The sequence below is a fragment of the Pieris brassicae genome, chromosome 2 (genome assembly GCF_905147105.1).
Source record: "Pieris brassicae chromosome 2, ilPieBrab1.1, whole genome shotgun sequence".
Taxonomy (NCBI): Eukaryota; Metazoa; Arthropoda; class Insecta; order Lepidoptera; family Pieridae; genus Pieris; species Pieris brassicae.
In genome coordinates, this window is record NC_059666.1 from 6,969,385 (window position 1) to 7,035,899 (window position 66,515).

At 33.9% G+C, this 66,515-nt stretch overlaps 3 protein-coding genes and 1 non-coding gene across 4 annotated transcripts; 1 reads left to right on the forward strand and 3 right to left on the reverse strand.

Annotated features, from left to right (window-relative positions):
* The first annotated feature begins 817 nt into the window (after positions 1-817).
* Positions 818-3,842, forward strand: LOC123719984 (lymphokine-activated killer T-cell-originated protein kinase homolog). Its single transcript, XM_045676358.1, has 5 exons — positions 818-1,018; positions 1,160-1,455; positions 1,676-1,871; positions 2,243-2,434; positions 2,641-3,842. Exons 1-5 carry the CDS (start codon positions 907-909, stop codon positions 2,790-2,792), a joined length of 948 nt encoding a protein of 315 aa, XP_045532314.1. The 5' UTR covers positions 818-906; the 3' UTR covers positions 2,793-3,842.
* A 103-nt stretch (positions 3,843-3,945) lies between these two features.
* On the reverse strand, positions 3,946-32,840 carry LOC123719985 (ankyrin repeat domain-containing protein 29). The gene is made up of 8 exons (XM_045676359.1): positions 32,591-32,840; positions 14,574-14,684; positions 10,713-10,811; positions 7,532-7,630; positions 6,961-7,059; positions 5,873-6,070; positions 5,283-5,378; positions 3,946-4,916 (listed from the first exon to the last, which is right to left on the reverse strand). The coding sequence occupies exons 1-8, from the start codon at positions 32,600-32,602 to the stop codon at positions 4,740-4,742; spliced, it is 891 nt and encodes a 296-aa protein (XP_045532315.1). The 5' UTR covers positions 32,603-32,840; the 3' UTR covers positions 3,946-4,739.
* A 428-nt stretch (positions 32,841-33,268) lies between these two features.
* On the reverse strand, positions 33,269-54,398 carry LOC123720226 (zinc finger protein 287). Its single transcript, XM_045676766.1, has 6 exons — positions 54,330-54,398; positions 37,425-39,283; positions 36,740-37,189; positions 34,049-34,150; positions 33,640-33,793; positions 33,269-33,463 (listed from the first exon to the last, which is right to left on the reverse strand). Exons 1-6 carry the CDS (start codon positions 54,330-54,332, stop codon positions 33,269-33,271), a joined length of 2,763 nt encoding a protein of 920 aa, XP_045532722.1. The 5' UTR covers positions 54,333-54,398.
* Trnam-cau lies at positions 45,513-45,584 on the reverse strand. Its single transcript has one exon. It is a non-coding gene; the product is annotated as a tRNA-Met (tRNA).
* Positions 54,399-66,515: the final 12,117 nt, after the last annotated feature.

A 66,515-nucleotide genomic window follows, 5' to 3' on the forward strand; every position in this document is an offset into this window, starting at 1 on the left:
TGATAATTTTGCTGAGCCTTTTTTCGAAAGCCTGTCATTAAAATAAACAGTTAAGGAACTAGGAAATAAAAGATATCAAAGTTGTACTGTTTTGCAACATGTAATATTGCTTAAATGGATAGCATTGCTTTATGTAATAGAATTTTCGGTATCTGTTCGTCTTCAATTAATATTCTTACATAATATATCTCATTTGGGTGCGAAATTGTACCACTATTCAAAAGTCAAAAATCATTTATTCAGATAGGTAACACAATGTACATTTATGAACGTCAATAAAAGATATATACATTATATGCTTCTAATTTTACATTTACTGCCAGTTCTCAAATTAAGGGCGTAGAACGGAAGAGAAGAACTGGCAATAAACTCTCCGCCACTCTTTTTAATCGCCAAGTTTTTTGTTTTACACGTTTGTAAGGAGCTGCAACCATTACAAGAATAAGCTTAAAAGCCGGCAAACTGACTGTGTATTTGGCATATATGCCTATGTTCTGTAAATAAATAAAAAACTTGTAATTTATTGTAAATTTAAAAAGTTGTATCAGTTTGTCAATTCAAATGCTGCCATTTTTTCACGTTTTATTTTTGTAGGTTGATGTCATATTACATAAATAAAAAAATAAGCGATGCATTATTGATAAAAAAATATTAATTTCAAATATATTTTCTATTTTGTTTTGTCACAGCCTCCGCCTTCCTTCTATATAATATATAACTATCATAATTTCCATGTTTGCCCTTAAATTTTAACATAAGGCAGCTGATGGTTAAGAGTTGACAATTGACTTCTTAGAGGTTTCACAATAGCATTTTTTTAAAAATAGTAACTTGTAACGGTATTTCTGCCAACAAAAACAAACATTTTTAAATCGGGTGCATAAATTTCATTAAAACACAATTATAATGGCGGAATTCAAGACTCCAGTTAAGAAATCAATGTCGCTGGTTGGAAGCGATAAACGTGAAATTGCAATTCCACCTTCGCCCTTCTTAAATCGCCTGGGCTACGGAACTGGTAAAATATGTTTAGTATTCGATTTTGGAAAACATTATAATACGAATACTAGTTTTAATGTTTAACTTTAGATTATTTACTTGATATTGCTTGTGCAATACTTGTTGTTATTGAAGACAGAAAAAACTTTTTGTATTTCAGGTGTTTCTGTAATGCAGTTAGTTCGGTCACCTAAAGCAGGAGAGATACGATCACCATGGGCTCTAAAAATGCTGAATAAACGAGTAAAACCAAATAAAGTGTACACAGAAAGACTCCAAGCTGAAGCTGAGCTTTTACAGAAAATGTCCCACCCAAATGTTGTGGGGTTCCGAGCATTTAGTAAGACCAAGATTCTTTACCTGGGTATGGAAGCCTGTGATTTATCACTTGGTGATATGATAGAGAAGAAGGCTGAAGAAGGTGCTGACGCTTTTGCACCAAAATGCATTTTAAAGGTACTGCAAGCTTTTAGTTTACCTAAAGTTAATTCTGGGTTTGATTCCCAGTGAAACCAATATTTTTTACAATTTATGTGGTAGTCTTCACAGAATTAAAAAATAATCTGTGAAACCTACCAAAATATTGGCCCCAAACCTATTACAGAGTTACCTGCCGTTTACTAGCTAAAACAGTGTAGAGTGTATCACATGTACTGATGTGTATCAATTTTGTAAGGTTGCAGTTGATATTGGACGTGCTCTGGACTATATTCACACTACAATAAACATTTTACATGGAGATATGAAGTCATACAACATATTGGTAAATGGAGACTTTGTCATATGCAAGTTGTGTGATTTTGGAGTGACATTACCTCTTGATGAAAATGGTATTTTTGATAAGGATAAAGGTGGGAAAGCTGTTTATTATGGTTTGTCATGTGAACTTGTTTGGATCTTATATTAAATCAGCCATGTAGCCAAAAGAGTAACATTATGTTATGGCATAGTTGCTAATGCATGCATCTCTCTCTACCAATTAGATGAGTTAAATAATTGAATAAAAGCTGCATACAACTTGACTGTTCTGAATGCCAAGATCGTGAACAACCAGGCATGGCTGAAACCCAAAGCACAATATATAAACTATAAAATTATAGATGCCATTTAAGGCTAATAATTTAAATTTTTCATGCCCATGGATTATTATAAGCTAAGCCATTTTACTTGCCTGGTTATCAAAAGGGCAAGTTTAATTAATGGCTTCTGTTGGGTGTGTACTAATAATACTCAATATTTCCAGGTACAGAAGCGTGGAGTGCTCCTGAAGTACTGCATGGAGGTATTATTAGCAACAAGACTGATGTATGGTCTTTTGGTCTAACATTATGGGAGATGATGTCCTTGTTGCCACCCCACACCAACATTGAAGACTTTGATGAAAGTATAAGCAGCATAAATGACAGTTACATAGATAATGCTTATGAGATGTATGGTAGGTACAACAAAGTTGGAACTTTAGATTTATTTCCATCATGGGAAACACAAACAATTGATATGTTTAAAAAATTATTATCCAAATACTGCCAACAAAAAAAAAAAATTCAATGAAAGTTGGGACTGTTGGAACAACTTGGAATATACTAGTGGACCAATGACACGCTCCAAAGTATAAGACTAATTTATGTTTGGTATTTCCAGGAACCCGACCAGCGTTACCTGCAGCAATATCAGTACCAGAATACAGCGGACCAGTAGCACTATTCCAAGCAGCCACTGAAATAAAGGGTGAAGATAGACCTTCAGCCGCTGAATTGTCTGCTGCTGCACAATCCATTGCTACTAGTAGCTGAGTAGCTATGATTTAACATGTTTCACTTGTTTAATATCTTTGAACAATATGTTGGCTCTATATACCTTCCAGGCTTAGATTTTTGAAGCGCTTTATTCTGCTCATGACCACTATGTGGCACTTTAAGCAAAAATTGTACCAAGTCTTAAAAAGCCTGCAACAGACTTGTGATCCTTCTGGCAGTGTGAGTGTCCATGGGCGGTATCACATAACATCAGGTGTGCTTCCTGCCAGTTCAAAAAAAGGTATAGTAAAACTGAGTTTTTAGAAATAGGAGTGCAATCCTATTATTGAATATTATAGTTATTACTAAAATACTGTATTTACACTGATAATAAAAGACAACAATGGTTTTGAATAAGTGGAGTTGTATGTATGAAAGTATTAAAACATTATTTTTAAAACACTTATATTTAAGTAACATAAATAAAAATTTAACAACCTTATAATTAGGTATAGTTTATGATACAGAGATTATTTTAAATGAGATAAAATGTTTTTGAGCGTGAGATTATACATCGAGATTCCTTTACAACAGAACGGCTGACTAGTATTTACAATAAATGTATTTTTATGTTATATTGTGAAATGTATGACAAAATATATTTTAGCATCTACTGTGAGGTATACTTAAGGCAAATGGATCTATCGTGATATGATTTTAAACATAGTAAAAACCTTGATTGGTTAATTGTTTTGTCACCTTGTTTTTTAAAGTTATACAACATCTTTTTGAGACTTATAAAATGTTTATGTATAAAAGAAATACATAAATTTAAAAGGAACGCTTGCTATTTCTTAAATAATGACAAGGATGCTAATTCTTATGTACTTAACTGGTAGTATACAGCATTCTGTAGTTAAAATTCCGACACATGTAAATTATTCAATGCTTTTACATCAGAATTAGTTTGATCCACTAATCGGTTACTGGTGACGTGACCAAGCATTTACATATAAATATATGCTATTTGACACCACTGTTTATGTTAACAATAGATTTTTACAGACGTAAAATGGACAGTATATCTTAGGAACATTTTCCCTGTCTATGTAATAACGGTGTCCATTATAAATACTCTAATTGGTTAAATATTTTAATAACTTTATAAATTGTATTTTCATGTACTGGTTGTAAACTTTTGAAAAAGGAAACTATTTCTTGATGGAGACAATGATGACCAATCACAATCAAGAATTAAAATAATTCCATTTTCAAAAGTATGCTCATACCCAAATTGCTTTATAGGTGTGCCTTTTTAATAAAATTGGGAGTCTATAACCGTTACATATACAATTACAAAAAACCACAAAAATATTATTTTTATATAAAATAAACATATATATAGATAAGACTTATTGTCAAATAATGTTGAATTATTTAATAAAATATTGACAGTCTCTAATTTCTTGTTGAAGATTTTCCATGCCAATGCAAAATACATTAATCAGTTCATTTTAGAGAAACTCGTTTATTTTGTTTGATTGGGATCAAGGTTATAAATACGAATCCGGTCGTTAAACTACTAGACGTAGTTCTACGTCACTTTGCTGTTGTGTTTTTATCAAGAAATACATCTCGAAACTCACCAGGCTTATGATATTAAAAATAAAATTGTATCATTACAATTATTATATCAGATGATATATTATTATTTTGTTTTAATAAAAATATGCTAAAAATGCCTGTTATATTGTTTTCTACACTGGGAATGATTATATAAAAACGGCTTTTCTGGAATCGAACCTAAATCTGCAGGCGATATAACAAATACATACTAAACGGCGTTGACTTTTTTTCAGCTGTAGAAACGATGCGGGATGTAGTTAACCGTTTTTTAATGGGACTAGTATATATGTATAGTATGTTTATATACACATCAAGCTCCATAGTGGTTATTTTTTTGTCGGATTGGAACCCAAGAGATTTAGATTAGCTGCGTCACGGTTATGAGTGAAGCCGTGACAGATATGCAACAACGTCTTTCTTCCCGGCGTGAGCCGCGACCTGCAGTGCGGTAAGACCTCGGGCGTCCCTCAGTGCGACGTCGCATCGCCTCGACAACACGCGTACACATGACAGCTGACCGAACATTGCCGCGCCGTGTAACGCGCTCTCGCCATTCTGGTAAAAATAATATTCTGGAGTTACACTTCTAAATAAAACTTGACAGTAGTCAAAATGTATGTAAATTAAATATATTATTGTGGTGGGATATATTGCCTAAAATTGCACAGTATTTATTATGTTGCAATTTCACCATAATTAATTATTGTAATATATTTTAATTCAGTAAAAGTATATCTTTGGTGTCCCAAATAAAACAAGAGCAAGCGCGAAATTATGAAAAATATTTCCTTTTTTGGTATGAACGCCATCTTGCGACTATTTTTATAATTAATATCATATTCATACATTTGTTATCAAACTTAGTATTTTTCATGTGGCGACATCTTGTGGTACAAAAATAATTGTATTAAAAATACGTACCGGCAATAATCCAAGGTTAGGGTTGTATTTTAGCAGCTCTTGAACTACTCCTACGTGTCCTTTGTGCGCTGCTTTAAACAAGGGCGTCGCTCCGTCCTGAAAATATACCAATAATCTAGAAATATATTGTGGAGACCAATAATGCCACTCGGTTCCACCACGTCGGTGATTTTACCGCTGTGTGTGACACAGAAACACACAAGGACAGTGAAATAATCGCGAAAGCTGTGCGTGCGCACGATTACGATTTGTTAATTTCAATATGAGTGTTTATTAAGGCTTTGAAGAAGTTTCTTTTTATTCAGTAAGCTAGAAAATTTTGCTATATGGTGCTCGCCTCATAATATCTGCAATATTGGTTTGGTGGTGTTCGACTCTCAACCCTTGAGACGTCATTCATATCCTATATAGATGCCAGATTGTTACCTTATTTTTAAAAAATGCATTTTTTTAATTTTCATTCAAATTGTTTTATTGTATATTTTTTGTATCTCAGAGTGGGGACATCGTCTATATAATAGCAAATGGTTTTATTAAAATGTTCATTATTACGATCTGGTGCATTATTATTTATACTTGGATAAATTTACCTGTCGGCATACGTCAACGCGTGCGCCGTGAGCGAGCAACGTACGCGCCACGTGCGCATGTCCGCATTGTGCGGCAATCCATAGCGGCGTAGCGCGGTCTATACGTGCGAGATCAACTCTAGCACCATGTGCTGATAGCATCTCACAAACTTCTTCGTGACCATTCTGGGCTGCTATGAAGAGTGGCGTCGCTCCATCCTGATTTAATTTTTAATTTAATGTTATGATTATAATAATAATTAAATTAGAAATTTAGATGCAAATTCTGATCTATCACAGATGAAATCTAGGGGCACGGTAGTGCGCCTGCCAAGTCAAACAAAAAAGCAGCACGGACGTACCAACCTTTTCTTGAAGCAGTTCCGGCCATTTTGACCCCACGAACTCAATTATGGGTAAAATTTAAAGCCTGAATTTTCAGTTACAAGCATTGTATAAACCTGTATATTTCTTCATTCAATTTTCACCAGTAGTTTCTTAGTTCTGTCACTCACTGACAGACCGAGCATGAAAACTTTATGGTACTGGAAGTACCTAACAGACATATAAGCTTCAAATTTAGAACTCAGTGTTTAGTGTATAAATCAAGGAAAAACTAATATTTAGCTATTTTTTATATTTTAAATAATATATTGACTTGGCAATCGCATAAACATAGTGTTTCTATGGTTCTGATAAGTAATACATTTTATATTAAGTAAGTCAAGTCAATTTATTTTATTTATTCATACTTCGTTGCATTAAAAAATTACCCAAATAACACAATACATAAAAAAATTAAAGGACCGGGCGGCCTTAGCGATAACAAGCGATCTCTTCCAGGCAACCCTATATCAATATTTATATATAAAACATAAAAGACTTGTTATATTCATATGGTCAATATAAGATGTTGTTAGGTAAGCTAATTATGTTATAACTTAAGAAAATCCCTGAAGTATTGAAATGAATTAACCAACTTGAAATTACATGGATCTCACAAGTTTTTATAGTAAAAGAACTGCGTAACGAGACTTGGTTTAAGTTATGGCATTCCTTTTACACAAAATCATTTTTTTATTCTTATTCAAAGCTAAATGTTTGCATACCTTCATACAGGCATCGACTCGAGCTTCTCGTCGCAATAATTCTTCGACAACTGGAAGGTGACCGCATTGACACGCCACAAACAAGGGTGTACCACCATCCTGGAAATAATAATACTGTACCAAAAACTCACGCTTTGCATTTAATAATAATAATAATCTTTATTTATTTTCTTACAAAAACGTCATACATAAACAATTTACAGTTACATGGAAATTCTTGTTTATGTGGGACTGATGTCTGCTAAAGCTACATGTGTTACACATTTAATAGTACTGTGTTCACGACTTTCTGGTATTTCTAATACTGCTATGAAATACATTTGCATAATGTATATGTACACCAAAAATGTCAAGAGCAATTTACTAAATTTAATTCGTTTAACATGTTTTACGCCATCTAACGGTCGACTTCGTAATATAGAAATAACTCAGAGCACCATCTAGCGGCAGTACAGAAAAATATAGATAAATAAGTAATAATAAATGGCTCATAATCTTCCGAAAGAGTTTGATAAATTTCACTCATAATTCATGAAAAGATCTTGTTGGTAGATTCATAATTGTTACCTACCAATGAAGGTGCGTCAATAGAGGCACCAGCCTCCAACAGCAACTGCGCGATGTCAATGAAGCCACCCTGCGCCGCGAAGAACAACGCCGACGTTCCTGTCTGACCACAACACGTATCTTCATATTAATTTATTTTCACATTATTTGTCTTTGAACTCTGCTTGTTTTATTTAAATCGCCTCGTAACAATAACGTATATTTCAATATTTAACTTTACGAAATTACTACTAAATTGGTTTCGTTGTGAATTATCGTCTTCAATTCGAGTTTCAGTCAATTATTGAAATTGTTACTCGTTTAACGTGTCATTAAGTCGTAACTCCAAAAAATGTTTCATTGAACGTCGTTCTATGCAATGTATTTTAAAAGTCTTAGATACTTAACAAAACAACCTATCACGGAATGACACCACAAATTACACTTGTAAAGTATTTATTAATAAAGAGAGCGGCACTTTAACTTTTACAATAAAAACTTCAAAAAAAAAAACCCTAAATAGTATATAATTCTAAGATGTTGTTATGCCATCGCGTTTCTTGCCATGCACAATGCCATCTATTGCTTAAACAATGAATTAGATTATGAATTTAAAAAGATACCAATTTTCGAAAAATGAAATCCTTCATCGAATGTTTATGTAATATAAGAAAATAGACTGCGTCATTTACATACATTGTAGTTGTATCGTAAATAGGGAACCAAGTCCATGATCATTTGTTTCTTTTTATCAAGGAGGACTTTCGAATTTATCGATAACTATTGACCTGAATAATTTATATTATAAGAGCCACACTTTAAGGCTAAAAGTTCAAGGGGTGCCGTGCTGTGCGCAAATAAAACAAAGAAGCATTGTTATAGAATTTAGCGCACTGTGTGTGAATGGTGTTGAATAGGCTCATTCTGTACGGGGATGCCCTACGAGTGCTATTCATCCCGAATGTATGACATACAATATAGGTCTTTCGGGTATTTTACTAAAAAAGCTTATGTACCGAGCTTCGTTTCAAATTAGTTTTAGTTATTATAATCCTTACTTTTACGGTAATATAACCAAGAATTATAAATATCTTTAAACAAGTATAATACAGTCAAAACCGTTTACGACATCGTTTAGAACAACATATCGGTTATATTGACCAAAATCAAAGGTCCCGACTGAAGGTTAGGTACTGAATATCAACGTCATTTGCTGTTACAGGTACCGGCAAACTTCTTGAGCATTAAACAAGGGAGTGGGGGAACGTTTGCGCATCGTACACACACAGCCATACAAACGTCAACGATTTACCAATCACGCGATCGACACGTCACTCCTCCGCCGCCGCGGCAAGGACATTTGTTCAAGATGTTTGCCGGTATCTATACGACTATGGGTTTTTACGACCAAATATGAGTAGTCCCTTCGATGTCGTTATTACAGATTTTGACTGTATATTATTTCCGTTGTGTAAAATTGACTCAGTATATAATATTATCTTGATACTTAGTTCAATACAATAGCAAAGTTACAATAGCCTAATGTTTGGTCCTTCGAGCCTCCGCACTATCCCAAAAGCTTTTATGACAAAAAAAAAATATTCGTTTCCTTGACCTTTATATAACCGTTTTCGGCATGGTACACACATAGTAGTTTTAAGTATTCGAGCAAGCCGCAAAATGAAATTTATGTTTTTATTAATCAAAAACGTGTTATCATTAAAATTATTTAACAAAATAAATACAAGTCGTGCAAGTTATTTCCATTTAAAAATAACGCTACTTTTTTATGATACGGTTTTCATGAAACCATAAATAAATTCAATAAAAATTACACAAATCGCAATTATGCTAATTATAACCGCTTCTATGTCTCATGGGCCCAATTCAGTTATAGTTTCCTCTGGTCAATACATATTAGGTCCTTACATATGAAATTGGCGTTTTGTCGTACTGGCCACTTTGCTCTTTGGTTAGGAATTTCAAATTCAAATTTGTACAGCTATTTACTCATGTATTTGTGCTTCGATGACCGTCATTCGTTTGTTTTTTTCTTCTGTTTTTTTCTGTTTGCGTCACTCATTTTACAAAATGGAAAACTTAAAGTATCGCATTATTTACGAGTACGTCTTCCGCCGTGGCACTAGTGCTGCGGAAACGACTCGAAGGGTGAATGATGTGTATGGCGGTCATGTTGCAAAAGAAAACACAGTTCGTTTTTGGTTCCAACGTTTTCGTTCAGGAAATTTCGACCTGCAGAACAGGCCCCGTGGACGGCCTGAGACCCAAGTTGATAATGAAGTATTGAAGGCTGTGGAAGCGGATCCATCACAAACCACGTCCGAGTTAGCTGCGGTGTTAGGGATAAAACTGTTTTAATTCACTTGAAGCAAATTGGAAAGATTAAAAAACTTGAAAGGTGGGTACCTCACGAATTGACTAAAGCAAACCGACAAACGCGCGTCGACTGCTGCGTTACATTACTGAACCGGCACAATAAAGAAGGTATTTTAAACCGAATCATTACCTGTGATGAAAAATGGATTCTTTACGATAATCGGAAGCGCTCAGCGCAATGGTTGGATCCTGGCCAACCAGCCAAATCCTGCCCCAAGCGAAAATTAACCCCAATAAAGTTACTTGTAAGCGTTTGGTGGACTAGTGCCGGTATTGTTCATTGCAGTTTTCTCAAATCTGGCCAGACTATTATGGCTGATGTCTATTGTCAGCAACTGCAAACCATGATGGAAAAGCTAGCGGCTAAACAACCTAGGCTGGTCCTCCACGCCACTGCTACTGCACGACAACGCTAGACCACACACTGCACAACAGACGGCTACCAAATTAGAAGAGCTTCAATTGGAATGTCTAAAACATCCTCCGTACTCCCCAGACCTTGCTCCAACAGATTACCATTTTTTCGAAATTTGGACAACTTCTTGTAAGGAAAAAAATTTAACTCTGATGGGGCAGTCCAAATAGCCTTCACAGATTTTATTGATTCCCGTCCGACAGGTTTTTTTAGTAAAGGGATCAATGAACTACCTATGAGATGGCAAAAGAAATTGTTGCATAGAAAACAATGGTTCTTACTTTGGATTAATTAAATATATTACATTTAAAAATATTCGAATTTTTGTCCCTCCCTTACAAAACGCCAATTTCATATGTAAGGACCTAATATATACAATGGCGAAGTCACGTACCGTCCTGCAACAGGCGGGGTCGGCGCCCTGCGCCAACAGTTCGCGGACGCACTCCGTATGACCCATTGCCGCCGATAAGATCAGTGGAGTTGTACCATCCTGGAATTATAAAATTTATGATAAACAAGAGAGGTCATAAACTTTTTAATATCTCAGTATACTTTGTTTCTTTCTTAATTTCAACGTTACGTTATCAATATTGGTCATACGATTTATGGCATTTATAAATTAGAAAAATTGTTCAAGATTGTAATAGAATAAATTGAAACACTGAAAAATGAAATGATCATCGCTGCAAATATATTCAAAACACGCAGAAAATGAAATAGACACTGAATGAATTTATCGGTAACTGAGATCAAAGAGAAACCATCTCAGTCAATTCCTCATACATATGCTCGGCCTTTCCAACAACACACATTTAAGTTTCAAATTCGGATTATCACCTATTTATTTGCTTGCTTAGAACTAAGTTTTTAGCTTCACATACCAAAGAAATAGAGCATACAATGTGTGTCATATTTCATTAGATTCAAAGTGAAAAATTTGAAAACGCAACATGCAACAACAAAGTACATTTTAATAGCATTTTAATCAATGTGAAATGCATTCGCGTCGCTCCGCCGCCCGCGGCCTCAAGTGTTGTATGGAAATGGACATCTCTGGGCGCGATGTAGCATGACTACTTTTTCTGGATTCTAGGAAACTGGTTTGAAATCGCACAATCGTTTACTTGAAAAAACAAAAGGAAAGGTTTTTGTCTTTTGTTTTACATGAATATCTGAACAATGAACTACTACTAAATATATTATGACAATGCAAACGGGACTGTATTCTACAGATGGGATTACTGCTACAAAAAACAGCATTCTACGCATTTTAACTTATTTGGTATTTTTTTTAATCAGGCATCAATTAAGCTCTAAAAACACTTTATCCTTAATCTTAAAATCTTTTAAACAAAATATTTCCTTAGGTAGGTATATGATAATATACTTTGATGGAATGGCCGCGCATTTGGATTTTTCCAACTAATGTTTTACGCAGACGTCAGGGTAAGTGGAAAAAAAAATCTTATAAACTTAAGAAAGAGGCTTTAAAAATCTAGTTATTTTTTTATTTGTAACAAGACCTTGAGCGTAAGGTGATTATACTGAATGTTATTGCGTAATTGCAAATAGTGAAATTGTAGTCACATAGGTGACTATTATTTTTACAGAAATAGGTAAGATTTATGAGCGCCAAGATTTGTCTTTTTTCGGAGAAATATACAAGGCATTTAAGACTGTAAACATAATTAGTCACGCGCAATATCTCAAGGTCGTGCCACAGTGCACTGAACTCAACACCAAAATGTTGTCTTTTGGGAAACTGATTCACGTATGAATTTGGGTGTTATTCTGTAACTGTGAAATGGGGCACGGAGAGGGACACATCACTGTCTACAATTATGATATTTTATGTCTATCAATCTAATTCTTACTTAGTGCTGTGCTAACACTAAGTATGCATTTTAAATGTAGAATAAATTATTAGATAGTAGATGTAGATTAAATTATAATTTCAATGAAAAACCTTTTTTCTAAGATTACGTTGGATTTTTAAATAAGTTTAATAAGGCTGTTAATAATAAGTGGTATAATAATTTCGGTTCATTATGACAATCTATCATGCTGTGACGGCAATGATATAAAACAACAACAAAACATATTGTATTGCGCTCAGGTTTAAATCACTTTATAGTCTTCATAAATATTGTATCCGCTTTGATTCATGGTGCAAGGTTAAGAAAAGGGAAGGGAAACTATTAATAAAAAATGTGTTAATACATTATAAGTAGTAAGATTTTGGGAAGAGTTTCAAGTAAAAAATACCTGTGTCAGGGTTCCCAGCTCTTCCATAACAAAGTTAGTAGATACATATATATTTACTTTTAATTACAATTTTGATTGTTTTACTGCCTTTGTCAATTATTCTTCTTATTTTTAAACGGTCAGTGCATGAGAGAGTGTGTGCATGTTAGTGTATTGTGTATGAATCAACAACATGTAAGAGCGCATTAGCTTTTTTAATGCAATAGTTTTAATAAACGGTGGACCGTGAGCAGGAAGATGATAAGCAGCCTATAATTTAGAAGTAGCCTGCCTGCGTCTGGCGTATTATTAAGAATTATTACATTTGAGCAACAGAGAAAAAAAGAGTTATGATTTATCTACTGTGGTGCATGACAAATTTGTTTCCTTAAATATACAGTCGCGCTTTATACTTCCCAAATACGGTACGTGGATGATTTATTTCTTACAATAGTAACTTAAATATAACACATACGATTTTACGTATGAGAAATGTTACAATCTGGCGAAACATAGCACACGTTATATATAGCGGTTGTGCCAGATCGTTAATCTACAACTTACAAGAAGAGTGTTAAATGTATGCGGTATTTTTAAATGCATCGCTAAAAGTAACGAGTGCTTTATGAATGAGTGCTTGATGATGGAGTTGGAAAATAATGCATACTTTGTGGAGCTCGTTTACAGCTTCCCACTTTGAAAAGGAGTTGTAACAGGAGAATGAACGTAGAGAATTAAGGCAATCATATTTTTTAATTAAACCACAAATATCACATTGGAAAAGAAGAGTTGTACCTAATATCTACTGTTTCGGGGGTCAAATCAAATTCGTAGTTGATCGAGTTTATTATCTGGTTCCCCACATTTTTGTTGCTGATAAAATAACAAAACAAAATGTTATTTTATATAACTACATTTGTGCGCTCTAATTATTAATCCTATTTTTACAGACTGTTTCTCAGTAATCATGTATGCAATTCTTATGAGAAATAAAGTTATTCTTAAACATTAGATAAATGGATTTTCGATTGACCTACCTACTAATGTATTTCCGAACCAAATTTAGGGTATTTCAAGATTAGTCCAGGTATCCAGTCTTTAAAGACCAGTAACGCACTTGCGAGCATTATATCGGCGGTATCACTTAACATCATCGAATCTCCTGTCTGTTTGGTCCCTTGCCTTCGGTATAGCAGTCTCCGTCTTTATATGATAACTTGCTATAATCAGCTTAAACCGGTTTTTAAAAAATAACGTTTTCGTTCAGGTTATAACGAACAAACCTTTCAGCTTTATAAACATAGTATAGATACGTTGAATTAAAAAAGTTTAAGATTTGTTCTCAAGATCTTAGTCACGTTAGTCATTAGGCAATCATTACATCACAACGATGTCTGGCTAATTTGAGATTACTTTGCAAAATAATGAAATCAATGGCATTGATTAGCATACCGGATTTGTGACTTTCCAAAGATTTTAACGGCACTTAGGACATTTAACTAATCCCAAACTATGGTCATCCTTATATTTAAATATAGGATTCAGGCCAAGATATGCGAAACAGAAAGTCTCTTATAAATTTTATTAGCTATAAAATTACAGAACAGACTGTTACAAATAATATAAGCAAATTTACGTTTTTCGTAACAGATACGCCGTCGATTTTTGATATGATATTATTATTAATAAATAAACAAATTTTAATGTTTCAGATTGAAGGCACATTGAGGGTCTGCTTGGCTGGATATATTCGTCGTCATCGCGTTTAAGCGTCTACCGTCACATTTGTTTGCACTTTTTCTTTTTTGGTACTACCTACATACCATTATCTAAATTACAACATCGATGCCACGTACTTTATGTTTTTCTCCGAATGAATACAATTATAATAATTTATCAATAAATTATTAAGACAGAAAACCCGAAAACTAGGGATTTTTAGATGATTTTTTTGAGCAACTGAACCTCTCATAATAAGAAATAATTAATGTTATGTGTAAATACTTACTCGATCCCGTGAGTCAATATGCACTTTTCCGGTGTCGAGCAGCTGTCGCAGCCGCGGGCAGTCACCACGGAGCGCTGCCAGGTGGAACTGAACATCACTTCGTGATTCTTTCTGGAAAAATATAATATTATCATATTATTAGTGTTTACCATATTAAATGAAACTTTGAATCCATAACCCCGGGGAGATCTTGCCATCATGGAATTGATGCTTTTATTCAAGACATACTGATTGCAAGTATGCATTTTAATTTCAAATATTTCAAACGACTATATTGATAAAATAATATTACAAAATATTGAATATAGTAAATTTACAAAAATATAATTTAATTAAAATAACACGCATTGAAGTGGATTACTTAATAAAAAGATCTACCCATTACATTACATAAGAGCAAAATTAATCTCAAGGCTCAATCGTATAGTAAAATAAGGAAACTGAGTATGTTCTGATATGACGACCCACTCTATAACTCACAGAAGAATGCAATTGTCATTTAACCATACAAAGAACTGAATGGGCACAAAAAGCGTGTCATTCAGAGTATTTATCGCATCGGCGGATAATTGCAACGCTATCAACGGTACAATTAACTGTTCCTACAAATCACACACGCAAGCCGAGTTATGCTCAAATCGAACCTTTATATTATTATTGCTAGTATATAGTCCGGTTTCCACCCTACGCATGGCGACAGGCACGTTCTACCTTAAGTTGAGATTTTTTACATGTTTCATAAGTGTTCTTTAGTTATACAGAGTCTTAAATGTCGTCTGCGTTCATTTATAATCATAATTTTTCATTTATTTTAAGTCTAAATCTTCTACTAACTTACACGTTTAAATAGTTTCTTCAAATAAACATATACCAAACAACTGTTTCAAAGGCAATCAAAAAAATAAATCAAGTTTTCATTTATTTAGTTCAATACACGATTTTCTTCGTAGTCCCTAATGACATGTAAGCCATACAGTTAGAAATGTATGAATCAATAATCGCATTATAGGACGTCTGCAAAAAAATATAGCAAAGTTTATATACAGTACTATTACTAGTACTTATATTGAAGTTGCGTAGGCAGCGGTTGAATGCAATTAAATTTTTGCGGCTACGTTGTATTACGAAAGGGGCTTCAGTAAAAATTTTGTGTTACCTGTTTCGCCGCTTTGACTCCCACAAACAAACGTTTCACACATGCAAAATGTTTGAAGTATGATGTTTATTGTTATTATATGTTTAATCTCAGTACGTTTTATACTTATTTATCCTTCTATGTATAATTTAATAATTAATTACATACCGTCTCACGGTATGTAATTAATTATGTTGCATTGATATTGAAGAGATAAAGTCAACAATTGTCAAGTCGTCCCTAGTACAGCTATAATTTGCGATCGTAATGAGGACAAGGAAATTATAGCGTCTGGCGCAGTCGTTTAATATAATTACTAATCACTTAGGCTCAACTGTGCCATTGCCAACGATTTGGGTTTAGGACCGGAGCTAGTCTAAAAACCAATATTGACAAACAGAAGTCACTGAGTATCCAGGATTGTAACCCTAAATTGGTAAATTTTACTAATACACTAACTTGTCTACCCGTAAATTTTGCCTTTGCCCTTATCAAATGAACTACCTACTACACAATATTACAATTAATAATTTTGTAATAAAAAAATATATGAATTAATATTACGAAACGTAATCTATACATTTCGTAGTTATTTAAAGTATGTCTAAAGTACACAGTGACAGCCAAATTCTGGTGAGACATTATTTTTAGTTTCCAAATTTAAATGAAGTATATGTAGGTATATTTTAATTCTTTTTTGGTGAAATGGACCATGAGTTATCTTATAATTAAAAGTGTGCCTCTAACAAAAATGTAATCAACATCATGGGATGATCTGTATATTATCTGTTGTTTATATATCCTTTGTATATGTTTTTTTGACTCACGAAATAGGCCCTAAGCAATTTTAATAGAAGATTGCAATTCTTTTCAACTCAGTAAACTAATGTGTAGAAGTAAGAAGTGTTTATTTTAGTTGTGTTTTCTACTCTTAATTTATTTTTCTTATCTGTAAAACAATTCAAGGACACTTCTCTAGTTATAACATGTATTTCTTTTTAAATATCTATTGTTGTCTTGTCTATTATTAAATAAATAAATATAATGTAACGCATTACCACTCATATAACAATGCGGTTGCGAATGTAACTTTCGCTTGACTCATCTACTTGACCTCACTGTATCCCAATGAATAGATTCAGACAGGACTGGGAAAACTGGTTTGAGGATGCCCGTGCATCACGACCAGGGTTATAGTACTTTAACATTTTATGTCATTTGATACTAAATCATACATATAGATTTCTGTATCTGTTCCACTTATTTTTCGTGAGTAGGTAGTCCTGTGCCACACAAAGACTGTGTTGTCACCTCAGAATGTTTCTCTATTTGTGCAAGAGAGACTGATATTAGGGTCAAAGTGAATAATCTTTGCACGAAATGTCATAAACAAATTCTTCCATTAATAAGAACAAAGTCATAATGGTATGGAGTGGTGTTTCAATAAGGTATCAATGACATTTTAAGTAGAAGTGCTTTTGATGACACTGTCACATCACAGATGATAGATGATCTTGATGGGCTTTCTCGAAATAATGATCTGTACGTCTCTATCGCATAGTCGCGGTTGTGTAATGCCCAATGACTATCATTGCGCAAAGACCAAGAGTGAGTTGAACAACATTAATGACTTCAGTCTAACGACTACGGCATATTTACCAACCTAACAAAAAATATTAAATCATTATTTATTTATATTATTTCAAATACGCATTGGTTGGTGAATAAATTAATATCTACCATAATGTCTTTATTTATTATCACTATAAATGTTTTTGTTTAAGATATTAAAAACAGAGGGAAAATTTACGATACATTTATTATTAAAGTAAGGTCAAGAGGTTTTTATTATACAATCAAAATCTGTTATAACGACATCGAAGGGAATACTCATATTTGGTCGTAAAAACCGATAGTCGTAACAGCCGATGACGTTGTTATTAACTACCTAATACAATAGAATTCAGCCGAGACCTTTGATTTTGGTCCATATAAACAGTCGTAAACGGTTTTGAATTTTATTAGTATAGGTCCGTATAATTACACGGACCTATACTAATAAAATTAATAAATAAGTGAGACGAGACTGATGTATATAATATTGTAGCCGTATTGTAGAAGAGATTTAATAAATTAAAATGTATAGTGAAATCTCTCATAGCAATATTTCTTTACTATAAGCCGCAAAGATCGTTGTAAAGGTACAATAGGACAATGATCGTATCTGACCCAAATCTCAATAATTATTTAATATATCTTATGTAACCACAACGAGGGCAATGTATATTTCATCTCAATTTCAGAGTTAAACAATGTATCACGCTTACTGTTATTTAACTAAGTCATGGAAACTATGTTACATATTTGTTAAATATTTTTATTTTACGTATCCATTAAAAAGCGCTCGCATAAAATCAGTTAATTATTTAAAATCAATTGTTATAAAAAGTGACTTTGTCTTATGTTACATTGTAAGCACGAGCCAGGGCTGTATTTTCTGTTGATGTAAACATGTCTGTTTCATACGCGGCAACTGTCCAAATTCGAGTGTTTTGGAGACGGAGAGTATATTTATTTATTTTTAATAAATAAAATATAAGCAATTCTGACCTATTTTTTCCTTCTTTTATATAATACATACATACGGGAACATACGAGCCAGCGGGACGCCTAAAAAGGGCAGTCATCGCAGCCCATAAACACCCATTTTTAGTGGGTGGGTTGCGGGTGCGGGCCTTTGAAGGCCCTCGAGCCTCGAATTTTGAAGAGTTGGAGGTCGTCTGTCTCAGGAAAAAACCCCACTTGACGTCGATTCGCAAAAGAAAATGCCTTGTGAAACGGACCGTGAAAGTCTTCCAGCCATCAATGTTGATGAACTTTTTAATTCATACAGCTCATGCGGTGTTGTAACGAGGCAGGAGGGATCAACCCTAAGCACAGCACAGCCTTACATTTGTTAAAGTATGAAGCGAATTTTTAAATCATATCATCATAATATATCATCATGTATTTTTTTACTACGAGTCATTGGCATTTAATTATATCGTTTCGTGACGGTAGCTATTATACTGTACATTACAACATTAATTATCGTTTGCCGGAATCTGACGAATTTTCCGGTGATTAAGATTGTGTGCACCCGTGACACGATACACTTTCAGCTCGACCGGTGTTTGTCATATTATGAACACTGTTGCCAGTGAAAGTTTGAATTTGACACCGTTTGCGCTCCTTTACGGTCACTTTGACGCGACACATGGAATCCTTGAGTTTCTCCGTTTTCCTTTTACGAAAGTGACAGCTGTAGTTTTTATCGATTCACACTTGCATCACTTTGTTATGAGCATGCGGCGACTCACTGTTGACTTCAGTTAATATTAGTCCTGTGTGATGTGGTGTGATAATTGCGATGCCTATTATTATTTACCCCTCCATCCTCATTTATTCCGTGGTCATGGCCTTAAGAGAGACTCTATACGGTCTAAACCAGTCCATAAATAAGATTGCTTCTATCAATTTTACAAATACTAAGCATAATTAGGTTATTGCTTGTGTAATCACAGCTTCCTTATAAAAACATCGTAAACAAGATTATCTAAGGCTAATTTTATATCGATTATGCAATACTTATCAACACGTTGCGATTATCGCAAAAACGTTAGATTGGACTAAGATTAGTAACGGTAAACCAATAGAAGATCGCCCGTGAAATTTATAATCTTCTGCCATAACTGTTACAAAATTACGATGGAAAAACAATAGTTGGCAATTGTTAGATGCGCAGAAGTACTTATTTTGAAGGTCATATTCTAAAGTATAACCTCCATCTTGCCATCAAGACAAAATCTTGCCAAGTTACTTGCAGGCCAATAAGAAAGTGTTCTATTTTTGAATATAGAACAGCGAATATTACTTTAACGCAAGAACTCTTGTTCTTGACGTCAGATTTCTGTATTTGTTTCGTGATCATTTGTTTTTTCTAATAGACAAGTAGGACACACGACTTTTGTGTCCACGACTCGATGGTTTTCTTACAATGTTTTCCAACACCGTACGAGCGAGTGATAAATGCACACATAGAAAGACCATTCCTGCTCAACCGGGGATAGATAGAAGCCAGGTCTGCTCATAGGAAAATGCTTTTTCCAATCAAAACAACAAACTAAGTAATTTTGTACACACATACATAGTCATTAATGCGGATCATATATATCCTATATCAGGGTGCATTTGAATTATTTGACAAATCGTAATCTTCTAGATACAAGGAGCTTTACAAAGCTTCGCAGATAAGTCACCTCGTTCGTTGTCCGAATTTAGAGCATGCTATAGAAATAGAGAGTTGTTTACATCCGCCGTCACGTCCTAGACTTTTTCTGATTCTTACTGACAGCATACATTTAGTTTTATATAGATAATTTTTATTTTACAAATGTCGAACTGTATTTTTTCCCCTACAATAGATACGCAGTTAAAGTATTTATTTGGTTAAAATTTCAAATAAAATAAACTAATACAAATAAAAAGGAATAACAAAGATTGTTACTACACTTGAAGCTTAAAATAAAATAATATAAAACATTGAAAGAGAATATTTTTTTAACCGGATTAAAGTTATTTGTATTATTATAAACTTATATTATATAAGTGTTTTCTTTTAATGTGTAAAAGCTATGTTAACAAAAGACAATACTATATAAAACATGTTCATAAGATATGCTATGATATGCTATCACTATTCTCAGTCATAACAGATTTTATAAACATTTCAAATAATATATACAACAACACTTTCCAGTATGAATATTAATTTTCACATGAATATTCAATATTATAGTCACCCTATTGAGTGGCGTTCTTGACAGTCACCAACACACAATGTTATTGTTCTTTTTGCTTAGTTATGTAAGAAACCTACTTCTCTCAACTAGATGGAGCTGGTAAATGATAATTTAAATATCGAATAAAATCAAAGGTAAACTTTGTTATAAAAAATATTTTTATTGATATAAGTTTGCCAACGTTCAGCACACTGATACATTGACCTAGCTCGTTTACCAGAATTCTCAATCTGGATGTATCGTATATTTAACCGGCTTCAAAAACCGAAGGAGTTCATGAATTTTGTCATGTGACTGAAACTGAAACTAAAAAAACTGGTATTTTAAAATATCTCTGAAGTGGGAAAAAATGTCATTTAAATTTCAGGAAAAATGCCTTCTTTATTAGGTACATTAGTAGATATATTAAAACTTTGTGTATCCAGTAAGATCCAGTTTCCTAGTCAAAGTTTGGTTATTTATGGTCAACACCTTGGTCTTGCGTTCGATTGCCGCCGAAACAATTGTCTCGGGTTAATCGGGAAAAGCCCTACATAACATATGAAACAAATGAATATATTCACGTATAGTGGTTGTATGTAATTTGCAGTTAATAATAATAGTACTATTTAAAGAATCTTAATTAATTACAAAGCCAAACAAGCGCTTATTATGTACGGTCATGCTCTACATATATGTTAATAATAACCGACAGGTGTATTTTGAAATGCGCTGTGATTAAAGATTATTTTTATTATTTGATAAGGGGCTAATAAGACCATAAAAGACACTCACCGCAACTCATGGACACTCATTACAGCCGCTGCGGTGTCGGCCTTAACAGAGAAGTAAGTTCTCTTTTAAAAATAATTGGAGGTCGTATCTCCCAGAGATGACTAAAAGAAGAATCATAATTTTTTATTCCGATGGGGTTTTAAGATTTATTTCCAACAAAAAGGCACAGAAGGCTGATCACCTATTTGCTTATAAGATGAACAAATGATCATGAAACAGATACAAAAATCTGAGGCCCAGACCTAAAAAGGTTGTAGCGCCACATATTTTTTTTCTTCAGAAAAATAACTATATTAAAAAAATGAGCGGTTGTGGCGAAAATGGACTTAACCACAAAGAGAATTCACTTTGTATTGTGTGTTTAGATAAGCTGTTTTCAATAACCTAAGTGACAAATCGAACCCAAGGCTAAACATTGAAATGAGAAATAATTGTTCTTATTGTCTTCTGCGCAAACAATGTGCAGTTGCGTGAGCGCGGCGCGGCGCTAAGCATAAGTTTTTGTTCATAATTATTATTATAGGAAACTGGCAATTTTGTCATTCATTAAGTTTAACCACAGCTATGAATTAACCTGACAGAAAAAAGAGTGGCAAAGAGTTTATTGCCAGTTCTCCTCTTCCGCTCCACGCGCTTGATTTGTGAACTGGCAGTAAATGTGAAATTTATTATGTATTTATTTATTTAATTATTAGTAATATAATTTTTGACGTTCATAAGTGTATATTGTGTCACCTATATGAATAAGTGATGTTAAGTGACACTGACATTGGCAGAAGGCACACAATTGCGTTGCCGGCCTTTTAAGAATTGGTGCGCTCATTTCTTGAAGAAACTAAGTCGATTTACTTCAGAAATACTTCAGTAGCCAGCTGTTTGGTCAGAGTTGGTTGGTCGCCGTCGAGGTGATGTACTGATGGTTTTTCGTACTCTGCCTTGACGTCCGATGATGAAACTCAACTCCAGGTATTAGTCCGAACGTATACTCGTACGTCTATGATCGATAATTGGGTATGACATTATTACTCATAATTCGCTTATATTTGAAAGTAAAGACCCTACGACTAGCAATAATAATAATACGACTGAGCGTTTTTCAAGGCAATTTTTGCCGCGCACCACCGCTTTGTGGAACCAGCAGCCCACAGAGGTATTTCCGAACCAATTCGACTTAGGGTCCTTCAAGAAAAGAACGTACCAATTCTTAAATGACCGGCAACGCACTCGCGAGCCCTCTGGCATTGAGTCATCCATGGGCGGCGGTAACACTTAACATCAGGTGAGCCTCCTGCCCGTTTGCCTGCTGTTTTATATAAAAAAATAGCTATTTTATATCCCTAGACTGCGAATCTTCCAACGTCTGCTAGAATATTATGAAATATTTAAAATTCTAAGTAATAATACTATTATTACGAGTATAATTTTCTGTGTTATTTGACATTACAATGATAATTACGTATTAACACAATGATAATGTTAAATATAGAATATCTATTTCAAATTGCCTTTGTATATGTAATACATATATTTGTTTTTCAAAAAATATGTACATAAAAAGTATTTATTTTAAAAATAAACCACATTTTTGAACAAAAAGAAAAAGCATATTTTGCCGAGCGTGAAATAAAGATTTTAAATCCATAAAATCAAATTTAAAATCGTGTAGCACAAAAACACTTGTTTCTAATTTTGATATAAACAAACAGATTGACGTTGTGAAACAGACAGCTGCGCGGACGCATAACGCTGCACAAAAACGTAAGGGCACGCCGCATAAAGTGCATCGAACTTTGGAAGGCATTGTGCAACCTTTATAGCTAACTATGAAGATTGTATCTGTATTCATTCAAATCAATCAAACGCACGCAAAGATCTACTAACAACATGATTGGCAAAAATGTTGCGCTGGTAATAAAACATCTTTATTTTCCACTTACCAGCTATGAAAGATTGTTCTGGAGTTGAATTCCGAATCGTCATTTGTTTTTGACAAAAAGGGATATTGCAGAACTGTGTCAGTTTCCGGCCATGCTCCACTGTAGGATATTTTATTTGTACGCGGAGGAAGTAATCAGCAATTCTCATCAGGGTGACGTTATCAAATTGTCACTTAACCTTGCTGATCCGTGGCATTTGAGAACCTTGACTTTAACAGCAATACATAACTTGGCAAGCGATAGTGATGTTTACTAATGTAAATAATGTTTATGAATATGTGAAGGTCATAGCAATGTGGAACACATTTAATCAACGTGGAATAGGAACTCATTAAGTAAAATAATTGAAACCGACGTATAGAAATACGTTTCGTAAACGATTTTGCTTGTTTCTTTTACCGTGAAGTAAGTTAGTGGATGGACACTTGCCAGGCCAGTATGATTTTGGCATACCTATCTATGTCTGCATAAAAAATATTTTGAATGTTCTAACAGTGCGCCAGCTTACCACGTAAATTGTGGTGACAAGGAAAGCTAAATATTTTCAAAAATAGCGTATAAGATGAAAGAAAAAAAAATCTCACAGACAAAGATGTTTAAGGTATTACCTATATTATTATCTTGAGTATACTAGGTACATCTGGTACATAAAATGCATAGACTGACTCATCTCTTTTAAAAGACTTCCTCCTGATTTATTTGGACGTTAGAGCCGGACGAAGTCCAACACGAAAAGTTTATGAGCAAATTGCCGAACTTCCCTCATTAAGATCAAAGACGTCAGAGGAAAGCAAATGACTTCGGATTTCCGTATAATGCAATAGTTTTAAATTTCTATTTATACTTTAATATTATTTAGTTAGTTTTACTTGCAATAACCTTGTGCTAAAGATTGGAAAATTGTAAATTAAAAGAACATTGATACAATACCCGATTCGATATTGACTGATTTAAGTATGCATCAGTAATTTCTAAATCACCCATTTGTGACGCATTGCCATATTGAGGAAAAATATAATCTGACAAACATTTGAATGAATAATTAATTATATATATGTCGCAGAAAAGTAGTTAAATCAGAGAGTTAATTGAATATTAGACAGTTAATTAAATGTCGATATTCAATCAAGTCGCTAGCATTTTAAAACGTTTAACTATCTGTCTGACCAAAAGCCAGCGTGTTGATTAACAATGTAAATCCGCCATGATTATTTCATTTCTTATTTCGGTGTGATCGTGAAGAACTGAGAGCTTAGAAATTTCGTGTTTTGCTTTATTGTAAATGGTTAGGTAAGGTTAGTCTTGTTGCCTAGGAACGTTTAGGAGTGGGGGACTATTTTGCGGAAAGATGGATCGTGTACTCCAACATGGAGGGCACGATCTCCTACCACCCTGTGCGGTGTGGGGTTCCTCAAGGCTCAGTCCTTGGGCCGCTTCTGTGGGACATGGCCTACGATTGGGTGTTGAGGGGCGCGCTTCTTCCGGGATTGCGCGTCTTCTGCTATGCAGACGACACCCTCGTAGTGGCCAACGGGGCAAGTTATGGGGAGGTGGCTCGACTCGCAACGGTCGGCACCTCCCTTGTTGTGAGACGGATAAGGGCCCTGGGCCTTAGGGTGTCTCTTGAAAAAACGGACGCCCTATTGTTCCATGGCCCTAGGAATGGTCCACCTCCTGCGGCGGTCTTGATGGTGGAAGGAGTGGGGGTTCCGGTGGCGTCCAAGATGAAGTACCTTGGTCTCGTCTTGGATGGCCGCTGGAACTTCGAGGCCCACTTTGAAGCTCTCGGGGGGAAGGTTGCAGGGGCGGCGGGGGCGCTTGCAAGGCTATTGCCGAATATTGGGGGCCCTAAGCAGAGTGTGTGGAGGCTGTACTGCGGAATCATACGCAGTATGGCATTGTATGGGGCCCCTGTATGGGATGATAGGCTGAGGGCGAGGATTGTGCCACTTGGTCGAGGCAACGCCATGACCTAGTGTCGGTCGTCGGGACGGACCTCTCGCTACCGAGCGTTGTTGCAGCAATGCTTGGTAGCCAAGAGGCATGGCGTGCGGTGGCCTTCTTCTGTGAGCATGTCCTGCTGCAGAAGGAGGCTGCCGAGCGTCAGCGGGAGGTGCGTGGCGATGGCCGAAGGGGTTGTGCTCGGCGGCGGCGATGCGGGGGTGCGGGGGCAAGACGCGAGGAGCGTTTGCCCAACAGTATCCCCCTGCGCCGTCGCTGAGCCCGTATGCAGTCATATTCGCCTGAGTTCCCTGGGTTGAATGCCTAGTGCGACCCCCGGGGGACTCAATGCGGTGCCAGACGTCATTCATTCAGAATGAATGTGTCCGGCATAGCAGGCGATATGGAGGGCTCAGGAGGAAATTTTAGTGGGTCGGGTTTCTCCCCTCTGATTAGCAGAGGGATAAGAGTTAACCATCCCCACAGTCCCCGCGATAGCGACTGCATGCGCTCGCGGGCCTGCAGTTGTGCATTTTTACCTCCTTCATATAAAAAAAAAGGAACGTTTAGGAAACTCGTTAAACGTTTCGTTCGTTCACTTGTCTGACGGAACTTTAGCAACTTGATTGAATATCGACATTTAATTAACTGTCTAGAGATTCAATTAACTGATTTAACTACTTCACTACGACATATATAAGAGAGTTAAACTCAAATGTGTTGCAAAAATATTTATTTTAAGAAACAACATTTAGAGTTTGCTGTATTAGTTGAAAATCACTTTTATCCTATTTCTTTATAAACAATTCAAAATGTACTCATAACAAACACTTCACACACATACATAATAGACAAAACTAGTGTCTTTTCCACAGACTAACAAACAAAACTAAATGAACATCTGTAAAAACCAAATAGATAATTAATAATCTTATTTAAGAAATATAATTATTCCTTTACATATATATATATATATATATATATATATATATATATCCTAGAATAATAGAGGTCAGTGGGAAAGTATGGAGAATAATGTATAATAAAAGATTGTATCATACATTATCAATCATCTATATATATTTTAAGAAAAGTTCGCTTAAAATGTTTTCATTGGAAAACTGGGGAAAATCCATAATCAACCGCCCACTAAAGGCGTAGGCGGTAGTCGCCAGTACGCCAATAAAAATCAATACTATAAGTATCCTTTCAGTAACAGCAATTTAATCGATTATAATTTATGTATATACATTGATAGACGCTAGCAATTATTATTAGATAGCCTCTGATATCAAGAAGTTACTAAAACCATAATTTAACTCCCGTGAACATCTCCCAAGTAAAATTATTTATTAAATACTTTGCAATGTCTTGCTTCATTCATCATTCGTTATGGCCAATTATTCCGCGAAGCAATCGGCATTTGAACCCAGTCATCACAGATATATTGACTGATTATATGTCGTCATGTAAAATCTTTTTTTATACTAATATTAAAATAATACTTTTATTAAATTGTTAAATACATGAAGTATTATTGTAAGGAGTAAAGAATATAGCCAAATGATGAAATGGTACTAATGCTTTACCTAAGAGTAATGCGTATGTATATACTAACACCCATGTAAGTGTTTATTGTAAATAGTTAATAATAAAAGTGGCTTAAAGAAATAAACAATAATATTTCAACTAAAAACGCTCATAAATCAGAAGAATTTGGACACCTTGATTGTTTCCTTAACCTTATTTGGTATAAATCAGAACAGAAATAATACAGGTGTAAGTTCATGCATATCGTGACTTAGAATAATGTAATTGCGTAAACTAAGACAGTAAACATGTTTCTCTAACATTACAAAGGTTTATGCGGAAAACGTCTCGGCCTTGGTTTTTAAATACAGGGTCGTTTTACAGCTGCTTATTAAAATGTTAATTATGTTATCTTAGAAACATTTTGATGCTTGAGGAAATAGTTATAAAATGTTTAATTTGTTACTTTAAAAGTTTAGCAAATAATTATGTGTTATTGCAATAATTATTAATATAGTCAAAACCGTTAACGACAACATCGTTTAGAACAACATACCGGTTATATTATCCGAAATCAAAGGTCCCAGTTGTATTCTATGTATTAGGTACTTAATAGCATCGTCATCGGCTGTTAAGACTATTGGTATTGTCTTTTGTTAACATAGCTTTTACACATTGGTCACCGTGACCACGCACGCTGTAAAGCACGCGAAACGTCGGAAAAAAATAAAATTATGTTTCAATCCGGTAAAAAAGTGTTGTCTTTCAAGACTATTGGTTTTTACGACCAAATATGAGTAGTCACTTCGATGTCGATATAACAGATTTTGACTGTAAATAAAAATGGCAATTACTTGCATTGGGTTAACGTGTAGGTACTTAAGACTATCAAATATTAAAACTATTTTGAGTAAGTACCCACATTTCTAAAAAACACGTAAGAAATAGACACGAAACATACAGTACCTTCTTGTCCATTTCTTATACATTATTTTATTACGATAAAGAATTGAAAGAAAAATGTTTCTTTTTAGCTCTTAATAGACTAATGAGTTTCTTGGCAGCATTTCTGGATAAAATCCTCTGTTGCAATAAATTTAATAATTAACTATTCAAGTGCTTGAAAAGTTCATTTCAATATTTTATAGAAGCGTATGAAAAACTGTGTATATTCTATAACAAATTCCCTATTAAAATATATAAAATAAGGCTCGTGTAAATGACAACGTTATCTTATATATAGTCATTCAATAGACTCGGTGATGACGCCACAACATTTGTCATAATTAGCACCTGAGTTTATTTATAATATTTGTGTTGTAGCATCTATGATTTACTCGAACGGTTAACGAACTGCTACTAAAGCGTCGGTAGTAATAAAAATTATAAGCACTTGAACGAAGCATCCGCCTTGTAGCTTGTTTGTTGTGGCCAACCAGGCTCTAGAATATAAACCACTTATATGGAAATTGTATTCGTTTTGCAATAAACTCCCAAACAAAATTAGAGAATTATCACTGAATAAATTCAAAACTCTCGACAGTTCTTGCACGCTCTACGCCCTTGACTTGCGAGCTGGTAGTAAATGTAAATTTAGAATCAATTTAACATTTTTTTCTGTTGACGTTCATAAGTGTACTTTGTCACCTATATGAATAAAGATTTTTAAGTTTGGGTATCTTTAAACTTAAAATTTCAGGATACATTATAGAAATCCAAACAATGTTATCCTTGTCTAAACTTAGCACGTCAGATGGTAATCAAACTAAGATAAAACACATGCGACTCAAGTGATTATTTTGCGCAATCAACCAGGACTCTGCTGTATTCCATACGGGCTCCAATTATTTTCTTGATTAAACCATTATTCGCTAAATCTTAGCCGCCCGTATCCAATAAATATGAATTATCGAAATCACTATTGCTGGTGCAATGGGTCTGAGTGACTAGCTAAGTGAATACGATTCGAAATCCAATCGAGTTCACACTCACAGAATTGCTCTACAGGTTTCCAAGACAAGTGAAACTACTCGAACGGACATAGGATTTTGACCTGAACTTAGTCTAAGTAATTCACGAGAAACATAAAGCTCAAAGGACTACTAAAATCTGTAGAAGTAAGCTGGAGAAATAAATATGTATAGATCTAGGTCAACGTTAGCCCATAAAATCTGGCATTGCGCAATCGTAGGCGAGTTAACTCATGAGTTGCGAATTAGGGCCACTTTACCGACAGCTAATTATATTCACAGCTCTGAGACACTGTGTATGTCATTAATGTGAGAATCAGGACTAGGCATACAATTGTAAAGAGGCTACATCGCCATAAGTTTTAAACGTTTTTTATCTTGTATTTTTTATTTCATAATGCTATTTTTAAATAGACGTAGATATTTCATTTCGTATATACATATGAAGTAGTCGAATAATAGGATTTTGATGTTATACTAAAATTATTTTATTAGTCATTTATATATTTTGATAATACCTAATCTGTATTTTTATAGCTGCAAGAATTTTAGGTTCCTTTGCTCCTTTAAGTAATACATTTCACTGGCAATTATAAGTTTGATTAAACATTTTATTGTATTTATTTACGGTACAGGTGTGGTAATTAAAAAAATAAGACTTCTCAAAATTTACTTATTATATTTCCATACCGCTAATCGTTAGGTATTTAATTACATAGATGTAGTCACCCTACAACTAACAATCGTCACAATGAAAATATTAAACCGTAAATTATATTATTGTTCGATATCCTAGTGTAGATTAGACTTACTTCTTAGTTAAGTCGTGACTGATAGATCAATAAATGTGCAATAATTCTGTTAAGGGAAATGGTGTGACTTCACCTTAATAAATTACTATTAACTACCTATAGATCAGTTATAAATAATCGAAACGGTAAATGGTTCGTTTTATAGTTGATTTATATAATTAATACATAAAGTCGAAATTTCCTAAAAGATATGCATTTTGTGAGTAAGGCAAAATTTGCGATACATAATATATCTGATGATACAGATTTTTTTATAGAATGGGGGCAAACGGGGAAGAGGCTTTCCTTATGTTAAATGCTACCCTTGCCAATAGGTACTCTCAATGCGAGAGGGCTCGCGAGTGCTGGCCTTATAAAAATTGGTATGATCTTTTCTTGGTTCGAAAATACTTCGATAGGTACCACATAGTGTATAACCTGCCCTAAATAACGCTCACTTGTGGAAAGACGGACGTCTCTCGACAGAGGTGATACGGGTTAGCCAAAAAAAATTATTTTGAAAATCTTGCTTAAAAATGCCTATAATTTAGATATCTATCTAGGTTTTCAAAGTATACAGTAGAATATATATTCATCTATATTTAATATATGATTTTAAATTGGTAAATATGTTTTTGAAGTAAATCATTTTCAAACGAAAATTGACTTTTAAGCTGATGGGCTTGTTGTAGTTTTGTGATGGCATCCAAGATAAAGACTCTTGGACTCAGGCTACAAACATTGCGATTACTTCCTGTAAACAAGGAATTTTAACCCAAATTTCTTTTCATTACTGCGTAAGCACGACAGACCATACAAGGCATACGATTTCACACTTGACTATCACAAGAAATGTATCCGATGTCGTATTAAGAGAAATAGCAAATGTTTTACATTTCCACATCCAATTTGGGATTGATTTAGAAACTACGAACGTGTGTTAAATAAGTACAACTGGTTAATATAGCAATGGCCATCTAAACCCAGAAAAGGTACTTATATTTATTTATAAATAATTTTGATACTGTAGCAGAAAAATAGAATATAGATATAATAATTTCATCCAGCGGTATTAAAATCATCATCTTGATGTTATCATCAGATTATGTTTAAACCATTATTAAGGCTTCTGTGCCTACGTTGATTTTTGGGTTTAAGGGTAAGATTGAGAAACGAGACTTAGCGGTAAGTCCGTCTTCTGTACGTCAAAAATGTAATGGAGTTTGATATACGGAAGTCATGGTTCGCGCACAGCTGCAGCGCCACATAATTGTAGTTTCTGAATCTGCCCCTAAGGCGGTTTCTACGATATTGTTCTTCAACTTAATCTTATTTACCGCTGATGGTAATTCGTATGCTTACGGCGTTGCCGCCTTATTAAAAAAAAACTATTGCATTTCGTATACGTACCCATACATACCAGGATCTCTCTTACTCACAAAATGGATATTGAGAAAACAAAATCGAAATTGCATTCTAAAACGTCGAGATCGGCATTTACAGAATACTAACGCGGAATATGTAGCTTTCCTGATTTATATTTTTCTAAAAAACTTTTTTTTTTCGACGTAGTCATACACTACATAGATTTAATCACAAAGTACCTATTTGTGATTACTACTTCTCCGCAAATATAATTTGAATAGAATTGCTGTTCTCCCCTTCAATATAAACCTTGCCTTGTGTGGAACTCCATATATCCTAATTAACGTAAAAAATACTGTTATAAATAAACGTATATATCCATACAGTATTTTAATTAGTCGTAAATTTCATTTCATTTTAAATGAAAGCTAAAAATACATGTACCTACCGTTAAAATAACAAGAGTGAAGTCTAGACCGATATAGCCAGCCTGTCGTGGTCTGGATTCTCTCACCCGGTTCAATGAAAGGGGAAGATTTATATTTAAACAACCTAGTTTATGTAGTTGGATCTACCCGAGTCATATACGCGCGAGTATTGTATTTATTTTCCAGCATAGTTTTTAAAATAATATTTTTCATATTTTATTGCACAGGCTAATACAATCATTAAATGTCAGCTTATTAAAAATAAATGTTAAATTAAGTTAAGTAAATACATGACTACGGTAACTGAATATGAAGATATATGACTCTAAGTCAAAGCTTATAAAGCTGTTAAAATGATATTGTTTAGGGACATTATAATATTATTTTATATGGAGGCAGAAGACTAAACAGGTTTTAAACTGGTTGTGCCATGTGGCTCTAACACAAGGTGCCATATATGCACTTTGTGATTCAGGCACATACTAACCAGCTGTGCTGAAAAAGCAGACGGTCGCTTAGAAACTATTAAGTTTAATAAATTTCAATACATATAATATTATTAAAGCCTCAGTTACATTATATTAAAACATTATTTCATTTAGCAGTTTAAGGAAGTGAATGTTGGTTACTTGTATCATGTTACATTTATGTAAAGTTCTATATGTTTATCAATAAAGTATTTACTAAACATTTTACTTGATTTATATTCTTTTATAAAGCCAATATTTTTTTTATTATGCGCAGTATATGTTGGCTAAAGTATGCAGTCTTAAGTTAGCTAAATTAATCCTAAGAATATTATTCCATATTCAAATGTTTATTACTTTTAGTAGGTATATAATCTGTAAAGAGCATATATAATTTCTAATAACTGGGTGACAATTATTTTCCTTCTGTATTAGGCAATTAATTAAAGAAGATTTATCAATCTCTTATTTAAATATAAAATTATTTTAAAAGCTTAATTAGAGAAGCCTTTAATTCTTAATAGATTTTTTTTAATTTGAAACATAATTTTTGTATTTGCATAATGCATTAAGATATCAAATTCATAAATCAAAACAAACCTGCCTCAAGGTCAACATTCAAAAATAGACAGATTCAATTACACAAACTGACAAGACACTGGTTAAGCATATTAAGTGATAATATTTTTTTATTTAAAACCTTAAGAAATAAAATTTATTTGGTTATGATGGGCATCGTATGTATATAATTTTGGTGGATAGAAGTCAACAAATAATATTATTTTATATTATGATAAGGATAAATTTATACTATAGAATAAATTAGGAAAAGGCTTACCTTGAGGGACATGTCGGATGATTATTTTTATCACTGCACGGAGAAATAAAATTTCATTGCAAATTATATGCGCTAACGGCAATTTTTCTTATCTTTATGCGTCGTTATTTGTTATAGCTTTCACAAAAATTTTGAATCACTTTAATTATATAACCTTTTCATTGACTTAATCAATATCAAAGTATTTTATGCACCGGCAGAAATAATTTTAAAATCACCAAGAACACGACTGCGCAACAATAACCACCAAAGCATTTGTTTGATATTTCCCTCCACACTGCACAGTGCACACTTGACACTCCACAGATCAGAGGCATGTTGAGTGTCACCTACATAACATTATATCTTAATAGGATTTTAAAGGATTACATGATTGCAAAACGATCATTATTTTATTTATTTTCATAATCATAGATTCATTATTATCCTAGCTTTTAGAAAATAATGTTATTAAATACATCTTTAAAAGAAATAGATGATTGCCAGAAGGTGGCACTTTGTTCAAAACAAAACTGTACGTTAATGTGTATGGTGCGTTGTAAAAAGTAAGTTACAATGATAGGAGAATAACACTAGATGGCGTAATATTAAATAACATAAATTTATACAAATACTTATTAAAATTGATTTATTGTCTAAGTTATTAAAATATAAACATATTTTACCTACATATATTTTTTATGTGTTCTTCAACATCAATTGATTTTTAACTTCTTCAATAGCAGTTTTCAGATTATATGCGCTTGAATGGATTGTAATGTAATGAGTTCGCAGGTCATTTGCTAAATTTGTTTCGTATTCACAATACTTGCACCGATAAAGATACATCCCTGGATGCTTTTTTCCTTTGAGCACATGCTTTCGAAGATTTTCCTAAAAAGGAAGATAATAGCATGCTTTAACACTTTAATATCAAAGATACGAATAAAATATACTTAGGATGCTTGTGCTTTTATAAATCTGTTTTTTAACATCCTTCGAGACTGTATAGTAATAATATTAACTACAAAATAGCGTAATTACATAATAAATAGTAATGTTCTAAGTACCAAGCTAGCACAAGTGAAGGTGCAATGTGGACAGGCATAAGGTTTAAGGCCCTTGTGTGTCACCAAGTGCCTTTTCAAATGGCTTATTTGATCTGTCTTGAAGTCGCACTCCGAACATTCATGAGCCTTTGCAATTCCATGGCTCTTTCGATGCCTGTAAAATAATATATATGTGTCAGTATATACTAATAAAAAATATTGTTTAGCGCCATCTAGTATTATTATTAATAGGTATATCCAAGCCCTCTAATATTTCTAAACTAAGTTGTTTGTTCGCACAAATGCTTTCGAAATCGCCCCATAGATAGCATTAAAACATCAATTAACAAATTGTTATAATTGCAATTATTTTTATTATTCGTAGTTATTATTACTTTCAAAACAGTACTTGTAGATTAAATAACCGTACCTGAACATCTGTGTGGGTGTACTGGCAATGAAAGTACACTGATCTTCGGTACACTGTAGTTGATAAACTTGGCATGACGCTGTATGAATATTTAGTTCTTCTCTGAAAATACTAATATTGTCAATAGATTGTAATAAACTAATAAATATGAGTAGGTAGACGTTGATATTCCAACTTGCAAAGGTTTGGATGTTTTATTTATTATTGAAAACATTAATAAGGTTAATAATATAAATGTATTGTACAGTATTTTAGCAAAGGAAAATGCATGATTTCGAACGATGAGAGGCGCCAAGGAATGTTCAGTTACGGAATGCGACTAACTGTTTTGTTGAACTTTTCACCGACCAGGATTTATGTTAAGCCTAATGTCAGTATATTCTTTGATTTAGATAATTTTCATATTTGTATGTTTTAGGTGTACTTTTAATATATTGTATATATTATAATTATAATATAATATATAATATATTGGCATAAAATCTTAATAATAGTTTTCTAATACACATTCATATTTTATAATTAAAGGTTAGGCAAATTGTATGTACCTTTTTTAATGAAACCTTCTAAAGACGTTGGTAAAGTTTTCCTAATGATTCCTAAAACAGGAATGATTTATACAATTTACCTCCAAAAGAATTTCCTGATTTAGATTTTAAATTAGAAGTCGAATAGGTGTAGTTCGGATATTAATAGTTTATTTATTTATTAAAAATAAACCAGTAAATTGCACTCTTAACTCATGGATTTCTTATCATGCAGTTTGACACAAAGAGAAGAGTAGGTACTTTAATAAACAGAGGGACTACTAGAGTCCCTCTTTCTAGAATCTTAAATCTCTCTAAGTATTGTATATTTTCCGTAATGAAAATAGAATTACATCTCATGCGCAGTATTAAATGTCCATGAAATATTAAAAAAATAAGGTTTTTTGTTTTACCTGCATATGTTATTAAGTTAGAAATAAATAATTTTTAAGTATGTGTCCAATGAAGACTCTCTTAAGTGTACGGAATACGCATTCCTTGGAATCTATGTCATGTCGAGATTTAATTACACACGCATATCTGGATAGATATACTATAAATAGTATTGAAAGGATTGTAGTTCAAAACTTTATTTTCTAAGATATCCTAGATTCATGAAGCGGGATTCACGAAGTCGTTAAAGCGGCATGCAAGTTAACCGCATATAGCGATATGCACATCAGCTATTGCAGAAGTTCGGTCATCTGGAGCTGTTTGCAGCCCTCAATGGCTCTTTCATTCCGCGCTTATTCCTAAAGTTGCCATAATCACTGCGGTGATTCACGCGGCTTCTGAGCTGTTTCCTAAAGTTTATACTAAGAAAACTACCAACTTCATCTTAAACTATCTTATATTCCTATTAGTCTAATTGTACTCTTTAAAGAGTTCAGTTAGGTACTCGTTCAGTTTTGGGATTACGGGACATCATTTATATACAAGAGATACAGTTTTAATTTAAAAAAATCGATCGAATACTAGTCGTTATTTTAACTCCAGTTTCCTGACACAAAAATAAATTTAGAACACACTTGGCAGTATACAAACAAAATCCATATAATTTACACTGAATGACAGTTATATCAAAGAATTTATGACATAAGGAATCACGTCAACAATATGAGTGCGCGAATGAACTATAATTGAGATTTATTCAGTAAACATGACACAATAACGTTTATAAATGAGATGCGAAAGGGGCCAAGACGGGAATTATACCGGGCAACTGGACAGATCAAAACGATATTTATAGAAACGAAGATTCTCATGAGACTGTCAAAGCAAATACACCATTTGGCGTATCACATCAACCTGCTCATACCACATGCATTCAATAAAATTATATGCCTAAGTGTTAGGGCGGACGGCAACGAACTTCCGTGTGAGGACTTAAAACTAGTAGCTCATCTATCTACTGAATATTTTGTCCTTATAAAAAAGAATAAACAAGACAAACAATTATTTATACTACGTTTATGAATATACTAATTCATGATATTGAAGTTTGCTGGTATTGAAATGATTCCGAAATTAAGTATGGTCTATCTCATTATTCACATCTCCATAGCGGATACAATTAAGATTGTCAGACAAATAATTGTATTCATAAAGCAATGTATATGTTTGATATTGATTAGAATGGGACTCCTGTCTCAGTGTTCATTAGTCGTGCGAGTACATCGTCACTAAATATGCATCCGGTGATATATAGTTGTTCGGATAAAAACGTCGTCAGACAAACACAGTAGTCAAATTATGTTTCCCGATAGTCGTGAGGGAGTTGTGTGACAGTTGACACGGTTGCATCCGCCGTTCGCGCTTTATTGATGTTGACATCAATTGCGTAGACGCATAGCTGCGCGTTGAGCTGTCTTTTATTTTTGTATCAAAGGCGTGCTATTATGTGCGAAATTTAACTCTTACATATTTAGAATCTCCGTATCTATATATTTTTTAAAAAATATTTTTTTTTATACCTAGAATAAGTGGATATGTAGACTTATTCATAAATGTATCATTATATGGCAACATAGCCTAAAACAATTAGGAGTATTAATTACTCGTACAACTTCTTAGCATAGAGAGATTTAGCGAAACAACAAAGTCATGATATCAAAGTCATGTAACACTTATTGACACAAAATATAATTATTTCAAAAGTACTTACTCATTATTACATTTCTTCTTGCATTTTTGGCAACGTAAATCCAAGGTGTTTTTCGTCTTAGGTACATTCTGTTCCTTCTTGTCATGTTTAGTCTTAACATGGTTACTGAGACTGCTCTGACGTGTGAAGTTAGCGCCACAAATGGTGCAAGCGAACGGCCGTTCAAAGGTATGCTGTCTCAAATGCTCACGCAGGGATTTCTTTCTGAACACCTTATTACACAATGGACATGAATATTTTATTATTTCTTTGCCGTCATAAATAGGTTCAGTGTGGAGGACTTCGTGGAAGAAGCATTCGGCCTGCGAGTCTGTGGTAAAAAGACATTGGCTGCAGTTCCAGAGGCCGGCTGTGTTCGCGGAGTTTGGCTCTAAAAACTGACAAGAGTTGCTTCTTATGTGACGAGTCACTTCTTGGGGGAGTGTAAAAGCTTTGCCGCATTTTGAACACCTGGAAGATATAATTAACATAAGTCTTATTGTTTTTGAGCCAAAGCTGACCTAGTGTGTGTGTAGTGTACTCAATTATTATAAATGTCATTCTAAAAAAAAATGTCTTTCAAAAATTTAATTTAACTCTTATATTTTTCTTTAAAAAATCTCTATGTCACTTGATTGTGAAAACGGGTTAAGAATTTCACGATACAAATTTTGTTGAAATATTCTATTGGGGTTATATTACTTACTTTTTCGTTATATGTGGATGAACACACCTCACATGATCTCGAAGCTCAAGGACATTCTTTAGCAGAACTTTTCCCGGGCAGTACGGGCATTTCTTTCTTAAATCCTTTGAGCACAGTCCACGAGCTATTAGCTTTTCCTTAGTCCTCACTCTATGTTCAGAGGTTTGGCGATGTTGCTTGGCTTCGGAAGACGAATCAAAGACTTTCGAGCAAACAATGCAGAAAAAGACTTGAGCTTTATGTTCTGACTTTAAATGAGAGCAAAGGGTAATAGAAGACTTGAATTTCTTCTTACAGTGCTGACAATTATGAAGCTCTTGGCACATATCACCTGCGGAAGGTGGAACCATATGCCCTGTTTTATCGCAGTGTTGTTTCACTTCTATATTATAACGGAATTCCTTTGAGCAAGTTTCACATTTGATGACAGTCTTTTTTCGTATGATAATAGGCATAGATCTATTAATGACAGACACAACCTCAGCATGTTCTGAACTTGATAAGTGTTCCAGCATATTTTGAGATGCCTCGCACTCAAATTTACAGAATGAACACCAAAATCTCCCATTCATAGACTCTACATTTTGCTGGTGTTCTGCAGAATCCCAATGTTGCATGAAATTTGAAAGCCAATTCGTGTAAAACTTGCAGGGACTGCACTGAAACGGTGATTGGTGAACTATAGCTTCCATATTATTTAAAATGAGTAGTTTATAATCCTCACTTTTTGTATCAGTAGCTTTTCTGAAGTGGTAGTGTGAAATCAAGTGTTTGCCCATGAGGTAGAGTTTGACACGCGATTTACAGCCCGAGCACTGTACGTATACGGGTTTCCGTTTTCTTTTCTTCTTAGAAATGTTCTTAGTTTCTAACAGCTTTTGTTTTTTCATGGGACTTAACTCTGTATTTAGAAATGCTGAACGGGTAGTACGCTTTTCCGGTACGTTTTTAAAGGGCTCCAAATGTCCAGCGAATTCTAGTTCGTGTTCTGGAAGCACTTTTCTCATGTGTAAATTGGACATTAGATGCTTATCGTAAATAGCTCTAGAACCAAGACGACGGTTGCAAGGCCCGCACCAGTACTGCACTGAACCTTTAGATTGAAGCGTGGTTTGCATTATTTGAGTCTTATCTTGTCCTGGTACCCACTTGCCTTTTGTGTGATCTGGAGGTGGCGCGTCATAGTCTTCGTCGCGTTCGTGAGTATCAATATTCAAAGGTTCCCATTCATCGTGATCGGGTGATGCAGGGCGCCATTTACCTCCTGTATAATTCGGTGGTGGCTTCCATTTTTCTACATGAGCAGTTACTTCTTCATCCTCATCCTCAGAATCATCTGATTCGTCTAGATCATCTTTAAAATCATTGTATGCATTGAGGTTATAGGTAGGGGTAGTAACATCCTTCTTCGCTGCTCCACTTATCCTTGCGACTGCTTTAATGAGTTTCATTTGATTATCTTCACTCGTTTCAAGTTTTAAGCTGTGACCACCAATCCAATCTTCTCCTCTCAAGTTATTCTCTAAAGGGCTCATTCTCGGAATATCCCGTGACGTTGATGGGATCGTATGCGTGTGTTTTCGATCTGAACTAGTTTTGTAGATCGGCGTTGGTGGAGTAAGTCTTGATAATGAGGAAGACTTTTTAACACTACTCTGTAGCTCTAAGGATTGGAAGAAAACATCTGCCCCGAGACTGTATGAGGGTTCTAAGGGGTCGATAGGGACAGATTTTTCAACATTTTTCAACTTTCTACATCGGTGTTTTCGATGCTTAACATAATTGTCCAGCCCCACGATAGTTGCGTTGCATTTGATACACAAGTGGTTGTCGTCATCATCATCGTGAGGAGACAGCATCTGAAAACAATAATGTCTTATCATAATTGATACGATCCAAGAAATGGATGAATATTTCAAGAAGGTTGGTAACTAGGACAAAGTGTTAGTTCGTACCATTTCGTGATGTACAATAATGTCCCGACTCGCAACTGTCGAGCTCCTCATTACTGCACAACTTTGTTTCGATATAACCCAGTATTTGCATAAGGCTATCTATCACACTATTAACTTTAAATCGGAGTGAGTTATGAAAGAATTTGATTATTATTTGCTGACAACTAGGTCGGCAAACGAAGGCAATTGCTGCAATATGACATTAGTTTCAGCTATAAATCACTTTGCTATTTCTAGAAATATTGTCTGTTATGAAATGGAATTGCCTATCTACCGTTAAAGGAATACCCGCATCGTTGTAATATCGTAGGGGCGTAGGCAAATTGTTATAAAATTATATAATAAACTATAAACGTTAAACTTGGTCTTCGGACATTTTGACGTGATGACGCGCGTATACAATAATATTAGAGTCTTTTCTCCAACATCGATTTTATTCCCTTTGGAGTGGAGACTCTTGGGCCGCTGGGATCAAGTGCACAGGCGCTAAATAAAGAGTTAAGTTGGCGCCTGGTAGATAGTACGCGTGACTCCTGGTAGATAGCTGGTGCATACCTCATTCACCGAATAAGTATACAGCGAGGAAATGCTGCTAGCGTTAAAGGTACACCAGCCACCAGCCAGGGACCTAACATTTTAAATTTGTTTAATTATTTTTATTATTACTATGTAGAGAAAACAGTATATATTTGTTTGTTATGTTTACATAAATAAAATTATGTAGTTTGAATTATTTTCTACTGTGGCCACATATATACGTACATGTTCAGAATGATTGTTGTCTTGTGTTGTATAAATATACAATATATGATAATGTGGAAACTATCCTTAGAACAGAAAAAAACAAATCATAACGCGATGAACAAAGCAAATCACGTGATTTACGCAAGAAAATTGTCGTAAAGAGAATTAAATAGGTTTTCAACAAACACAGATAAAAATTGCAGTTTATTATCGCAATGTTGGCCTAGTGTAGGTTCGATCCCCGGCTATGCACCAATGACTTTCTATCTATGTGTTCATTAGACATACGCTCGAATCGTGAGGAAACCGGCTTGCCTTAGACCCAAAAAGTCGTCGCCGTGTGTCAGGCACAGGAGGCTGATCACCTACTTACCGATTAGATTGACAAATAATTATGAAACAGAAATAGAAATTCCGCTGTTTAGAATAATACTAGTTACTTATATAATACTTAGAACATTACTTGAAAATGCCAATTCATTCGTGTACAACATTATCAGATGGATACTTTTCATAGAATGGACAATAGAAAATGATCACTACTGGGGTGGTTGACTGTGCGGTGACCTTTGTGACGCGTGTCAATCGCGCCGCCTGACACCATTGTGGTTGACAAACAGCTGACAAATGACGGAATGACAAATGACCTAGCCGTCTTGTTTTTGTCATTATTATTGTCACAACAGCGTTCTTGGAAGCTTGTAATTATAGCCAAGTTGGAAGTTTAACATAATTGTCAAAATAAAAATATAACGGCTTGGTCCTACTGGATGGATCAATAAAAAATAGGGAAATGCATCATTCACAAATAAGGTTGTATTACCTAAATAGGAATACTTTTCACTTAGGAATTTTATAACACCGAACATTCATACAATTGACATCTGAAAGACAAAATAATCCCATTTTTCGTAAAATATCATTTAAGACAATGTTTTTTCTTATAACTTCTTAATTATAAAATATAAAAAATTAAAATTCACATAAATTTTGTATTAAAAGTCGAACCAAACGTGATCCAACTATCTCCGAGGTTCTATAACATTTTTATTTAAATTCTAAACAGAATTATTGAATATTCCAAACAAAGCCATCCACGGAGCGTTGATAGCTCGTCGTCAAAGGCTGTCGTCCTAATAACGACGTCGCAATCGATCGACCCACCCGTCACCTTCAGCTTCGACCGAGGAGCCGTGGGTGACGCGAAACAATGCAACCGTGAGCGGACATCACCCTATGCATGACCCGATTTATTTAACTTTTAATATAATATTTAACGTCACGAGTTTTATTATATTTCTGATAATAATTTTTTTTTGCATTTTTAGATATCGTTATAGATAACTTAACATAAAAACAGTACTTTATGACACTTATTATAAATGAAATTCCATTGTGTTGCTGAAAAAATCTTAAAACTAATAATCAACAAAAAACTAAATATATTATTGCGTAATATTGTTTATAGAAATAACATTTAGATTTTGTTATTAATTAAAACAATTTAAAAAATACTAGATCTAAAAAACTTAAAGTAAAAATTCAAGTGAAAAGCTCAATATTACCATTGAATAGAACGTCAGTTTTGACAATTGACATACAATTAACAATCTAAAAGAAATATAATTATTTCTTTACACACATATGCACTTAAGATAATGTTAGGGATAGTTGTGATTTGCTTTGCGTAATTTTAAGTAACCTCCTAAATTAATAACCTAGGTTGGTTACGACATCTTTTTCCAGTCAAGAAGACGGTTCTATGTAAAACTTGTTAAACAAATGTCCAATGAAAGCAAAATGAATAAATAGAAAAAACTTGAAAGAGACATAACATCAAATCCCCGTTCCAGCAGCGATGCAGACACATTTCAAAAAAGGTCCATTTCAACCGACATACCTATTATTTATTGGGAGAGCCAGTCTAACGATGACGAATTCAAGATACGTAAACCCTTTTGAATTGTTGATATATTCCCGCGTATGCGTGGCATAAAGAACACGACGGGGTGCGCGCGCGACGGGCCCTGATTGGCCGCTATAATGATTCCTCTCTCGGCCAGTGACGTAGAATAATGATGGCTGTACACATAAACCAATGACGGATAGGCAGCTTTTTCAATGCATTGTGTGTGTAATATACTTGTAACAGATACAGATCTCCTGCATTAAGGCGAAGCTCCGGTTGATTGGTAAAACAGAATACTTAATCTTCGCGCGGCACCTAATTTATTGGTATCAATTTTTAAGATAAGTTACCTGGACGTTTTGCGCGATTCTTGATTTATAGAGATACTTGTTTTTCCCCTTTTGCGATTGGCTTATTCGAGATCAGTCTGAAATCTACTTTTGAAGGCAAGGCAGGCAAGTAAGAATATATTTGAGATGATGAATCAAATGAGCAGTCTATGAAAAAAAATTATAACTTCAAATCCGAAATCGGACTGTGACGTTAATATTGATAGCTATTTTAGCGGTGATAAAGAATGCTAGTCCTTGGTAATGAAGCAGGCGCTCCCCGGGGAGTGATGTGTTACACTTGACCAACTAGCCTATATTAAATCTTACAAGTTAGATAATACAGATACATAAATAATCGAATAATTCATATAAATTTGTTTGTGATCGTCACAAGTCACATTTAAAACAAGTCCTTTCCATTATAAAATGGTTATATTACCTAAATAGCGAAATAACCAATATTTTCATTTCATATAATTTTATTTATAAACTTGCTTAAGTTGTCTAAAAACTATTAATAATATAAATGATAGATGTCGTGAATATCAAAGGAATTGTAAGTAAATGCATGGTTAAAAGAATACTTAAATCATATTTTCACCTCTAAAATAGGATACTTGAGGTAAAAAAGGGCGTACCAATTCTTAAAGGGCCGGCAACGCACCTGCGAGCCTTCTGCCAATGTAAGTGTCCATGGGAAGCGGTATAACTTAACATCAGCTGAGCCTCAGCCCCGTTTGCCTCCTGTTACATTAAAACAGGACGACTTGGATAAATTCCATGCTTTTACAAAATATAAACCATAACTTGTTATCACCCGTTATAATACTATAGCTATCACTGCTATGTACTCGTGTACTTCCATATTTATTGCGTCCTTATCAATTTCGTGTCAATTTAAAATAAAAAGACGTGCCAAAACACTCTTCAATTGTTTGATTACATTGCAATATCTGTAAAATGCGTTATCCGTTCTAGTTACAGTTACGTGCTTGGAATGTATGTCTACCCCAGTTCCTGTTAAAATAAGTTTCAAGGTGCATACAAGTAACAGCAGTGCTAGGGAGGGAATCAATTATAGTTCTCATTAGATTTAGGCGTGGTTACGGATTTATTGCGGAATGGATGCACCTTTTGCATACCTCGATGCGTTATATTAAGATTCTGTGTTATTGATGTGCTCTTGTCTTTTTACGATTCAACTCATGCCTTGCCCACTTATGGTTATTATGTGGGCTTTATTTGTTACTACGCATAAACGATTTTACGAGTCTTTTATTTGAGTTAAACCTGTAGGTATCAAAACAAAGATACATATAAACATTATAATTAGTCTAAAGTAAAATAATTTAAATGCCGGCAACGCACTCGCGAATCTTCTGGTATTGTGTGTCCATGGGCGGCGGTATCACAACATCAGGTGAGCCTCCTGCCCGTTTGCCCCCTGTTGTATATAAAAATGTGTTTTAAAATTAAATAATAAAGACAAGTCTTTGTATAAAGTTGTCCCAATAAGAGTTGACAGTTTTGTTCGAAATTTTTATCGATGTTTAAAATTAGTTTTATTACTTTGCTATCCAGAAGGCAACGCACTTGCGAGTGTCCAAAGGCGACGGTTTCACTTAACATCAGATGAGCCTGTTTCCTGTTTGATCTCCCTATAAAAAAAGTATGGCTGATTCCATAGACAAGGCTAGTTGAGAAAATATATCTCAAGATAGTAATCTCAAGATTGATCCTTATATGCAAATATAGATTACGGTCCGGTGACAAACGATAGATAAATCCCATTATTCATAAAAAAATAGTCGGTCTAATTGCAACGTTTTGTCAAAAGTCCTCATCTACCCCATTTCGTATCAGCGTAAACCCAATTTGACAGAAAAAGACGGAAGATTTTGACAGAAAAAGAGGGAAGATTACTTCAAAAAAAGTACAATTAAACAAATTTATGTCGGGAACTCTAGATTAATTAAATACTGTAATAAAGGGAATACTTTAGGAAGAATATAAGACAACTACCAACATTGTGTATTGACTATTGAGAAATCGCCGTTAGCTATCAACGAAGATTGGTAGTGGTACCATGTATTTTGAATGTTAATATACTTTTAATACGAATAATACTCTATTAGCCACATCAGAATGATACATAAAGTATGGTGAAAACATCACTTTAAATAATACTGACGGCGTTGCACGTCAAATATTACCAATGTAATATATCAATGAAAATAAAATTTCAAAGACTCAGTACTACATTATTATAAGAGTTATTTAGTTTATCGTATTAACGACGAATAAACTAACTCTATAATTAGTGTACGAGCTATTTCAATTAACGCTGTTATACTTATATAATGAAATAATTATAAATATCTGTCGGCACCGTGAAAATATTTATATTAAATATTAAAGTCTCCCGGCCGCGTGTCTTTATATAAGTGATAACTCGAAATGTACCGAATAGACCGTGGTAAAGTGTATCAGCAATACATAGTTTGATACCAAAGGAGGATATTGGTGTATAATTCATTATGGTTTAATAAGGGATTATTGTTGAAGAGGTCGCAAAATACCAAAAAACACTAGGGAGACGCTGTGGTCGGATGATTTCTTCATTATGGGTAATAGTAAATATAGAGTAAATTAATAAGAAGGTTATATAAAATCTGTGAATTGTCTAAATTGATGGGATCACAACGATGTGGTGAATAAATCAAGACAGTGGCACAATAACTGCAAGATTTCAATTAGACATAAATCTCTCGCGACGGCCGGCTAATGGAGTTGGAACTCGAACTCTCGAGTCACGGCCCTTCGCAATTACATAGATTATTTCTATACTTATTTACTGCTAATTCGTAGGCATAAGCAGATCACCAGAGAAAGGAACACACTGGTTTAAATGGTACAATGGATACTAAATTGCTGAGTATTTAAAGCTTTTCACTTACTTATATTTTAAAATTATAATTGACTTGCATAATACCTTAAGCCCAAGTACTTAACCAAGACTATTCATATTTCATACTATAGTATTATCTTTCAAAAATTAAACGTTGAAGGATTTATTTCAAAAACATCAATATAGGAAAATGTTTATGGTTGTTACATTCTGTATAGTATAAATAAATAAAAAAAGTTATAGCAGAGCGTGGTTTCGATCCACGGACCTCTGGGTTATGGGCCCAGCACGCTTCCACTGCGCCACTCTGCTCTATTCTATTATAACGAAATATAAGAATATTATTTACATTAAGACTACTATATTACACAAAATATATTTACAATGGTTCATAATGTGTAGTAGATAACATAACCAAACAAAATATTTTGTGCGCGATTGATAAGAAGGAACGTTAGCAAAATTATAATATGGGAGCTACTCACGTAAACCTAGATAAATTTATATGAAAATCGATTGAGTTTTCATATTAATGTCATAGCACGTAAAATTATTGATTGGTTATATTAATATATGTATAATAATATAATTTACGACGTTATTAATTATTATTTAGATATAAAATTTTAATCATTTAGGTATTTAAAAAAGTCGATGATAATATTGCAAAACATTTTAAATTATATGAGGCTACGCAAAATTACGACACATATCGATCTTATCAGACATTTTAAGATAACGAAAAAGATAAGCTCTTTAATAGACACTAAAAGTTATTAAATAAACATTTTATAATTAATGAAACATTAATGTCATAGGTTTCAAACGCTCGCAATAAAAAAAACAAAAACTTGTCTTTGTTCGCAAGCGAGGCTGTGACTAGCTTATTAAGAGGGAAAATTGAAAATTGACTCGGCGAGATGATTGGCAAGGGAATATTAGCTGGATGCAATTTTACCGCGCTCTTTGTTTGCGTTTTTAAAGGAAATTCTCGTGTGACGTTAATCCATCATTTCGGCGACATTGCATTACTCGGGGAAAATGTTGGTAACGCAAAGATAGTTGATTTAATTAAATCTTTAGGTTGTTTTGGTTTATGTTGATTGGTCCTTATTTGGTTAAAATAAATAATTCTAGCACTAGTATTTATTTTTAGAACGTAGATAAACAATTCAAAGGATGTCACACGGAGATTGAAGTTTGTTTGACAATTGACAATGCTTATATGACTTAAGTTAATACATTACAGACTTTTTCATATTTTTGTTTCAAATTTAAGTATCATATCTGTAGTTAGAAAAAGTTATATTATAAAGAAATTAATAAGAAGCAATAGATGGCGCCATGAGTTCCAAATAATTCAAAAATATACATAACGGCTATGTTACTTCTAATTTCAGCATTTTTTTTTGTTACATTGATCATAGAACAATCCCACTTATTGTATGTATTTAAGTCACAAGGGACGGCTTAAGATTCTTCTTGATTTTTTTTGTGGTTTAAGTTTTTGAAAAACGCCAACATGCCTTCTATTCAAATATTTCTGAACAAAAACACATTTGGCTTCGTTGACGTGACAAAATAAGAATGAGCACGCTGGAAACCCGCGTCGGGACATGGGACCGTGGGCCGTCCCAGCTGCGTTATTACATCTTCATTATTCGCGTTATTTCCAATATTTCCCGCCATCTCATTACTCGATACGACATTACTAATCTCCCGGGACTCTAATGGATGTGATCGTGTGTCTAACCGTGTATTGAAATGACGCATCGCGTACCTGAGGGCCCCAAAAATTACATAAATCACGACAGCTCAACTATATATAAATCGAAATCCAATAATTATGAACGGGTTGGCTACAAATCAAGCGCGCATACTAATGCCCTATCCTAAGATCTGATTAAAAACATCAATACTTGTCAATAGAGCCTCCCATGTTATTATACTCAACAATATGGCGGGTGTTTCAAGGTAATAACTAATAATTGAAGAATCGTTTTAATGAAGAGTATTAATTGCTGCGCCCGCGCTTCTTAGCTATAAACGATTAAAATTTTAAAATACAAGGTACCCACTTATCAATTTTATCTTGCACTAAAGGAAAAATAAATTAAAAATGTTGAAAGAAGGTTAAGTTTGGCGTCCTTTCGTATGTTTATATATATATATATATATTAGGAACGATTTGATTTTTGACACAGTTTGTTTAGTATATTTATGAGGTAATTGTGGAAACAACTGATAAACAATTACACCTAACGATCAAACTTTTTAAGGGACACGTTTAAGCAAATGCAATTAGCACAGCTAATACACAATTTAAAAACCCAACAAACAAATGTATGTAAATTGCGCAACTCCTTTACAAACACATTTTGGGGAGCGTTGAACAAAAGCGACTTTATTCGCTGCTGATAAGGCTTTATTCGACGGCTCGATAGCTTTGTTGACGTGTGAAGTACGAACATTTACGCGTTCAGAAACTGCTTACACGAATTAGCGGGGCACGGGCGGCGCAGGGGGCGAAATTAGAAAACTCCGTTAGCTTCCCCTCCATCGCTCCGCACGTCATAAAGTGACAATTTACGATAAGGTCGGATTAGCCTCGAATTGTTTGTCTGTTATGCATTTGGATGTTTGTTTCAATTTCAGCAGAATTCTTTAGGAAGTACACAACCAAGATGTTATACTTATACGCTATATATATGTTATATATATACGCTACATACATGCAATTTAAACTAAAATCGATTATTGTTTTTATACAAAACAAATACCTTAAAATTTTATAATACAACATTCGGTTACTCTTAAAAAATGGAGGCACTATTTTACTATATTTAGTATGTATTAATCCTATGCGTGAATTAGTCAAAAATCATAAAAGCATTGTTCTGTATGTAAATAGATACAATTGAATTGAGAATTTCACTGAAAATAGCAACTGAAAGCGTCACTCAGCCGCACGAATGCGATTTTGGCATAAAAAGTTAACAAAGATGTGGAGATGTTTTATTCTGAAATTAATTAGACTCCACTCGTTTGTCCTGTCGTCTGTCTGTTATGTATACGAAACTGTGGCCTGTGCCATTCGTTTGTAACTAAGTAGATTTTAAATAAAAAGTAGTTAAATTGGAGTTGGTAAACTGGTTCTAACATTTTCTGCCTTTTTAAGTAATCCTGCATACACACATATGTAAAACAGTTCAGAAAGTAATATACAGTTTAGATTATTCTAGACTGCGGCGAATATAAAAGTTAAATCATGATTAAAAATTCTTACTTATTAGATTTGTCATGAGTGAAATAGAATTCAATGAATTCTCTCTATAATTAGTCACTTAAATTTATTTATTCTATGTATATCTTAGCGTTAATTTCTTAAAGGGCGGTCGCAACCGTGAATAATTGTCGCTGAAAAGAAAGCAAATAGCCGCGATTAGCATAAAACCATCAAAAGAGGCCGGAAACGGCGCCTTCCTTCCTATATTTGTGAAAATTACATGCTTCCGTCACAGTATTTATTTCTACTAAATTGTTATCAAGTAGATTTGCAGTTAAAATACATTTAAGTATAGTCTTCTGTAGCAGTCTGTTTACTCTTGATTTATTACAACGAGTTTAATAATAAGTTGGTAAAAGATAAGTTGGTTGGTTGGTAGATATAGAAGAATTCTCAGCCTTAGTAAAAGTTTGGATCAACAAAAACCCAAGATTTCCACAGATGACCGTCACGTCCAAAATCGAGACACCCTAAACGATAGAACAGACACGTAGGCCCCGTTAAAATTTACGAATAATACCGCAGCAAAGGCAGACATCTGCTTCCAATCGCAATAAAAGTAGACGGCAGAAAACATAGAATTTTATCACTACCGTGTCCATCATAAAGCATCCCTCTGTGCCGCATAAAAGTTTACAAGCATTCGGCTAATAAATCGTGTCAAATAAATAAGTGTTGAGTCGGTTGGCGGCATATTGATTCGTCATTCGCCTTAGAGCGGGCGCGGGGCGCGGGCGGCGCCGGGCGGTCATAAAGGTGCGTAATGGCCGCCGTCGGAAGACAGCGCACTGCGCGCATCGATTAGCGCTTTGCCGCGTCAGACGCCGACGCAACGAAGGCTCGCTTCGACACAGAACATATTTTTATACTCTATGCCAAATGTCAAATTTCTTACGATTTGATTAATTTGATAGATCACACATTATTTTTATTGAAGGCCTGATTCAGACTTCAGACTTACCTTTAAGAATGACTTCAGCGTGTCAAATCCAATTAGTTTAGTGTCTCCCTGACTAATACTGCTATAAAGCACTCAAAACGTATATATAGAGAATGCCGGGATCGACACTTCATACATTGCGCCTGTTTAATTTTATAATTTTTAAGGTGAACACATTTTTGTGCGTCATTGAATTTGGGTCTAAAACCCTTCTTGATACGAGATAATCGGGTATTAATTGCATAAAGAGATAAATTTGTATATAGCCGGGCTCGATGCCCTGAGGAATAAGTGCTCTCCACTAGACTGTAGATGGCGTTGTAAACATTATTAATATAGATATACATATATATATATACTAAGGGCTAATGATTTAAACTTTATAAGCGAAACATTAAGATTGTGTGATAGGTAAATGAGGGTGGTAAATCATAATGCACCTGTAGTAACGGCCAATTGTCGGTTGTTAGTTAACTTAGGAATGGGAACGTCTGAATTTATGAACCATATGGAGGCCTGATAAATTAAACAGCAAATAATTATTAGATACCTAATGATTGCTTGACGATAAATTAACGATAGTACATTTTAATTCGCTTCTTACAAAAAGACTTCAAGACAACGTCGGAATATTTCCCGCAATATAAATTTTCGAAAAAAAAAAAAGATTTTTTATAACTATACCAGGATCCTCGAATACGTTGCCGGCTTTTGGTTGTAACGGAGCCCTTGTTACCTAGTACACGGCCCATTTCTTACAATATTTAATGTACATTTAAATGATTTTATGTTTCAAATTATAGGTATTTCACGACTTTGGCACAGAAAAATAAATGACATAAAATGAGCACAATCATAACGATTATGTGAAATCTAAATCACGTAAGGTGACAGCTAAACACAGTGCCTAAAGCCGATCAAACGTCAAATGTATACAGGCTGCAAAAAAATATTACGAAATAAATGTTATTTTTCTATTATAAGCTGTTTGCTAATTGTAATAAGATTTTAAATCATCTAAGCTTTAACTTGTTATATACGTCATTTCATTATTAAGACATTTATATTATTTAAATAATAATAACAATTGGACACGCTTGAATGGGCTGTGTGAATACGCAAAATTTTCTACAAGTCGTCTTGTACGAGAAGATGTTACTGTGTTCACATAAAAATTTGATGTCATAATTAATTTCCTAACAAAGCTAAAGTATACAACCTACCTTAAGCTAACTAAATGAAACCTCCTTACAGTCATAACAAAGTCTGTGTTGTTAATTATAGACATAATTTATTATTATAATGTACCTGCAGTATATAAACAATTATTTAAATCGCCAATATCACGTATAGGTATTCCATTGTAAGAAGATTAAACTGTTTATTACGTTTTCAAAATAAATCGATACAAATCGATGCACTCGAGATCATAATTAATCGAAAGTTAATTGCGCAAGCATCCTGTGCATGTCGAGGCTCAAACTCAGGACTTTGATTAACATCTACGAATAAAACGATTATAATCCTTATGTATAAAGTAATAAAGGCGAGGGATTTCATCCGTTTACCACCTGTCAAGTGATATATTGGCTAAAATAACATATCTTATTTATGTCGGGTTCAATAAAAAAGGTTTATTTTGTATCGATACATGTGTAAATTAATAGTGTTATGTAATATTATTGACGAGTATCTGCCGACAGACTCGTTTATTTTAACGTTTTCGTTTAGAGGAAAGATCTGAATAAGAGCAGCATTGGCATAGTGGCTTCAGCGTGCGTCTCCCATCCCTGCGGTTGATCCCCGTCTGTACACCAATGGTCTTTCTATCTCTGCGCATATGACATTCGCTCTCACTGTGAAGGAAACCGGCTTGCCTTACCCATTAAGACGACATCGTGTGTCAGGCGCAGGAGGCTGATCACCTACTTGCCTATTAAATTTACAAATTATCATCAAACAGATACATAATACAGAAGGTCCAGAACTAACAAGGTTGTAGCGTCACTGAGTTTTATGTAAAGATCGGTATAAGTTCACGATTTAAAACCAAAGGGCTGAGTTTCCGTTAACTGTTAATTCAACCGAAGAATGTCTATTTTAATGGTATGTATTCTTATCAGAAAATTGATGAATGTTCTTCCAATGTATGAGTCACATTTAAAAACAAAGCATATTTTTGTGGGACTTCATATAAAGATAATCAAATAGAATACATTTAAAGGCAACTGTTATAAAATACAAATTATAAAGTGTATTCCATCATTAACTTATAAAGTTGTAATGAATATTAAAGAGACACAGCGGACGCTAAACTAGTTGTAGAATGTACGGTCAAAAGGTCAAAATTATATGTATTGGCGCCATGTTGATTTTATGATATTATCAGACAGAGCCTTGGGAAAAAGATCACAAAAATAATTTTATACATACATCTTTGAACAAATAAATATAAGATACATAAAGCAACGAATTATGAAATGTTTGCTCGTAGTTACGTTTTTATTTTTTTACTAGAAAATATTTTTTAAATAATGTAATACTATTTAAATTCACTATAAAATTGTTTCAATAAATAAATAGAATATTGTGTACAATTAAAAAACAGAATTCACCTCGATAGGGTTTGTAACTTATTAATGCAATGTAATAAAAGGTAAAGTATTAATAACGTGAGAAAATAATCGCACAAACAGATAAATGACATATTTCCATAGAGTGAAGACGAGGGTGTCGATATCTACCATTGTGAATCTCTCAACAAAAATAATGAAAACTCCTTCATGAACAAAACATTGTTTTATTTTGATAATCTGTGTACAAGTACATTTGTGGAATTTTTACGTTCGTATTTCAAATAAGTCACTTAAAATATATAAGTATTTAAGCAAAAAAAATGCTTAAACGAACTATATGTACTTGACTTTCACCCTTATTTCTTCGCTTTGTATATGGCTTTATACTTTGAGTTCTGTGTAAATAGAAACTATCATTCTATGGTATATTTTTATTATAAGTGCAGCAGAAAAACATAATGATTAAAATCGAAGAGCGCATCTGTCTGAATATCACGAGCGACCTTTCCGTATTCCAGCCCATTACATCGGTACATAATTCATTTCTGAGTTTTCACTCTGACACCGTTAAGGCTTGGCTAAACTGAATGCGTTCAGTTATCAAAAATTGATTAGTAAGTAATTAATATCATGTAAAAATTGTGTATGTACGGACTTTATATTCTTAGATGTGGTTGAATAAAGTATAGAAGATGATAGTAATGTTTGTTCAAATTAAACATTTGTTAAGATAACAAAATAAAAATTATGAGTATTTCGTAAGCAGATTTACTAAAATTTTCCTCTCCCCTCCTTATACTCCTCTTGTCAGCTCAAGTAATGAAAGCTGTCAAAAATAATTTTATTCGCTTGAGAATCCTAGAAAAAGCATAGACAATGTGTGGGTAATATGTGTAAAAAAGTAAATAAGTATTGTTGACGTAATCACCAAACAGGAAAATCAAACATGTGGATCTCTCTCCCCTATAGTGTTTGCATAATCCTTAAACGGCACTTTTAAAAATATACATATATACTCTGAAAGATATAGAAACATTTGTGAATAATATAGTTTTTAATAGTTTACTATAAAAATTATTTTGTTATGAATAAAATAATTAAACATGAACTATCTTATAATTTGAAACCTGTTTCCAGGAGCCTTTATTACGGAAGGCGGTCTCCAAGGCCATAAATTTGTATAAAATAATATAAATAAAAGCGGAAGCATTATTTTGTCCTGTGACGTCACGGGATTAGCATGGCTGATTTATTATTAATTATTATAGCTATAACGTGTATTTTGTTTAATTTTCAAAAATTTACGACTGACGCCCCTTTGTTTTCCATGTCCATTATTTTAATTGTTTTGCATTGGACAGTACAATAGATAATCTACATTTATAGCCAATAACCAAACACTTATGATTGATATGAAATTATTGGGTGAATTTTGCCCTAATACATTTTAATAAATATATTTTAATAAAGAATTAATAATCAGTAAAAGGGAGTTTTTTGGTTGTTCTTCTCAAACACCAGTGTGTTGTTGGATGGCGAACTTTATCCGTTATTATAGTATAATAATCAGCATTATAGTTATTACTTCTGCATTGTAACAAGGATTATAAAGATGAATTACTGAGAAGGTAATTGATAAATCTGTCACACATAAATGTCATGTCAAATTCCAGCTAAAAGAATAATTTTAATTTGATCACGCAACCTGGTGTAACTCGATACATGAATAGAAAGCTCCTATTATGATATTTGTAAGAGTAATGTTTAAAAAATAAAATTTACGACGTCCTTAGACAATGGCAGCCATGCATCACTCGTCATAAAGGCGAGATTAGACGCGTCTCTTTGACAGATTTATGGCAGTTGCATAATGCTCTGAAACAAAAAACAACTGCCATTCGAAGAAATTTATCTTGTGATTTTTTTGCAGGACAATATTGTATGAGATTTGAATTTGTTGTGGTTTGTTTAGAACTGGTTGATAATTTAAAAAATGTGTAATAATATTTTCTCTATGTATTATAATGTCGTTATAATAACGTTACGTATGTCTTTACTTTCAAGTTGATTTAATATTATAAATTGTGTATGCAATACAGCGCCATCTGTTGACGATGATTGATCAACTTAATGCGTCTGTAGAACGGAATGGAATTTGAGGTTAGTATTCGTTTTTTTCCACTGAATACGATTATAACACGATATTCAATTATTTTAAAACATTTAAATTACACAAAAATAAATATAACACTCACCATGGGTTATTTCACGATTGTAATGTATAAAAAACAATTTTCTATCTGGAGCAACGTGTGACTCAGCTCGCTTTACAGCTGCAAGAGGGAGACACTACGAAATGCGCCGAGTAACTACGAAGTTTGTCGAGTCGTTTGTTGGCGTCCCGCCTCCGGTAAACTGACGTATACAACTGACAGCAAACGCGCGCGAAGCGTTTGATGACAAACGTGTGCCGCGAAATGCGATTTTTATCACGCATCCTTCGCGAAAATATTTTAAAAACAGAACAGAATGCAAAAACCTATTTTTACAGATTATATCCAAGCATGACCTATAAATAATAAATGCCAATATAAATAATTAAATTTTAACATAATTATAAACTTTGAAAAGATTTGTACTCGTGTTATTAAGAGGTATACAAAGGTTTTGCCTTGATCTGTGTTGTGGTATATTGAAGTAAATAAATTATTAAAAATAAAAGGTGGACAGCCGGTGTAACCGGTCGGGGAGAGATTTAAATCGTTGAACAGGTAAGTCGGACAATGGCTATCGAGCCACGATTCGCTTAATTAAACATGATAAATAAAAACATACGAGGCTGACCGCCGTTGCCATCGTGTAACTCGAGAATGTTATTTTGCATTTTAAGCAATGCGACCTAGCGCTTTGCCACATCTTGGTGCATACAGAAAGTAGTGAACTATTTTGAAAATCGAATTCGGTTTGCTTTTAGAATACATTTCTCAATAGAATAATAAAATCAGCATATGCATCTGAATTTTAAAGGTTTAAAAGTTTTTAGCAAATGTGTTCCTCGTTGACAATGTAAGGCTAGAGGATTGACTTTAATTTAAAAACAAAAATTAAGTTAAAAAAATTATAACACCAAATTTATATTATATAAAACTATATTATGTAAATATTTATATGAAATAATTTTAAATAATGTTTCGAAATATAGATAGTACTTATATAATTTTCTTAATTAAATTTTTATTAGTGTCTTAGTTAAAACAAATTAAAATAAAGACTTTAAAATTAAGGTGATTAAATTAAATTAAAAAATGTATCAAATTACTTACGATATTGAGTAGAAAACTAAAAATAATGCTAATGCGTGTTTCTACAAACTGACAATAGATGGCGCCACGATGACCGTTGGCAAATTAATACGAATTCAAAGTGTCCTAACAAAGCCAAGATCTATTAGAAATTATAAGAAACATGCCTTTGAAATATTTTAAAAAACATTTTTAGACGATATGTCAAATTAGCGATAACTGACGTTAATTGCTGAAAACCACTCGAAATATTGAAATAAGTAAATAAATTGCCTTGTATTTAAAGAAGTTATATTTAAATATTTATGTAAAACAAAGATTATCTCTAGACTAATATAATAATATTGTTTATGCTTGTTTGTTGGCAGTAATCTCTAGTAAAATTAGACCAATTAAGAAAATACTTTTACTAGTAGAATTCTACATACTATCTGACAGGCATATGTCATATGTAATTGTTATAAATATGTGTTTTATATTAAGTTTAAGAGATTTCACGTTAAAACACTATTACAAATAACACTCGATAAATGTAATTTTAATGAATGATTTGCATAACCTGGCTAAAGGTTACTTAAAAACAATGCAATATAAAAAAGCCAATCCTCGGTTATGGTGTTGCAATCTAAGTTAGATCATTTTCGCCAGTGTTGCCACCCATTACCAAATAAACAGGCAGACATGAGAAAAGTTTTAATGAATTGGCAAGAATACTTTGTACGGACAGGTCACTGTATCATTGATGTTAGAGGATGCTACAAAATAAACAATGTTTCTCATATTAAGTTGTATTATACAAAATTAAAATGAATACCAAAACGATTAGAACGTTAGTTTATTTATTTATCTATGGTGCCTGTGTCTCCAGAGCAATGTTGTTGGCTTCAGCGTGTGACTCTCATCCCTGAGGTCGTGTTTCGATTCCCGGCTGTGCACCAATGGACTTTCTTTCTTTCTTTTGTATGGAAAGCATCGTGAGGAAACCGGCTTGCCTTACACCCAAACGGTGTGTCCGGCACAGGAGGCTGTCTACTACTTGCCTATTAGATTGAATTATCAAGAAACAGATTCAGTCTGAGGACCAGACCTAAAAAGGTAGCGCCATTGATTCATTTTATGTTGCCTGTCTGAAGAAATGGACCTAGTGGGTTTAAATTGTCTGAAGTTCGATCTCTGGGAAACAAAAGTTACCAGTTAAATTTCACTGCATGTTTATATAATACATCATTGTCGTAGACGCCGCCTGACAATCTGATCGGATGTGTAATGGATAATTTTTTTAGAAGGCAGTAACTGCCATGCTTGCGTGGATTTAGTAATCGGAAAAGAGTTGCAGTATGTGTTACGGAAATAATTAATCATTTTTTTACATTACATTCATTATATTATACATAATTTATCATTTATATACTAGAATTTGCCGCAAATAATATATTTTTATAACAATTTTCTTCGAGATATTCACATTAAATTGACGAATTGACATGACAGTATCAGCATTTGATTGAGAGGTTGATGGACAAAAACATGCTTATCATTGTTATCAAACACCTGAATGTCTTTCTGGAAATAGACAATTGTATTTGGATTCACATTTTTAAATAAATTTCGATTTACGAATTAAATATAAAATTATATGGAGCTGTTAGAAAGTTTATGTCCGATTCGTCAATGACTCAATATAGGGCAGTGAAAGATATTGTAGCTTTCTATAACTTAATCTTTAATTATTTATTTTTAATCACTTAACACTCGTACGGTGAAAGAAAACATCGCGAGGGAACCGGCATGTCTTAAAAGACGATGGTGTGTGTCAGTAAAAACAAATGATCACTAAACAGATACAGATAACCGTAAAGGATGTAGCGCCACTGGTTTCTTTCTTTATTGTTCTTTGGTGCGGTAATTATAACTTCAATGTTCTATAAGTTATTATTTGATTAAGCTGTCTTAGCCTGTGTAAATATGTTAGTAATGTATCAAACACTATAACACATGCTCTTGTCCCTAGATTCCTGAATATGTGCCGTGATTATTGTTTTATTCATGGGTTAGTAGTCTATGTCTGTACAGAAATATATGAAAATGCTAAATGTAAACTGAATATGTGCTTTTAAATTCTAAAAATGCAAACTTGCACCTTTACTTCGTGGAAGCAATACTATTTTTTTATCATTGCTAAATTCTAGTTGATACAGCTGTATAGCCACGGTACGGTGACTCATATTTTAACAGCATTTATTATAATGACCACCGCGGAGAGATTTAATCGGGTTCTCCAATACATGTCTGCTCGCGATGACAGATAGGAGCGAAATGCTTTTAACGTAGCGTGGGCCTGCGTGTGCGCATCTAAATATAATGAGCAGGTGAGCGTTTATCGGTGGCGTGTCAACTTAGTGTCCTTATTGTGAGGTAAATTAGTGGACATTTTGTTTTCCGACACTGTTGCTTGTTACTAGTGATAGGTAATTTATATGTGAAATCAAATAAATTTATTGAAGTCGTGGGAAGCGAGAAAGTCGAGGTTTTCTCTTTAGTAGGGTTTGACTCAGGTTAAGCTGCAATTAAGAATCGTTCCGGTGGGGGTATCGACTATATGAACGGTAAAGTCTTTAAAGACAACTATATAAAAATGAACCAAAAAAAAATCGGAGCATGTATCATCTAGTTTTTATAATTATTGAGAGGAAACTAAAGGGATTTTATTATTATTATGGAGAGTAAATGTTGAACTAAGAACAATTTTCTTAGGGCGAATTATAGCGTATGTTAAAATCCAATACCTATTTGAAATAATGGCTGTAGTGTCTTGACTCTGAACAACCCTTAATGTGATTTTTACTACTGATCGAGAAATTCAGAATGACAGTGTCCATGGGCGGTGGTATCACTTAACCACCACCACTTAGCCACCTGCCCGTTTGCATCTTGTAACATAAAAAAAGATAGCATTACATTTTTGTTAATATTATGATTTTTTAGAAATTAGTTTAATTAGTGTTCTTGTTTTGCTATTTTTATAAACTTCTTGTACTTTAGGTGTTTCTCTGTTAATTTTTCAGACTAGGGTTGCCTGAAAGAAATCGTCAGCGATAAGGCAGCCCGATGCCTAATAACGTATGTAGCTGTTTTTATGTATGATTTAAGTATAATTAAATAAATACATAAATATACTAGGTATGATTCTACCTCTTATGTATAATAAATGCATCACTGTTTGGTAATTTCATGTATCTTTGCATCAACCTTAATTACATAAGTAGGCTCTCAGAATGCAACTTACCCAGTAGTAATTACCTAAGTGAAGCCTTATCGGTACATCACAGATAAAATTCCCAAGACACAGGAGATGTGTAGAATTGATCAGTAGCCCTTAGTATTAGCGTATGTGGACAAAGCGAACAGAAAGAAAAACGACTAGCAAAAAATGTCTGCCGCCGCGCTATCTGCAGTCCGCGATCCTGTCTCAAATAATGGCATAACACGTCCTATGGAGTAGCCTTTTGAATTGTTTTTAATTTTTCTAGTTATAGTAAGTTAAATTGAATTTTAAAATGTGAATATATTAATGACCTGTATAGCCTGGATTATCTCAAAAAAATATTGAATTAAAACAATAAAAAATAATGTTTGGAAGAGATAATTGATAACTAGTGGCGCTACAATCTTTTTTTAAATATGGGCTCCAGATTTTTGTATCTTTTTCGTGATCATTTGTTTTTTCTCGATCAGGAGGCGATCAGCTTTCTATCGAAGACATGTCGATTTCCTTACGTTATATTTCAGCGTACGAACTTTTGTTATTGCCGTACATAGACATAAAGTCTATAACTGCACGGCCGGCGTTCGAAAACCTCAGGGATGAGAGTCGCAAGCTGAAGCCACTAGACCAAAACTGCTCTATGTGCTTTAATTCAAACAAGGACTACAAATTTAGTGTCAGTGTGTGATGTGTTGAAACAAATAAATATTAACAATTAAACTAGAAACACGACTCAACGAGTCACCTGTTCTATATCGGCCCAGTAGAGCACCGTGCGTCCACAGCCACGTAAATCTACATCAACACTGTCCTTTCCTTTTATTCTCATTCACTTAAGGCTCGCACATTCATCGTTTCCCCCTCCCCCCAGATCTCCCCACACGTCCTGTCACTGTAGATCTTATTACACGAATAGGAATCCTAATTAGACGTAGGAATTTGATAAAGGCGTTGTAGAAGTCTAACAGTATATAGTTTCAGCCAAGTAAGGTGGATTAGATGAGCTTAAGTGAAGAGATTTTTCATCAAAGTTTACGCGAAACTGTTACCAAAAATAGCCGACTTCATATGTAGAATAGTAATTTACTATTGCCTTTGTGTCAATCCTTTTCAATCCGTTCTTATTCATTAATTCCTTATTTAAAAATCGATGGGAATTCAGATAAATAAGAGTAAGGATAGACATTTATACTTAAGGCCCATGTATTCACTAAACAAATATTCCATTTACATGTCTAATTTACTGCCGAATTTCGCGAGCGGATTTCATTGGAACGGCTTGTCAGGCTGGCTGGAAGCGGCGTGACAGCTCCATATCGTGTCACTGTCACGAATTTAGAGTTTGACGAGTTGACAGCCAGTCAGCTGATCCTGACGCTGTCCGTCACCTGTCAGTGCTGTCGATAACACGCCGAGTATTTTGAATACATTCCAATTTTAAAATTAATTTTTGCTTTCGGTATTTTTTTACGTTTTCTAAATTTTCATTCCTATGAAGTAGAATTTACTATCGTATCTTAAAGTATAATTAATCTTTATAATAATATTGATTAATACGGTATTAAAAATGCATTAATTTAATATCTATAACCCTTTTAATTTAATAGAAGAAAAGGCTAAACTAGGTGTTAACAATGTATTACTCGCTAGATTACAATTGCGTGCATTATCGTGATAATTCTTCCAGACTGATAAATACTATCACTCGTGTTCGACAGACAGTATCGTACATGAATATTTTTCTTCCATATTTAGACGTTTCTATTTATATCTGGATTAAATAGTAGTGTAACACGATTTACAACTGCACGGCTCACTAGCGCAGCCTGTCACTCAAACGTCAGGGTTAGATCGTAAATTATGACGTTTTTTGTTGCGCGCGCACACGCAAATTGGCACAGATTATATGAAAATTTTAATATAATCAATTTATGAAAAATATATCTTTATGTATTATCTTAAAGTGCAAATATTTGAACTGCAAGTAAAATTACTTCGAACTAGCTGTGTTTCGATTGTTTTGATGAAGGGTACACATAGTATATGGAATAGTATGTTCATTAAAAAAATACCATTTTCGATATTGACTTAAAAGTGTAAGTGTGACAAGAGTTCCTTCCTATTTAAATTATTTTAAACTAGTTGTTAAACGTTACGATTATATGATTTTTGTAGGGAATTGGTTTCTGCTAACTGATTTTGATTTGGATACATTTATCCTTCGTCAATAAAAAGTATAATAATATATTTTCAATATTGTATACGCTGTACATATAGGCCTTTAGTTATTCGCAACATTACTCTCATAGAGGCACAGATCACGTACGTAATATATGTTACATCTAACACATACCCATAATCTATGACATAGTTATGCCTCTCACGTAGGGAGGGCAATTAGCATATTAATTATCGAATCGGTCGCGTGACTGTTGCCTAGGTCTATGAGAATTAAGTCCTAAGATTAATCACTAAAAACATCTGCCTAATGAACCGGAAGTAGAACGTTTCCTTTGAGTTTTGAATTTATAATTGCTCCTGTCATATGTCTTGGGGTTAAGCAAGTGGAAAAATCAATGCAAAATTATGCACGGTTAAAAGCGTAAACGAAAACTTATAACTACAATAATTGTATAGTATGTTGTACTGGTTCACCGCGGTTTTGCTCGCGTTGCGTCGGCGCATGTAATTTTCGTCTAACACCTTGAAACAGTATTTTTTATGATTAATCAGACAAATAAAGTCTTCAGCTTTATAATATTACTCCAGAAACACACTCTATATGTAACAATTTCTTGGTTAACCTCAACTTTATTTATCAATTATTTTACACGGTTCCTTAGATAAATCGACTAAACTAGCTGATCTAAAACGTCATCTGTCAAGTAATAATATTTTCCGTTCATTATAGAATATTGCGTTTAAATTATCAAGCTCTCCGCTCTTCTAAACAAAAATAGACTATATGAGATCTGATTGTTGAGGGTCGGCTGCGGCGAGTAGAACCGCGGAGTACCTTAACGACTACCGATTACCGTGCTATCTCTAGACCTACGCTATGTACTTTGTTTCCATTATACGAACGTTCTCTGCCAGTGATGGGTAGTTTAACCACCACCCAGGGTAAAAGTCACGCTTAAAGTGAATACGCTATATTTAACTTTAAAAACTTTTAACCGATTTCGTTATTGTAAGTAATTGACGTATAATCTTATAAGAATACAACCTTCTAGGTCTGGGCCTCTGGTCTGGGTTTCTGTTGCATAATCATTTGATTCCAATAGACAAATATGTGACACACGCCATTGACTTTATGGGTCTCAGGCATTTGCCGATTTCCTTGCGATATTATGATAGGCAGAAACTTTATTGGTTCCCAGTGGTAATTCGACACTACCACTTCATGGATCAGATTCGCACATTCTGGAATCATAAAATAGATTAACTGTTTTATGTGTTACTTGAATTATCTATGACATATAACAGTTGTATTACCTTTCCTTGGTCTTGAAGTTTTTACCTCCTTTTTAACATATTTTATTTTTCATAGTTACTGTATGTATTTTTAAGTTCCCGTAGGAGAATGGGAACGTGACGGAGGTAAGACCGCGGTATCAGATGACGGTTCGACGCGTCGTGTTTATGACCGGGCCCTTATTTATTGCAACACCGCCGACACTTATTAACGCCACGATCCTCAACATGCTCTATACTGATTTCATTATTTTTAAGAATTAACTATAAAATCACCTAACGATATATGTCACTGTGGCAATGACGTTGGGGATTTTAATCATATATTCTTTGCCTGTCCTCAACATGACCGTTCAGCTTTTATTTCCTCGCTTTTGTCCATTAAAATTCCTTTTCCTACTTTAATCTGTATCCTTCTATCTAATATAAATATTGATGTATATAGAATTTTAGCCAGTTTCATTTTTCATAACAATATAGAATTATAATCATTTATGTACATATTATATACCTAAGTTGTCTGATCCTTTTCAAAATTCCGATCCAATTTCCAAACCAATAAAATAAATCTAATAATACACTTCCTAACTTATTTGCATGGCTGACGCACAAACCGTGCAGGCCAAGAAAGGGGGAAAAAAACTATAAAATCACACATAATTTTTATTGAAGGCCTGATTCAGACTTCAGACTTACCTTTAAGAATGACTTCAGCGTGTCAAATCCAATACTATTATTTTGACATGCGGCGATTTGTTTTGGACCTAAAGTGTCTCCCTCACTAATACTGCTATAAAGCACTCAAAACGTATATTTAGATAAATGTCTAGTCGATAAACCAATGAGAGCTAACTTTTTTTACAGTTTGCTTTCTCTAGTTATGTAATTTTAATACTTCTTTAAAGAGATTGAAAGTGTTAAATGCGCTTCGTAGTTTTAACACATTATGTAGTCTAAATGACTAGTTCCATATTGATAGACATCCGTATATGTATACTTCGTTTTTAATGTTAAAAAGGTTAATTATTTGCATTTCGCTTCGATTACGTATACATTATGATAATTAGATATTTATACAACAAATTAATTTTGAAAATAATATTACAAGCATTCATACATGTGTATTATATAAAAACTTTCCTTGGATCTGTAGTTATCGTCAATGGCAAATAGTCGAAGAAGAGCTCAAATAACTATAAATATGATCTATGAAATAGTCAAAACCATCTCGATTAGGAGATAAAGAACAAAAATTTATTATTAAATTTCTCAAAGGAAATTGTATGGATCGATTATTGCAGGCCTCGCGTTATCCAATTAAAGGGCTATAATTACTTGCGCAGGAGAGCACTAAATAATAGTCGAGTGTGATACTGTATTACAACGCTTGATTGATTTTATAATGACTGATAAATGCCTCTGAAGATAAGAGTCTTATGAATTGTATCTTAAATCAATACCAATGTACTGTAAACTATATCAAGCAATAACTAAACTCTTTCGTATTCTTCTCTAAAGTTGTGTTTAAGTTGTAATAAAAAGAGACACATCAGTGGTCGGCGCAATTTGTCTACTTTAATTTCTATGAATACTAGATATTTGATCCTATATTAGGCTAAAATTTTGCCATATTAACCAACTTAACCCGAGGATTATGTTTAAAACAAGACGCGATTTTTAGCTACTATGTTTGCCTGTAGAGATTGCTTGCTTAACAATTATACTTTACGCTTCAGAAACCATTATGCTTGAAGTCCCATATAATACAAACTTTATAACCGAGGTATGGTACCGATAGAGAACCGGCATGGCAGTCATGGCATTTTATAAATATATCTTAGGTATCATTCACACATTGTTACATTTATAGAAAAAAAAAACAAATAATATAATACATAAAATTATAAGGGATGCAATTGGCGGCCTTATCGCTAACAAGCGCAATCCTAGTAAGGGAAAAAAACTAAAAAAAAAATGTGATGGGTAAAGTGTAAGAGTGTATAACAAAATCTTATAAAACTAAATTATAGAACCTTGATCTAAGCAAAAAAATATTCATAAAACAAACTAAAACGCTAATCCCATGGATTCATCATTGGCGGTACAAAAGAAAAGAAAATACAATAATTACAAAAGTCACGAATGATCAGGTTAGGATATGGTTAAGAAATGTTTATGCAGAAGAGTTTTAATAGATGTTAGGGAGGAAGCTAATCGTATGGAGTCGGGCAGACTATTCCACAACTTAAAGGCGGAGATCCTAAATGAATTGCCTAAGAAGGATAAGCTATGAGATGGAATTTCCAATAAGCAAGATGATTACTGACGCTGACGTTCTAGTGTTGTCAGCAACACTTGGCTTTACGCACAGACTACTAGACATTTGACGATTTATTGTTTAATCTGTGGACTTGCGTAGTATATTTGTATAATTTTTTGCGTGTATGTTTCCTCTGACCGTATATCTTCGTATGTTTTCGTGTCCAGGTGAATAGTACGTGCATGAACTTAATAAAATTAAACAATGTAAGCTCATTATAATAGTTGACGGTTACACACTAATTTGAATGTTTAAGACTGTTTTAGTCCCTATTAGGACTACCACCTGCCTGTCTCGTCCGGCTAAATGTGTAAAAATAATTATATATAAATCATGCATGCATAATAGAGAATTAACTTAATGTAATTTATATCGTTCCATTAATATCATTTTCTATATAACTAAACAAGGTGTTTCGAAAGACAAATGTGTATGTGCGATTTTTTTTAATTTTATTTACGATTTATTTTATTCGATGAACCCTATATAGGAAATGGATTTTCGACCTTGTTGGCTGGAATGCAACAGTACACTTCACTAGGCAATTTCTGGAATCTGGAAAAGTGGATATCTTCACGTTTAAATATGTTTTCCAATTATTTAAAGAGGGAGCTTACTCCTATCTCAAATAGGTTTCCACCCACTAAAATGGACTTTCATTGCCTTTTATGGCTATCCAGTAGGCTTGTTTTGCTACCTATGCTATAAAGAAGGAGGCATGGGCCTCTGTTTCATTAGGGAAGATAGATTTTTGGTCGAACACCTTTTCATACGCGGTGTTATTTGCGCCTGCTCAGGTGAGAATCGCCCACACATTGCTTACATACATTCCGTGAGAATATAGTGGTTTCACCTGACTGCGTCCGACAGTGATTGAGCTCCCACAGCTGAATAGTGATGTGAGACTAACGGGCTTTTTGCTATATTTATGCTCATTTGTTTTTATAATGGATAATGTAGTTTATACAGAAGTAGCGTATAATTGCAATTTTTTATTGATAGTGGCATCTATGTAAAACAGGAAGTCGTTTATTGTAGAATTATTAATTATTTTTATTGGTTTATTTTGCGTTACTTCCGGTATATATTATATATATAGAAGAATGGACCAAATAGGTTTCGGTGGTTGTGGTGGGTTTGGTCGGTGTGGTTGACCGACTATGTTGTTTTTATAATAAGTGCCAAAAGAAGGTTTGCATGCGTTGCCGGCCTTTTAAGGATTGGTACACTCTGTTCTTGAGGAAATAGTTCCGTGGGCAGCTGTTTCCGTACCACCACTTGTCTCCGACATATGTCTTTGAACAGTGAAATTTCATGGGACAAAAGAGATGAAGGTGTATCATTCGGTCTTTGGAACTATATAGAAGTAGGGAATAAATTAAATCTATCTATTGTAAAGTATCTAGTACCTACACGTGTGGTCCGTCAGTCAGGTGGCCACGTTCAGGTGGTGGTCTGATGGACATAAGGTCAGGCGGCTTTGAACTGCGGATTACAATTATTAAACCACTAAAGTAAGTAAACATTTACTGGAGAATGTAAAAAACACTATTTATGTCATAAAATAATTTAATTGTATGTCTTAATAATAAAGGGGCGGTTCAATTATTATTTCATCCATTTTATTTCAGACAATTAACATTTATATTTCTGTTATCTCTTTCATTCCTAGGTATGTGCCCATTTTGGCAAAGGACTTCTCCAAATACCGCCATTTCTGTCTACACTCTGCCACTCTATGCCATAGGTGGTCATTCTAAATTTTCTTCCTCTTTTGCGTAAATTGTAACTTGGGCACTAGATTACCTTTCTGTTCCTCTTAAGTGCCTATGTTTAAACAAAAAATAAATTAAATGTACTTACGGACAACTCTTAGTTTGAGGACCTGCGTTTAAATCTCTCGCTTTGTTTGGTTTAAATTTTGAACTCAAAAGTCGAAGGCCAGACAAGGTTCCTTGTCTAGAAGAAAATTGATCATATGTAAGGTCAGGACCAAATGTTTTAGCGCCATCTGTACCACGCTTTCATCGTAAAGTAGTGTAGTGATAATGAAGTTCGCGTAAAGATCAGAACATTGCAG

Bases quoted from the DNA above. Each gene is read 5' to 3' on its own strand.
- LOC123719984 (XM_045676358.1), top strand. From the start codon at position 907: ATGGCGGAATTCAAGACTCCAGTTAAGAAATCAATGTCGCTGGTTGGA. The intron at 1,456-1,675 runs GTACTGCAAGCT...CAATTTTGTAAG, and splicing joins CACCAAAATGCATTTTAAAG to GTTGCAGTTGATATTGGACG. The intron at 1,872-2,242 runs GTTTGTCATGTG...CAATATTTCCAG, and splicing joins TGGGAAAGCTGTTTATTATG to GTACAGAAGCGTGGAGTGCT.
- LOC123719985 (XM_045676359.1), bottom strand. The intron at 7,060-7,531 runs GTAGGTAACAAT...TATTATTTCCAG, and splicing joins CTATTGACGCACCTTCATTG to GATGGTGGTACACCCTTGTT. The intron at 5,379-5,872 runs GTAAATTTATCC...GTATATTTTCAG, and splicing joins GCGTTGACGTATGCCGACAG to GACGGAGCGACGCCCTTGTT.
- LOC123720226 (XM_045676766.1), bottom strand. The intron at 34,151-36,739 runs GTAAGTACTTTT...TAGTATTTTCAG, and splicing joins AAGAAGAAATGTAATAATGA to AGAAGAACTAAATATTCATA. The intron at 33,464-33,639 runs GTACTTAGAACA...CTTCCTTTTTAG, and splicing joins CCTTCACTTGTGCTAGCTTG to GAAAATCTTCGAAAGCATGT.